The 72,089-nt window shown below is 47.5% G+C and overlaps 1 protein-coding gene and 3 pseudogenes across 2 annotated transcripts in view; 2 read left to right on the top strand and 2 right to left on the bottom strand.

Moving 5' to 3' along the window:
* LOC149369578 (acetylcholinesterase-1-like) overlaps positions 1-2,310 on the top strand; it is a 19,100-nt pseudogene extending 16,790 nt beyond the window's left edge. The window contains exon 4 of the transcript XR_016285410.1: positions 2,043-2,310. The product of XR_016285410.1 is annotated as an acetylcholinesterase-1-like (transcript). The remainder of the gene's footprint in view (positions 1-2,042) is intronic.
* Positions 2,311-16,476: 14,166 nt separating this feature from the next.
* Positions 16,477-71,661, top strand: LOC149369575 (luciferin 4-monooxygenase-like). Its single transcript, XM_089558962.1, has 10 exons — positions 16,477-16,585; positions 28,645-28,784; positions 30,437-30,638; positions 48,872-48,975; positions 49,719-49,921; positions 65,951-66,122; positions 66,680-66,964; positions 68,377-68,521; positions 69,441-69,698; positions 71,307-71,661. Exons 1-10 carry the CDS (start codon positions 16,561-16,563, stop codon positions 71,468-71,470), a joined length of 1,698 nt encoding a protein of 565 aa, XP_089415088.1. The 5' UTR covers positions 16,477-16,560; the 3' UTR covers positions 71,471-71,661.
* On the bottom strand, positions 50,971-53,384 carry LOC149369577 (uncharacterized; annotated as a pseudogene).
* On the bottom strand, positions 63,132-63,171 carry LOC149369576 (U5 spliceosomal RNA; annotated as a pseudogene).
* Positions 71,662-72,089: the final 428 nt, after the last annotated feature.

Raw genomic sequence — 72,089 nt, 5'->3', positions numbered from 1 at the left:
TCCCTATAGATGAAAGTACTTTACTCACAACCCTGCTAATGTGACCAAGCAGGGAGTGGTAGATAAGGGATAATTCCTTACCTCTATGGTAGGGATAGACCCTAGACCCTTCTCTCTATTGTGGAGCCGCTTCCTGCATTGTCACACTGGCAGGGTCATTAGAATCGGTCGTGCCATTGGCTTGAACGGGATCTTTGACGGAAAAAGCCGCTGCGCTCTTGAGTTGTATTCGACTATAGCTTCAATTCACCCGTGACGCCATGCGAGCTTTCCAGCCTGACACAGCAGATGAGCGTCGGTTCCAATTGCCCTTCCACACCTATGTGCCCTTCCTGTGTCGTGATGCAAGTCTCGTTGTCATGGGCAGAATTGCATTTTAGGCACCCCTGGCATTGCCGTTCCAATTGCCCTTCCACACCTATGTGCCCTTCCTGTGTCGGGATGCAAGTCTCATTGTCATAGGCAGCATTGCCTTTTAGGCACCCCTGGCATTGCCGTTCCAATTACCCTTTCACACCTATGTTCCCTTCCTGTGTCGGGGTGCAAGTCTCGTTTTCATGGGCAGAATTGCATTTTAGGCACCCCTGGCATTGCCGTTCCAATTGCCCTTCCACACCTATGTGCCCTTCCTGTGTCGGGATGCAAGGCTCGTTGTCATGGGCAGAATTGCATTCTAGGCACCCCTGGCATTGCCATTCCAATTGCTGCTCCACACCTATGTGCCCTTCCTGTGTCGGGATGCGATTCTCGTTGTCATGGACAGAATTGCATTTTAGGCACCCTTGGCATTGCCGTTCCAATTGCTGTTCCACACCTATGTGCCCTTCCTGTGTCGGGATGCAAGTCACGTTGTCATGGGCAGAATTGCATTTTAGGCCCCCCTGGCATTGCCGTTCCGACTGCCGTTCCACACCCTTCCTGTGTCGGGATGCAAGTCTCGTTGTCATGGGCAGCGTTGCCTTTTAGGCACCCCTGGCATTGCCGTTCCAATTGTCCTTCCACACCTATGTGCCCTTCCTTTGTCGGGAAGCAAGTCTCGTTGCCATGGGCAGAATTGCATTTTAGGCACCCCTCGCATTGCCGTTCCAATTGCTGTTCCACACCTATGTGCCCTTCCTGTGTCGGGATGCAAGTCACGTTGTCATGGGCAGAATTGCATTTTAGGCCCCCCTGGCATTGCCGTTCCAATTGCTGTTCCACACCTATATGCCCTTCCTGTGTCGGGATGCAAGTCTCGTTGTCATGGGCAGCATTGCCTTTTAGGCACCCCTGGCATTGCCGTTCCATTGCCCTTCCACACCTATGTGCCCTTCCTGTGTCGGGATGCAAGTCTCGTTGGTATGGGCAGAATTGCATTCTAGGCACCCCTGGCATTGCCGTTCCAATTGCTGCTCCACACCTATGTGCCCTTCCTGTGTCGGGATGCAAGTCTCATTGTCATAGGCAGCATTGCATTTTAGGCACCCGTGGCATTGCGTTCCAATTGCCCTTCCACACCTATGTTCCCTTCGTCTGTCGGGATGCAAGTCTCGTTGTCATGGGCAGCATTGCCTTTTAGGCACCCCTGGCATTGCCGTTCCAATTGCCCTTCCTGTGTCGGGATGCAAGTCTCGTTGTCATGGGCAGCATTGCCTTTTAGGCACCCCTGGCATTGCCGGGACACCCCACGTGACCTAATGCAAGTGAGGCATTGTGATTATAAATGCGAAAACGTTTCGGCGTCGCCAAAACAGCGGTGGGCTACAATACTCGCGATTGGCAAAAACAGTATGACGTCATCAAAGGTGCGAAAATACGAATTGTTAACCACGCAGTGGTAGTACCAGTACTTACAGCTACACAAATTGCAAATAATAGACAGAATTGGATTAGACTAGCAATGCTTTCGCCTTACTCGTGCGCTGGTTCCTTCAGTGCCTCCGGTAATTTCTGACGCTACTATGAGCTAGTGTTACGATTAAGGTCAGCTTTTGAGCACAAGTGTTTACTCAAAACACAGCTGCTGCTGCTTGTGCTTAGAGTATTTCTGTGCTCCATCGCAGGGACGTGAACTGGCGGAAGTTTTCGGAGCAGAACAGCATTCTTCTGGCGAATGGTCCCTCGAAACGCATGCTGAGATGGGACGGCAAAGACTGAGATCCCGACTCGGCTGTCCCGAACCGTGTTTCGTTAGTGGCGACGCCGCGCACCCAGAAGAAGAGCACCCATCCTGGCTTATGCTGTTTTTCAGAGCCACTTTCAAATGTCGTGACTCGCTGCTGGCTATATGGAACACTTGACCGACGAAATTTGTGCGCTTCCGCCTCATATTAAGCGGCCTCTTTACTGATATGTTATGCCCACTTTTCTTCGCAGTTCGTTGTTTTATACAGACAAACGTAATTACCTTAGAAATATCTAGCATCTTTAGTTGGTAGGGTTACCAGCGTTTGTCATTAGCATGAAAAATCCTGTATATATGAGGGCGGTCGAGATTGCTTTGATTTTTGCTCTATGTGCTTTCTCTTTAACTCGTAATACGTCATTTGTGCTTCGTGTAGCGCAGATTTGTAATACTTTTTAAACATCTGTTCTGCCTTGTTCTGCGTAGGAGTGAAACCTATGTGCTAGTCATGCGGTAATATCGAATCAAATTTCTCTTTAACTCGTAATGTGTCATTTGTGCTTCGTGTAGCGCAGATTTGTAATACTTTTTAAACATCTGTTCTGCCTTGTTCTGCGTAGAAGTGAAACTTATGTGCTAGTCATGTGGAAATATCGAATCAAATCTATATTTGTGCAGTGCTTATGTGGTTCATATGTTCTTGAGCACCGCTTGCTCTCGCAGAAGTTCAGAAAACAAAGTTTCTGCACTGGCTTAACATGTTTGGGAAGCCTTTTCTAAAAACTGCTTCAGTGGTGTCATTGGTGACGACGGACTGAACTTTTCACCTTGTCGAACTGCGCCGTTCGTACCATCCTGCGGTCACACTCAGCGAATCTGCTTCGGGCGACTTCAAATCTGAAGAAGCGCTGACTCCTCGTCCGTGCCACAAAGCGCAAACACTGTCCTCTATTTCGTGCCAGCCTTTTTGACTTCTGGCTCTGCCTTGATATTTTAATTGGTGTTAGAGGTCTTCAGAGAGGTTATGCTAGGCATGCTGCTCTTGTGAAAAGTTGCGTTGACAGCCTCTTGAACAATGCACAGTCTAAAGTAGACACCGTTTCAATTAAAAAATGATTATACGTGTTGCATGGCACCCAATACGTGGGTAAAGGTGCACTCAATGGAATATTGTCGCAATTCATAATGTTATGTTCAGAGTGCACGCCGAGTGACGCTGGCCGACTGCCGACCGACTTCAGTGGCTTCTGGTCGGCAGCCGACGTGTTTGCAGAACAAGCTTGGCAAGTGAGCGGGCCATAATCGCATGAAAGGCTTCTTGGCTCAAGGCTGGCTACAGAGGACGGACAAACCTTAACCTCAGACGTAAACTATAACCGTCCTGCAAAAAGCTTGGCATGTGAAATGAGTTTACATTCACAGCCGCGCTACATTTAATGTGGCACCTAAGCGTGTGTGCTTTGATTTAAATCCAGTTTGCTAAAATTTGATCAATGACTCAGACAGGCGGAGCAGAACGGTAGATATAAAAATTGTGCGCAAAACCAAAGCAATGTGCAACACTCTGGGGAGGGCACAGCAGTTTACAGTTGGTAGCGAAGCACTGTAAGCGGTAAGGGAATACGCCTACTTAGGGCAGGTAGTGACTACAGATTCGAATAACGAGAGTGAAATAACTTTAAGAATGGGATGGAGCGCATATGGCAGGTTCTCTCAGATCATGAGGCAGTTTACCGATATACCTAAAGAGGAAAATTTATAACACCTGTATCTTAACGGTGTGGGGTAGGAACGTGGAGGCCAACGAAAAGGGTTCATCGTTTACTGAGGATAACTCACAGAGCTATGGAAACGAAAATGATAGGTGTAACGTTAAGAGACGTGAAGAGGGCAGAGTCGATCAGGGAACAAACTCGGGTTAATGACATCTTAGTCAAAATCAAGAGGAAGAAATAGGCTTGGGCAGGGCTTGTAATGCGAAGACAAGATGACCACCTGTCCTTAAGGGTAGCGGAGTGGATTTCAAGAGAAGGCAAACGTAGCAGGGGACGACAGCAGAGAGTTAGGTGGGCGGATGGGATGAAAAAGATCGCTGATATTTTGTGGCGCAGCTAGTATAGGACCGGGTCAATTGGAAAGACATGGAAGAGGCCTTTGTCCTGCGGTGGGCGTAGCCAGGCTGATGACGATGATACTGACTGATCTTTACCACAGCAAGCATACGCTGAAGATTGTTTAATAACAGAGGCTGAACAAAAACAGTCTTCTTATTAGGGCTATTATCAAGCTCGTTTCCACAGTATTCGTAATAAATGCAGCCTGGCAGTATGGTTCGAAAAAATGTTACTGTTTTCAACCCCAAAAGTGTCTGCATAACGAAATACACTGTTAGCAAAAGAACACCCAAGAGGGAGTAAATGGCTGGTCCTGTAACGCACACCCGGAAGGAGGTTTTCTTTTACTCCATATGTATGGTGTTTTTCTTTACTCCCTTATATAAGGGAGTTATTTCGGAGTATAAGGTGTAAATCTTTTACACCGACAGAAATGGAGCCCAAAAATGGCGTCATGTTTATTTATTCTCATTCAGGCTCTTGCTTACAGAAGTGACAGCGGCGGAAACGGGCAGTAGCTCTGCGGGCCGCCGGCAACCCAACTTGGTAAACTGCGCTGCCCTAATGTGACCCCGCGTCACGCATTCTTTTCGCCGTCTGCATGCCCAGCGGTGGCGTAAGCGGCGGGAGTCGTCTGCTTCTCGTCTACTTTTGCTGTACGAGCTCGTTTGGTTGGCCATGTTTGTAGATAAAGAGATGTAACATTATAATCAATAGTTGAAAATTGAAAAGGAGTCGCTGGGTAGTTTTCACGGTCATGCACCACGCTATATTTGTCTAAACACCAGAGCAGAAAAAGTTGAAAACACCCCTGATGGTAGTTTGGAATGGCCGTGTTTGCCTTTATAGCCCTTCATTAGGGCTTGGCTTTTCAATATGACAGATGAAAAATGTAGCCACATCAGCTCAGTCAAGAGCTCAGCGTTGACGCTGTGTTCTATCACAGTTCCATGTTGATGCAACACATAATCTGCTGCAATACATTGCGAGAACCACACTGAAAAAAGCCTGCGAGAATTAGGCCTGAGCGGGGGCTGTATAGAGGTGGCGACACTAACAAAGGAAAGTCAGGTATGGTTAGAGCACTGGAGGCTTCACAGAAACAATTCAGTTATGTAGCGTACTGTAGCGGAAAACGGGGTCGAGCCGATATCTTGTACCATGGCAGGCGCCTGTGAAGGAGCAGAAGTGAGCAGAGATCCAGCGACGATGGTAACCAAGCAATCTTCACTTACCGCCATTATCAGACGACTGACCAGAAGCAGACGAGACGCTAGGTGGCGGGGCGAATCGCACAAAATGATGTTTTTTTTTACTCCATTTCGGCACTGGTGAAGTATTTGGCACAATTAACTACCTTTCTAGACTGGAGTAAATGCAGGTAAATCATCATTTTTACGCCATTATTCCCTAATGGGAGTAAAATGGAGGATAGTCTACCTTTTTACTCCACACTCATGGAGTAAACGTTTTCACAAATGAAGTAAAGAGGGTGGCCACCACCCTTTATACTCCCTTCTGGGTTTAATTTTGTTTGCAGTGTATTCACGCGTATAAAGAAGTCCATGAAATGAAGAAACGGATTGCTTGGTTTTGCTGCGTACTGCACAAGTTCGCATGCACGAAGGCAACCATGCGCCCTCCCGCGGTCTCTCGCGCGTTTTCGCCGGGGTGTATCTTGCTTTCTGGAAATTCGACTGGTCGTGATGCAAGGTGACCATACTTTAAAAATTATCTCTTTTGGTTTCCTGAACGGAAAGTGAGCTTGCGAAAGATATTGTCACAGACTAGGAAGATGAAGAGGCGGGCAGTGGCGTGTGCGAAGCTATAGCGTTACGCGGACCATCGGCCGTTCGGTGGCTTCGGAAGATCGGCAGGCGACGTTGTCTGGTCGGCCAGTGATCGCTCTCTTGCGCAACCTCTTCAATAGAGGTGCTTATTCCTCCTCTTCCTCCTTACTTGCTATTAAATCGTGGCATCTGCATCCGTCTTATCGTGCTGTATTCATCGGCTTGCCGTCAGGTAACAATAAGGTTGCATATTTTATTCTTAAGAGTGATATGTGCATTAGTTTACACAGGGCAGCAATTACACACAATTTACCGTCACTATGAGGTTGTAGTGCACTCAAATTGAGTTGCTACACCGGCATGTCGATATCACGTTATGGGCGCAGAGTAGAAGCTTCTTTACGCCGGCCGATCCTGTAGCGGACGATGCAGCGTTGCGCACAGAACCACTACTCCACGAGGTCTGAACGGCGCACCGAATTTGTGTAAAGCTTGATATTGAGGGTGACCTATAGGCCAAACCATAAATAAATAAATATATCAAAGAAATATTGCCCCGACTGGGATTCGAAGCCGCGGCGGCGCTGCCGGGGCTCAGTCCCGCTACCTTCCATGGACTCACCACGTCTGAGTGTGAATGATCCATTGTGCGTAATTTGCACTGCGCCGGGACGAGGGTGGTGCTCCACTACCTTCTGCCGTTGAAAATAATGAACTGAGACATATTTTGCGGGGCGGTAAGCCGCAGCTGGTTAAGGCGCGAAAATTGCTATTCATATTTGTACTATCTACCGTTCAAGCCGATTCCCTCCTGAGGTGCCATAGCTAGCGCATATTCTACAGTTGGCAAACTGAAGGCAATTTTTTAAGCTTCTGCAGCCGGCTCTTAGAGGGCTGTTAAAGTAGATCTTGTTAAGCAGACGTAAGCGAGGATTATACAGCGATAGCTCTGAGGCTTCCGTTCAACGGAAAATGTCGTGTCCCACGTCGGCGGCGTCCGGCGTTGCTGTTTGACGTCACGTGGAGTGGCGGAACTTAAAAGCCATTAAATCATTGCATATTATTGTTATATTATAGTTATTATTATTATTATTACAAGGTCGCAACATGACTGAAACGTCATGACGACATGTACGTATATAGACTGCGATGAAAAGAAAATTGGGCTAATTAGTGCAGAACCGAACCCCTGATCCTTGCATTACGAGTCAGACACGCTACGACGTAAGCACTTTTTTTACTTTATTGCACGGAAGTGCAATAACACTATGGCGTCTAGCCCTACTCAACCTGGCTGCATCCCGCGAGCCCGCCATGCATAGTCACGCTGGCACCCTGCTATCACAGTCCCCACGGTAGCTCAGTGGTGATGATACTCCGCTGCCGACCCGGAAGACGCGGGTTCGATCCCGGCCGCGGCGGTCGCATTTCGATGGAAGCGAAATTCTAGAGGCCCGTGTACTGCGCCATGTCAGTGCACGTTAAAGAACCCCAGGTGGTCGAAATTTCCGGAGCCCTTCACTACGGCGTCCCTCATAGCCTGAGTCGCTTTGGGATGTTAAACCCCCATAAACCATCCTATCACGTTCATACGGCTTGGTTAAAGCGGAATTCGGTATGTCGTGTGGTCTTTCGCATAGTATGGTAGCTCACGACTGTATGCTAATGAGTGTGGGCACGGTTAGAGATGCACTAATTCAGGAAGTTGTGACTAAGCGAGTAGCAAAGTGCAAGTCGGTGACGGGAGAGTGCACGCGAACGACTGTATGCTTGTGTCACGTGACATTGGCGTGTCATGTGATCTTTTGACGTTAGTAGAGTGCATTTTTTTAATGCGTTCTTTACTGCCTCAGGGCATAAAACGGTATGTAATGATAAATGAGGATGCCTAAATAAATGAGTAAAGGTTCGCTGATCTAATGAAATCGAGCAGTGAACGATGATGAGGTCCTTGTGTCCAAGCGGTGTATGAAGCACTATTATCGGGTTAAAGACCCGCTGCCGCCAGGTGCCGAATTCTTGTCGGCTTCAACGCCGGGCAAACCCACAGAAGGTGATGAATGTCGGCCTCAAGATTTCGGTTCTTGCAGACTGGACACCCGGGGCGGGGAAATACACCTTCGAACTTAATGGGCCCCATCAGAGGAGTCTCTGATGGCGCCCATTAACGCTAATATCCCCTTTAAGGTGGAGCACAAATGTCACCTAAGTTTTTTTTTTCTTCCTGTGTGAAAGCGGTGACAATGGTAAGGTTGTGTTCATAGAGGTAACACTGGAGCTACAGTATAATTGAAAAGTATGAGTCGCAACACTTGGTTTTGTGCAGATTCAAGTCCAGACGTTAAATTATTCAAGGGCAGGTTCCCAGAGAGATGCTGCACATCCGGTTTAGATCGAACAAGTGTTTTATAAAGAAGTTTTACCGAACTGGCAGAAAGGAACAAATTTCGACAAAAATATCTCAAGATACGGTTTACATTGTTGGCAATAAATTCAACACGCATTTTCTGAGAGAGGTTAGCAGCTCTATGCATACCGAGACATTTGTTTGAGGACACAGTCTCCATACGCGCATTGTCAAGTTCATAATTGGGTCTTACAGCGCTATCTAGAGAAGCTCTGTGTAGGAAAGTAAATACAGCGCTAAATTCTACACAAACCACACAGAAAGACGGACAGGACGGGCGCTGTCCTGGATCCGTCTTTCTGTGTGGTTTGTGCAGAATTTAGCGCTGTTTTTACTTTCCTAAACACAACGTCACACGAACTAGTCCAGCAAAAGGTACTGTTAAAAGAATATGGAGAAGCGCCCATGCGTTTTCACTTATCAGTGGTAACTTCCATAGGCCGCAAGTTGCATCATTCCAAACCTTGGTAAATATCGAATCCAAGAGAAAAAGCGCCACAGTGTGCTCACTGATTCCCAGAACGCCTGTCGGAACTTCAATAACGGATTAATTCACAGGTCAGGGTTGTCATTGCTGACTAAGCATCCACCCAGCCAAGCCTCAGCCATCTGATTTCCCGGTCACCTGGAACTACCAGGAGGAAACGAAGCCGAAGCCGAGATTGTCAGCAGTGTATGCTGACAATCTCGCGCCAAACAGAACAGCCAGAAAGGAGTACCCAACACCACACAAATCTCTCAATAAGTTAGAAGAGAACACCCTTAGTAGACTACAAACGAGCAGATACCCAACGCCAGCTAAGTTATACCAGTAGTACCCTACACTATACTCTCCGCAGTGCCACTCTGCAGAGAGGTAGCTAACCTCTACCACATGGTGTGGGCATGCCAATTTAATCCCTCAGTCGACCCCATTCCCATCCCCTCGGAGGAGCAGTGGGAGGCTATTCTGCTCAGCGATGATCCTGACCGTCAGCACTGGCCGGTGGGGAGGGCCAGCGCAGCAGCAGCAGCCAGTGGACTACTGGACTAGGCGGCCCACCCACATGTTCTGAGAATATTGAACAAATAAAGATGTTTTCAATCAATCAATCAATCAATCAATCAATCAATCAATCAATCAATCAATCAATCAATCAATCAATCAATCAATCAATCACTGAAAATACATACAGAAGAAATATTGTTATTAGGCAAATCATTTACATAAATCAGAAAAAAAGGGGTTCAAGAGCTGAACCCTGGGGAACTCTTGAGCCCACTGGAGAAGAACGGAAGCTGATTTGCAGTCACAACGTTTCTAGATCACCACACGGGCCGCATTCTGAGCCACAAGACTCCAAGCCTGAACACAGCCCTGGCCCTTGGCTTCAAGCCCGGCCCGGGCACGCTATATTATCAAGCTAAGAGCCCGGTCCCGGCCCGCCAAGCTCGACGTGAGGCCCGGCCCGGCCCAACCCCGGGCCCGTTCCCGCAGCGGCTCAAGTAAATTGCTGTGTGCAAGTGGTGTCATGCTACACTAGAAGTGGCCAGCAATGACGCTTATTTTTCAATCACGTTTGAAAAAAAACTGTTTTATAAGCACAAAAAGACAGGATAAGGCAGATCGCGCGCTCGGCTTTTTGATCCGTGATTATGTCTGTGAGCAGCCCCGTACTTCCGAGAGCCAAATGTAAAGGTTTGCTTACACGCGTTATAAACTCTGTACTACTTCTGGATTTTTAATCAGTCATTTTTTTTGCTGCCCGCTTTGTCTAAATACAAAAAATGTTGTCGAAACCGTAGATCAATTACATTTCTTATTTTTGTAACGAGGACGATTTCGCAGCTTTAATTCTAAACCCCAATGGCCGTGTTTTTGTTGGGGTTATCCAGGTTTCTCTGTGTCTTATGTTAGGGCATCTAAGGCTTTCTCTAAGCTGTCCAAGTATAATGAAGGGATTATCACGGTGTTGTGAATGGTATTTGTAACCTTTCACAACTGGGTAATCCACCAAGTTGGATTAAGTTTGTAATAACAGAGTAATTACTCAACGGTATCCAACCCAGCGAAGACATGCGGCTAAGAGAAAAAAGAATTTTTGTTCTCAGACTTGTGCAAGGAAATCACCACCTTAGCCACCTTCAAATCGTTGAGCACACAACTAGACAAGAGACTGTTCAAGTAGTTTATAAAGAACGGTAGCACTATAAACTTTCGTCTTTTTTTTTTAGAAGTCTAGAGTTGATGTTGTTCGCATCCCATGATGATATCTTGAGCTGTTCAAACGTTTTTTCGATGCCAACAGGATCAGAAGGGTGACGGATGGGGATAGTTTGGAGCTTTACTTCCAATTGATTTATTCAGTGAAAACCGCTAGCGCGTACTCATGCACTGGAATAGCAGCAGCAGCAGGAAGGCACGAGAAAGATGATTAAGGCATGCAGAGAAAGCTCTCTTCTTGATAATAAAATCGACTGTGGATTGACGCAGTTACTACCAAGTGGTGCTAATTTTTTTTGTGTGTGCTTGAATGATCTCTCGAGTTTGTTGATCTCAACTTGTTCCAGTGATATGGCACTGATTTAAGAACATACCACAGCCGCGGCACTTTCTGCAGTGCATGCCCAGGAAGGCCCCGGACGAATTTCTTACACTGTTGTGCTTGCGGAGCCCGTAGTTGAAACAGGGCCCAGTCTGCCCGATACACTTCTTTTCACAAGACAGCGGAAGCAATAAACATCGCAATCTTCACACTCAGCATATGCTTCTCAATGTTTTGTACCGCATTTGTATTGTGAGACACCCAGAAACTCTGAGAAGTGGAGCAGTGGTGACGGCCACCGGCCAGCAATGTTCCAGCCGGGGAGTTTTTCCTTTTTAGAGAATTTTTGGTCGAAAATTGGGATTAAAGGAAAAGGGAAATACTGGTGAGCTATCAAGGGATTTTAAGACTCAGTAGGGAAATGAGGACAATTTTCTCGGATGAACATAATTTGGGTCAACGTTAAAGATACGTGCAAACGTTGCTCCAAACACTGAAAATAAAGGTTGAGAACGGCATAACCAATGTACGCACGGGAATTGCTTGCTTACGGCTACTTTCTAGCCTTCAGATACCAGAGCTGCTATCACTGCTACTTGGCAAAGGCTCCATGCGTCCATTCTTTTCAAGAGGGCCCTCTTGAAAAGAATGGGCACATGGAGCCTTTGCCAAATAGCAGTGATAGTAGCTGTGGTATCTGAAGGCTAGAAAGTAGCCGTAAGCAAGCACTTCCGGTGCGTACATTGGTTATGCCGTTCTCAACCTTTATTTTCAGAGTTTGGAGCAAAGTTTGAACACGCCGCTGTAGAAAGCGCCGCATTTGCGCTGTCACCGGTTTGCGCTCTTAATGTTTGTCGGACAGCGGAAACGTGCGCGGCATCACCGTCCACTATCGTTGCTTCGTCGTTAGATAAATTACTAATGGTAATCTATGGCAGTGTTGACGCTGTCGTTCATCACCGTTCGTAATTTATGGAACAACGAAGCAACGATAGTGGACGGTGATGCTGCGCACGTTTGCGCTGTCCGCCGAACATTAAGAGCGCAAACCGGTGACAGCGCAAATGCAGCGCTTTCTTCAGCGGCGTGTTTGTGACAGTGTCGCTGCATCAGCGATGTGCAACGTACTGCGCAGGTACCTTAAAGAAACCATGAAATGATATTTATTGAAGTTAGGTCAAGCGCACGAGCTACCGAAATTCCATCACTCGCCACCGCACCGCAAAAAGTTTTAACAGGCACTGGGGGTAGAACATGTAGAATGTAATGATGGCAAGCAAATCCACGTGGATGCACTGGCGATGGCTCACTACGGCGGAACCCTTTTACTGCCCACGTGTTTCGCACGAAAAAAAAAAACTTCGAATATAGAAACAGACAGTTAAGCAGCCTCCCGAGGTCACAACAACTGTAATGTACCGCTTCAACAGTCTGCATGGCACTTCCCGCTTGAACTGCAGCAAACATAGGGGCTTGTGTGTGCATGTCCGCGCGTGCGTGTGCGTGTGCGTGCGTGTGCGTGTGTGTGTGTGTGTGTGTGTGCGTGCGTGTGCGTGTGTGTGTGTGTTTGCGCGCGCGCGCACACATATAGTTCTCGGCTGCTGACCCGGCAGACGCGGGTTCGATCCCGGCCGCGGCGGTCGAGTTTCGATGGAGGCGAAATTCTTGAGGCCCGTGTGCTGTGCGATGTCAGTGCACGTTGAAGAACTCCAGGTGGCAGGAACTTCCAGCGCCCTTCAGTACGGCATGCCTCATAGCCTGAGTCGCTTTGGGACGTTAAACCTTAATAAATCATAAAACTTGAAGGTGTGTTGACCCCACCCATTTGTCTCTCTGGAAAGCAGGCCACATTTACCAGATCGTGCACATAAAACTGAATTGTCCCCCTTCCTTGTGACCAGGCTAAAAAGAAAACAAAAAACTCGTAATCACAGTCGATCGTCGAAGCTGCCAGTACGTGGCCTTATCACATTGTTTGGGACGCGACGGGCGACTAGATTTATCTGGCAAGGTTGTTGGCACGTGAAACTGCTTTTGCGACGTTCGATATCGCCGTAAGAGCTCTTCGCACCTTATTTCGACATTCTTTTTAATCCCTTCTGTCGCCACTCGCCATTTACGTGCACATTTTTTCCCCCAATAACTGTCTATGTAGGCCGTAGACAGAGCTATTGAGCTTGTTACTGTAAAAAAGCCTCCACTACGGGTATGCACACAGTTGTGTACAAAGCGCCCTGTTTCTCGCAGATTAGTCACACGGGAATCCCATAAGAGCGCAAGTTATTCGATTTCATTTTGCTCTCCAGGTCTCCTGCGCCACCTTTCTAATCCGGGCTATGATCGAGGCGTGGCGGACGTTGAGCTTGTAGTCAACTCTGAATAGTCGGCAGGATAGAATAGCTACTTATTCTGGCCATGTATTTGAAAAGAGAAAGAAGCAGACTGAGCTATTTGTTTCGTTAGACAGGGATATTCTTCCCCTCCGAAACCGATCAAATTACTTCGAAAGGTTCAGTGTCTACGGTACGTAGCTTACGCTTTCTAAGGTGAAACACGAAATGGCGCCAGGCAGCTGCACGAATGGCTTAAACTGTCGCTGGAGTAAATACTAGTAGAAGCAAAGAGTAACATAAAATTAAAGAGCGGACACTCGGGCCCTTTCGCGGCCGAGTTCGGCGCTTCCCCGTTTCCGCCAGATGGCACTGAACGTGCAAATAAAAAAAAAGAAAAAGAGTATGGTCTTGGCATGTCTTGGCTTCCTCCTGCGGAGTGACTGATGCGCTCATTGTCACCCTGACAGATTGCACGTAGTAGGTTCACTGCCGCTTGCCAAGCGCACGCGATGCGTGGCATAACGCCTTTGCGGCTTGTAGGTGACGTGTTCGCCGCGGCGTCCAGGCAAGCGATCAAAGCCAAACGCTTTTGACGAGCGTTGCACGTCGAAACCTGGATAATCGTTGCGTGCTCTGTAATCGTCACGCTGGTGGCCGGCTGCTCAGCTGGGCAATGTGACACCGCCTACTCCGCGAGAGTGGAGAACGCACAAGACGCAATGAAAGTAGAGCCTCCAAGATTCCCGTTAGAGTCTATCATCTCTGAGGCCAGTGCGTTTCCCCGGGTCCGCTAGGTGCGCTGTGCACAAAAGTCGGCCACCCTAAAGTCGGCCGCTGGGGCCTACGGGAGTGTCCGCTCTTTACTTTTATATTACTCTATGGTAGAAGTTTCTATTCACTCACAAAGGGTCTTAGTTTAGTTTGCGGCGTGGCATCATTGTCCTGAATGCATCTCTTTCTTTGATTATTCAATCACAATTTCAAAGCGGCTAATAGCCGCGATCTGTTAATTCGCTGCCTTTTTTTTCAGGGTGAACGTGGGGGATGGTTCCAACCAGGTATAAAATGGGCTTTGGAAATAACTTTGTTGCACCATCCATTTTTTTTTCTTGAAAATAAAAAGTATGCGAGGAAATTTTCTGAACAAAAACACTAGTGACCAACAAATACGGATATAAATTGTTGAGCGCTTCCAACTAGTGGGAAGCATGCAGGTAACTTCCATCAGTACGCTCTGTACACATCTTTGTAGATGCATACATTGTGATCGTGAAAGGATACTACTCGCTGTTAATTACTGGCGTTTGTTGAATGTGTAATATGAGGATTCCGCAATAAAAAAAAAAGTCTGACGCTGTACTTAATACCACAAAATTAAAATAAATTGGCAAAATCAATTTTCACGACAGTGTTTGATCACATCAGGTCAAGTTCACATTTCTGTGAAATGTTATCTACAGAGCTCGTAGCATAGCACAAAATATACCGCGGTTACAGATTCTTAAGACTCAAAGAAAGTGCTCTTTTAGGTAGCACACTCTTATGAAAAGCAGTGACATTGGAATCTACACAACTGCGTACAAAACGCCTTAAAAGGTAATACCGAGCGCGGCCGACAGAGGGGGTGATCCTGTATTTCGTCAAACACTAAGTGCACTTGCCGCTATCGCCGTTGCCGAGTTCAGTTCATTCAAATGCATTGGTTCGCTCAATAGACGATCTCTTCTGAAGGCATTCCTCTCTTTCTTTTCTTGCTATCCGCCCACTCACCAGATTGTGCACTTATAAGTGCATTGGCCCCGTTCCCCTCCTCTACAACGCTATGTGCAAAGTAGATCACGCACAACAAATGATCCACCTGAGAGGATACTAAGGCAATTACGTGACCGTTCGCACCGCCTCGACCCTTTACTTCAACTCAATCCACCGTCCGGCCTCACCCTCTTCGGTGCTACGCTCTTGTGTCGCCTGCGGCTGGCAGTAGCGTTTGCAAACGCCTGCTCCCACTTAGTCGCTATGGCAGCATCTCTTGCCGTAGAGACAATTGATCACCTGCCCTCGGTAGGAGCGAGAGCGTGTCCTCCTGGCTGCAACGCTCCGCCGCTTGGAACCTCCTTCCCTTACAGAAGCCAAGATTCTTGGTCCATGGTCTAAACCCTCATCTCAGAGGACAGCTAGGAAGGCGCTTTTGAAGTTCCTAACGGACCCAGGACTGAGTTCAAGGAGGGTCTTCCACTGTGTGCCCCGTGTACCCTGTTAGTAATGGCCTAAGGACACGTGAAAAGGTGATCTCCCCTTCCTCTCTCTCCCTCCATCACCCTTTCCGCGTGTAGGGTAGGGCGTCGCCTATAGTTAACCTACCTGCCTTTCCATTCATCTCTCTCTATCTCTCCATAGCATTTTTTTTCTCAGTAAAGTTCTATTCTTTGTCGTTGTTTGCAGCCAAATTCGATTACTGACATTCATTCTGCAGCTGAAAACTTTCCAGAGCAGAGGAACTTTGGAGTTTCAAATGGATTATTAATCAGAAGGCTTCAGATGTTTCTCTGAAGCGGAAGCCTGGCGTCGCCAAAAATTTGGTCCCAAGAAGTGGCCGTAAAAAGTAGCGTCACAAAACTCCCAATTAGTCGAAATGGTGTGACGTCATCAGAGGCAGGAAAATACGAAGTGTTAATCGGTAATAGTACTAGCACTTACAACTGCACCAACTAAGAAGGAATAGAATAGCATTCGAACAGAATTGGAATATATACGGAATAGAATTGGAATAGAATTGCGATAGAACTGAGATAGAATTGCAATAGAAAAGCAATGCTTTCGTGTTACTCTCACGTCAGTTGCATGCCCCCAGTAATTTTTTTTTCCTGCCTCTACATTCAGACTCGTGACGATGACGACGTCCGGAGCATTAGGAACTTCATAATCGCTGGCTGGAACGGGTGGTAGTTTGATCCGGCCTCAAAGATGCGCAATCAAACAAAAATATTTCACACTATCTCAGCATGCGTGTGAAAACAGCTGGAAGCGGTACCTGTATTACAGTTTTCTTTTTCTTTTCTGCTTTTTCAAAGCTCAGTTTACATATACCCTATTGGAACGCTGTAATCAATCGGTGTTATCAGCAGAGCAGGGCGGAACTGTATGATGCTCTGTTCTATTATCGGGCTCCATCGTCGGTTATTATCAACCACCGACAACGCCGCGCCATTCCTGTTTATCAACGTCTTTGTGGTACAGACCTCGCACGAGCAGTTAGGGTTCGACACGAGTCAGATCCGGACGCAGCGATGCGACGCTCCGTTCCATTGCCAGGTTCGTGCAGTACTCTTAGCATGAAATTCTTGTTTAAACAGTTTGATTTACACCACAGCTGCTGCCATTTTTTTTTGTTTTAAGGTGCATATGACCACCCGTGCTGCCTGTTACCGGCTCTGAAATCTGCACTATTCATAACCATTGGACAGAAAGTACTGAATGCCTGCAAAAATGGAGAGAACAGAACTATCCATATATCCTATAGATCGTATACCTGTATATTCAGCGAACCTAAAATACTGCAGCTGCTAGTCTCCATAAAGCGTCCGCCTGCCCCATATGCAAAGCGCGAGCATCCTGCAGCGAGCCACAAAGCATGAAATACTGTGCTGCAGGCCTTTAATGTAGCCACATTTTATTTTTCGTTTTTAGTGTGCATGGAACTCTGACTGTGCTGTGTATATAGGTATGCACATTTTTTCCCTTATCCCTTCCCGCTATCGCTCCATTCTGCACCCCGTCTTCTTATCTTCCCATCCTTCTCTTTCTCTTCTTTCGGCTGCAGGTCAAGTGTTTACGATAGCAGGTATCTGTTGCTGCGGCCGGCACCAATTGTTTCCTTCTGTGTTGACCTCATTTTTAATGAATAACTTCTATAGGCACCAATCCTGGTGCACGCTGTCAAAACTTTGTGCACCGTCATTTTTTTTTTTTGCAGGTATAGCGTAACGTGTACCTTTCAAATGTTGCGCTGCGCCCTTCATTTAAGGGTCGTTAGCGAATAATTTGGTTGGTTGGTTTATTGGGGTTTAACCTCACAAAGCAACTCAGGCTGTAAGGAATGTCCAGTGAAGTGCTCCAGAAATTTCGACCACCTGGGGTTCTTTAACGTGCACTGACATCGCACAGTACACGGGCCTCTCGAAATTCGCCTCCATCGAAATTCGACCGCCGCGGCCGGCATCGAACCCGCGTCTTTCGGGTCACAGACGAGCGCCGTAACCACTGAGCCACCGCGGCGGGTAAAATGGTAATTACGCGGTTTAATGAATGACAAACTGGAACTAACTTTGGTAAAACAGTGTTATGAGCCAATATCCTTTGACTGTTGCTGACCGAGCGCCATAACTACTCAGCCACCGCGGCGGCTGTTAGCGATTAATTTACAAGTTTTGCTGTAACCTTGAGTTTTACCGTCAGTTCTGAGTAATTTGCCGTTTACTCTGCAACCTCTGTTTTTACTCCTAGTTGTGCGCAGTTTACAGGTTATGTGGCACTCATTGTATTTCACCATCCGGGACACGACTCACGTAGCCGCCATGCTCAGACATGTGTCGGGCGCCAGCCGTGAGCAGCATTCGCGGCGCCGCTCGATACCGCCCCTCGCTCTGGGCGGCTGCAGTTAGGGTTCCTGTCCACCGTGGCGTGCCTTGGCGTGACTTCGCGCTCGCGTCGCAGCGAGATGAGCCGAGCTGCGCGTGTTATGCACCCGACAACTTTTTAAGGCGGAAGCCTTTAATGCCTCATCGTTGTAAGCAGAAATTGTCGATAGAAATGTCACTCTTTTTAATTGGTCGAAATGGTTGGGACGTCACACAGCGCGAATTTCAAAAGGGGCCAATTGTGCTTTGGCTAGTAACCACGCAACCAATTAAAGGGATGGTATAGTGATGCTCTAAGTGAGTGAGACTGAGTTTAGTTAATTACTTAATTAACCAGATAGCCTAGTTTACCTTTCTAGTCAGACAAGATAAATAAATAAAACCGAGTAGGAAATTGGTCGAGTTGGGGAATCGAACTAGGGTCTCCGGAGTGCGACACGAGCACGCTAACCACTCCGCCATGCCACCTCGATGGATTGGAAATGAACAAAGGCGCGTCTGATGGATGGATGGAAAAAACTTTATTGTTAATAAATTGGTGTTCTTGACCCTCACGGGTCATTGGGCGCCGTGGTCGATCCTTGGTCCAGGATGCCGCACTTGACTGCTGCCATCGTGGCTCGGCGCACAAGGAATCGTTGCGCTTCCTCGTCCTCGCTGGCCAGCAAGTGCTCCTACTGCTTCACACTCGGGTGGTCTACTCTGGACCCTAAGTCTGCCTTAGGGCAGGTCCATGTGACATGTTCTAGTATAGGTTTACCCTGACACCACGGACATTCGTCTGCTTACTGTGTAGGAAAAAACTTCTGTAGTTCGTGCAGGTGTGGGTAGGTACCGGTTTGTAGTCTGCGCCAGTCTACCGCCTCCTCTTTGGTGAGCCTTTTGTGTAGGGCTGGGTAGCGTTTCCGCTGACCCCTGTAATGATCGAGCATATCTGAGTACGTGGGGATAGCTGGGTCAAAGGTGCCTGTGGTGCAAAGTGCCGAGTCTGCTCGGTTGACGTACCATCGAGCTAACTCGTCTGCTGCCACGTTGCCCCTCATCCCCTCATGTCCGGGAACCCACACTATACTATGTTTAGTGTTTTTGTGTATTCTCGTCGTGCGTAGAATATGATTGGCGATGCTGTCGATCCTGCCTCTTGTGTAGTTTCTACATGCTTGTTTGGAGTTCGTCACTATAGTGAGGTTGTGTCCTGTTGCGTTGCCGTGCGATATTGCCAGAGCAATGGCGGCTTCTTCAGCTGCTTCTATGTTTGGGTTGTTTATCGTTGCGCTAGTTATTTCTTGCCCTCCTTCGTCTGTTAGAACGGCGATCGTTTTGCGTTGGTATCGGTACTTTGCTGCGTCCGTGTAGACTACGTTGGGATTGTCGCCGAGTTCCCTGGTGAGTGCTCAGACTCTGGCTTGTCGTCTTTCATGATGTAAATTCGGATCCATGTGTCGGGGTATTGGTCTTACCCGGATGTTGTTTCTGTCTTCATTATTAATCTGTTGCTTGTCTCTTTGTGTACCTAGAGGTAGCCGTAATTTCTCCAGTAGGTGTCTTCCCGTTCTGGTTTGAGTGAGTCTGTCTAAATGCGCACTATGTTGCGCTTCTAGTAGTTCGTCGAAGGTGAATACGATGTCTTCATTCACTCCTATCTTCCTCCCTTCCCTTACGGCTAGGTTCAGGTGTCCACCGAGATATGCAATACATTTCCTTTCCTAAAAAAACAATTTACCGACGAGCAAGGCGTAGAGCCGAACGGGCGATGGCGTTCTGTGGACTTCCTGGCAGCGTTGCAAGACGCTGTCGCGTTCCATTCTTAGAGGCTAATCTTAACATCTTAACCACACATAGTGACGCAAGCTGCAACACCGCGCTTCCGCCTCACCGCACTTTAGGTGAACAAAGTACCCCCTTAATTTCTCTGGCAATGGAGCGGAAGCTACGGCGTGTGAAACGCCCTCTCTTCATACGCAGCAGTACATAGGCTCCCCTTGTGCTGGCTCACTTTCCCTTAAAAAAAAAAAAGAATATATTAACCCCATAGCGCTAAAGCCGCTTGCACAGAAAATCCGGTGACGGCGTTGTCGGCGTTGCGAGTGAAAAATCAAGGACATGAATCTGGAAGGTGGGCCAACTAGGTCACGTGACCTTGCGACGTCATCAAAACCTGCCCACCGGATAGTATGAAGACTGCCCACCATGGCAGGTGGCAGATAAATTTATGATTGGTCGCTCGGGGAGAGCAACCTGTGTCGCACAAGGCCCACCGCTGGCAGCACCTGTCATCGCAGGGCAGCGGCGCATCGCTTAACCGCTGCACCACTGCGCCAGGAGGGGTATAAGGACTCCCAGGGATCTATGTGTGTAAAGTAGAGAATGGCCTTCTACACACTTTGTGGTAATTAAACCATTACTCTATTGCGTCATATTTTTAAGGCAGAGCTTAAGTGTCTCCGGCAATTTTTCTCAGTATTTGTTATTGGGGGCATATTCTTAACACAACTGTCACCTATCAACGCTGAAAATTAAGGAAAAAATTTAGGGGCGATAATTTGGATTGATGCGGAGGAATTGCGAAAGCCTGTTCCTTTCATTCGCCAGTCTAATTCAGTCCTGATCGTGTTCCAATTCTGATTCCGCTGTCTTTCATTGACCATTCTATTCCAGTTTTGATTCCATTCATATTTTGATTCTATTCATATTTTGATCCTGTTCATATTTTTATCCTATTCATGTTCTGATTATATTTCAATTATGTTCTATTAGATTTCTGTTTCTATTCTCCTTCCAATTCTATTCATAATCGCTTCACTTTTTCATTTTAGCTGAGTCATTCTTAGTTCGGCCCCTTTCTTCTCTCCCCTACAAGTGGAGAGAACGATTCCGCTCTCTCCACCTGCCAATTGTGCCAGAGATGGAAATCCCCCTAAACACCACCGGCCACGGTTGCCAGGTAGAGGCTGCACATAGTTTTCGCCTTCGCGACCCTCCAGATGCTATCCCCAATAAAAATTTTATTAATCACAACGAATTTGCTGGACACTCCTGGCTACAAGAAGCTTCCACAGATGGCGCCAGCTGTACCAGCGATGGAGTGCAGGTACCGCAGACAAAGGAACGTACTAGAGGGCCAGGCGCACTATTTGGCGGAAGACTATTTGGCGGAAGACACATTCACGGACGCCCCCCCCCCCCCCCCCCCCCCCCCCCCCCCCGTGTGGCCTTACTTTCACTGCCAAGAAAAGTTGTCGCCGAATATAACGCTCTTTTTGGTCTCAGGAGGCAGACGGCAGCAGGAGGTACTTTCGTTGCTTTGGACGCGCAATAGCTTCTGGCACTACAGAATACGTTAGGGTCATCTGGGACTAGCCTTTAGACGCAAAACTAAAAAAGAAAAGAAAGCAGGACATAGGCTGGGCTGTCTACTGAATATTTAGGGAAGGAAAGAGGCCAAAGAAGACTCGCAGAACAATGCGTGCGCATATAACCAAAACTAGTGAAAGGTCCTTTTAAGGCGGAGGCCTTTAATGCCTCATCGTTGTAAACGGGAGTTGTCGACAGATATGTCACGCTTTTCAATTGGTCGAAATGGTCGTGACGTCACAGTGCGCAAATTTCGAACGGGGCCAATTGTACTTTGGCTAATAACCATGTAAGCAGTTAGAGAGGTCGTATAGTGATGCTCCAAGTAAGTGGGACTGAGTTTAGTTAAGTGCTTAATTAACCACATAGCCTAATTAACCTTTCCAGTCAGACCATATAAATAATTAAAACCGAGTCGGAAATTGGTCGAGTTGGGTAATCGAACCAGGGTATCCGGAGTGCAAGAAGAGCACGCTAACCACTCCGCCATGCCAGCTCGATTGTTTGGAATGAACAAAGGCGTGTCTAGTGAATACGGCGTCTTCGTTCACTCCCATCTTCCTGCCTTCCCGTTACGGCGAGGTTCAGGTGTCCACCGAGATATGCGAGACACGTTTCCTTTCCTCAAAAGCCAATTTACCGACGAGTAAGGCGTAGATCCGAACGGGCGATGGCGTTCTGTGGACTCCCTGGCAGCGTTTCAAGGCGCTGTCGCGTTCCACTCTTAGAGGTGAAGCTTAACATCTTAACCACAAATCAGTGACGCAAGCAGCAACACCGTGCTTAAGGCTTTCGCCTCTCCGCACGTTAGGTAAACAAAGCGCCCCCTTGAATTTTTTCTCCTCTAGGGCAGGCGCTAGGGGATATGTCGTAAAACCAGTGTGCGATTATCATCATAATTACGTCATTGCGCCAGGGAGATCGCTTTGTTAGTTAAGATCATCTGATTTTTTTCCATTGCAACAAAATTTCACGTACGTCAATCTTAATTGCTCCTAATGTTTGAATGTGCAAGGCACCCTGGCAAGTCCCCCACTGTGGGTATGTGCCATTTCTCGAGGCCAACAACAACAAGAGTGAAAGGTTTCCCGCCAAACGACAGGCACCGTTATAGAAGGATAGAAATTTGGGCAAATTGGTGTGGTGCCATGATGAATCTATCAGCGCGAAAGAGGGGGATGTGAATGAAGACAAAACAAACTCCGACTCGCACCGAAGTTCATTACAGGAAACAGGGATTAAATAGACAAGCCAAGCAACACAACAAACCACACAATCACCGAAAAGCGTAAAGCATGATTAGAGTCATAAATTGCCTCGAACCCTTCCCTGATCTGGATAGCTCAACTCGCTGCATATTAACGCGATTGACGGCACACTCACACATTCATCCCCTAGTCGTATTGTGTGCCTAGCCTCGATAATTTCCCGGTTAATGTGTAATGAATAAACCGCCAATATGCGCGTTGCCGAAAGGAACGGGTAGCAACCTTCACATCCCTTAAAATGCACAATCAAGTTAGAACCACTTGCAACATCTAAAGACCTCTCGTGGTCCAGTAATCTTATAATAATACCACCTTCCAATGCGACCCACGTAACCCGAGCGCAAGATAACGGTATTCGATGCACCACGTTTATTTGGCAAGGCACGTACATATTCCCATGTTTCAATCGACACGTGTGCTTTTCCCGACCACATTCACAGGTTTATTGTGAGCAATATTACAGATTCTCGATAACTTATTAGGCGCCGAGAATACCGCGTTTACGGCATATCTTCCGGCCACATTTTTCTATGCACGTATGGTAACACAATGGTCTCTTGGCATCTCGCTGACTGGCCCAGGCCTGATGCCGCAAATAGCCGCGACGCGGTTTCAGCTTCTTTAGCAACTTATTACGGGCTCTCGCATTAAAATGGATGAAAAATCTTGCGTTCGTTAACCTTGAATCCTGCTCTTGGAAACCAGTCGTCATGTTATGAAAGCACGACTACATCAATACTGAGCCCAGGCTGGACAACGATGCTGTGTTTAACAAGCTTGGAATCGTTAGACCCATAATCAAGTAGTGCCTTAACAGTCCTAGGTGAATATCGCCAGCACACACAGCGCCTGCTGAACATGAAGGTAAGGTACAGAAACCGCAGCTCTTTTTGTTTGGACATTTGTTCCTTGTAAACCTAAGACCAAGGCCTCGCTTCTTGAACAGCTTGATGATATGCACATTTCCTGGACTCAGAAAATCATCGATGTACCCAAAGACTATTTCCGCAGCCAATGCAAGTTCTTGGCAAAGGGGCAACGTTCGAACTGATACGTGCACCAGATTTGTGAACATATAGAGCACTGCCATGCTCCACAAACGTGGTATTCAAATAAAAGGAGGTCAGTTCCAAAAATGAATCTGTTGGGATTCCACAACTGTTTCTAAACTCAAGCTCATCGTTATGCTCTGAAATACACATTCGCATGCTATCCATGCGGTCTTCATGCGGGGTAGAATAAAATATATCTTCTACGCTCCCCTGGATCATCATTCCTTACTCAAACACCCTCTCCGAGTTCGATACAATAAAGAGACTTTCAAGACGCTAAGTGAACAGATGCGCCTTGAAATAGGGCCTTCATTCAAAGCCCTATTTAAACCCAGCCAATCATATACGCTTCCTCCTCCTGCGTGCACGTTGTGTGTGTCAAGAGCCGTCTGCCTGCCCTCTCTCTATTGCAGCCTCGTAGTCGGCAGCAAAAGGCATGGGGCAGCAGGTGTGCACGACTCTTCTGGCTACCCCTCCTATGGTGAAAGGAAGGGCGGCGGGGAAACATCTGACAGTAGGTGTTCTCAGGTGTTTGGTCATAGGGAAGACCAAAATGAGATCTTTTGCAAACAAAGGCGCTTCTCTTGGCATCGCGTTGCTTGCAAGCAGGAATTCGAGAGCAACAGCGGCGTATACACGCGTGAGATGCTCTTCTCGCACGGCACATTTTCGGCCCCCAGCCATGTTGTGTGAAGAAACGACGGGAGTCTTTCCTGCTAGAGCATACGATATTAGCTCCATAACAATAAAGCCGTATTAAGTCCATTACGACCATCTCAGAAACAACCAACGAGTGACTGGCGGCTTTTCTGCTGAATGGTCTGCAAAATATTTCCATTTTTGTACACTAGATTTCTAACTAAAGCTGTACTACCTGATGAATGGCGGGATATCAGAATCAAGCCATTGCATTTATGTGATGACAGATCACCACTCATTAAGAATTGCCGTCCAATTTCGCTAACCTAAACGCTTGTAAAATCTTAGAGCATGTCATTCATAAACATGTACAGGATGATTCACCCAAGACATTAAAAAAAAAGACGTTTTCAATTAGAAGAGCGCTTTCTTCAGCATATCATTGTCAATGGTGTAGTACATCAGAATGCAGCTAAGACGTGTTTACTAGCAGGCCGGTTAAGTGATATTGAATAGTTAACTTTTTAACTATTGCTGTAGGGATCCTTAGCTATAGAGAGGCGTGTAGCCCACCGTAAGTAACATTCATATCAGGTTTTAGAGCTTCGAAAAGGCGGTTACCCTCAGACGCTGTTGCCTAACAAATTTTGGCCGCATTGAACCACAACAAATGCGCTTTCGAGAAGCTTGAAGGGAAACCAACCTGTCCAGTTCATGTAACGTCGAAACAGCCAAAATTTGGCTGGCCATAGCGTCGAGGGTAACCGTGTTTTGTAACTTCTAAAAACTGTTTTGGATATTACTTACGATGCGCTACACGCCTCTAAATAATTAAGGAGCCTAAAGGTAATAGTTATAAAGTTAACTATTCGGTATTAGTTAACCAGCCTGCTAGTTAGCGCGCCTTAGCCGTATTCTGATGCACTACACCGCTGAAAATGCTATACCGAAAGAAAAGCACTCTTCTAACGCAAAAAGCCTAATTTTAAAAAATTTGTAGTCTTAGGTGAAACACCCTGCATAACTGCTTTTATTGAGAAACATAACCTACTTACCTGCATGCAGCACAGCTTTAGGTGAGAATTCTCAACCAATACACAACTTGTCGAAATAATTCGTCACTTTGCAGCAGCCACCAACGAGGGTAAATAAACATGTTATTTTTTATCAATTTTCGTTAGGAATTTGATAAAGTATCACGTAACAAAAATTGCTGTAGAAACTAGGCTACATTCTACAAAATAAAAGCCGCCGCGGTGGCTTTGTGGCGCTCGCTTGCTGACCCGAAAGACGCGGGTTCGATCCCGGCCGCGGCGGTCGCATTTCGATGGAGGCGAATTCCTAGAAGCCCGTGTTCTGTGCGATGTGAGTGCAGTGTTGAGATGGGCGAATACGAACCTGGGAAGAATTCCTAGCAGTTATGAGTCATCAAGAAGCAAAGATGCGGCGCGGACTGGCGCCGGCGGCAGCAGCGGCGTACAGTTCCTTTCCCACGGAGGCACCGAACTTGCCAGAATGGCGAAGTCGACCCGACAGTGTTCGATGACAGTGTTTCCCCCTGTCCATCGGCTGTGAAACGGCGTGCCATTCCTTTCCCACGGAGGCACCGAACTTGCCAGAATGGTGAAGTCGACACGACAGTGTTCGATGACAGTGTTTCCCCCTGTCCATCGGCTGTGAAACGGCGTGCCATTCCTTTCCCACGGAGGCACCTAACTATCCAGAATGGTGTAGTCGACACGATAGTGTCCGATGATTGTGTTTCCCCCTGTCCATCGGCTGGGAAACGGCGTGCCATTCCTTTCCCACGGAGGCACCGAACTTGCCAGAATGGTGAAGTCGACCCGACAGTGTTCGATGACTGTTTTTCCCCCTGTCTACCGGCTGGGAAACGGCGTGCCATTCCTTTCCCACGGAGGCACCGAACTTGCCAGAATGGTGAAGTCGACCCGACAGTGTTCGATGACTGTTTTTCCCCCTGTCCACCGGCTGGGAAACGGCGTGCCATTCCTTTCCCACGGAGGCACCGAACTTGCCAGAATGGTGAAGTCGACCCGACAGTGTTCGATGACTGTTTTTCCCCATGTCCACCGGCTGGGAAACGGCGTGCCATTCCTTTCCCACGGAGGCACCGAACTTGCCAGAATGGTGTAGTCGACATGAGAGTGTTCGATGACTGTGTTTCCCCCTGTCCATCGGCTAGGAAACGGCGTGCCATTCCTTTCCCACGGAGGCGCCGAACTTGCGTAGTGGTGAGTTCGACACGACACTGTGCGAGGACTGGTTTTTCCCCTTTTCATCGACTGAGCGGTGAAAGAGCATCGGCACCGCCCCCTGTATTTTGTACATTTAGTTTATTATTTCGTTTTCTATCTACCCTGATAAGGTATTTGAAGCAATACCTCATTATAAATAAATAAATTGTTAGGATAAAGAAGAAGATACCTCCGATGACTGAAACCGCAGCACCAGTGTCGACAAGCGCCATGACAGAAACGCCGTCGACGGAAATTTCAATGAGGTTAGCGGCTGACGGATGAGGCCTTTAGAAGCTCGATGGCGACGCAGTTCTCGCCTCAGGAACTACGGCGCCTAGTTTTCTTCCTGGTTAGCGGTGGGGCGACGTCGCATAGGCGAGATAGACCTGCGTCGTGGAGAAGAGGTCCGGCGGCTGGAGAGGGCAGAACGGTCCGGGGAGAAAGCACGACTCTGCGGCGGCGCAGCAGCTTGGGGAGGAAATTCCGCGACTGGGAGACGACGGCGGCAATGGCGGGCTACGTGACCAGGAAGACCACAAAAGAAGCAAATTGGCCGATTGTCCGTGCCAGGAATCGCTGATCCTTGGAGTAGGTCAACGGTAAGGCACCGGCCCTCGCAAATGCGCCGGAGGTGCACTGCAGATTGGCGGCTGCGGTCTTGCGACGGCATCGGAATACGTCACTGGAGCCGTGACAGGAGGCGGTCCCGCGATGGCTTCGGCATATGTGAGCGGAGCCGCCACAGGTTGTGGTCTGGCGACAACATCAGCGTATGTCAGCGGAACTGTGACAGGCGGTGACGGATGGGCTGGTGGAAGAGCCTCAGCAATTTGTTCTTGAATTGTCTGTCGATGTCGGAACTGCTGCCCTTCCGGCTGCCACAGCGACGTACAGGCGTGGAGAAAAGTAAGCGGAGCACGCAACTGTCTTGAAATTGAAATTTCCAGCAGTGGTGCGCGCATGCTGGTAGCGGAGGTTGGTGGGCTTTCTTGTAGACAAACAAAGCTTCTTTATTTCCAGTGGAGAAGTTGTGCTTGCACCTCGAACGAAATAGCGTGCTCCGTTTACTTATGGCCCCGCCTGTACGTCGCCTCCTTCATTTTGCACCGATTCATTCTTCGTTAGGGTGCACCTCGGTGAACTGCTCAGTGACCGAGGCCACGTGTTCTTATCTGACGTGGTAAAGACGCTTCTCATAGAGTGCAACACGATTCACCGAACCACCACCGCCTGTCATCCGCAGACAAATGGCCTCGCTGAACGATTTAACCGCACCCTCGGAGACATGCTGTCCAAGTACGTCGCTTCTGACCACACGAATTGGGATCTCGTCCTTCCGTACGTCACTTATGCGTACAATACCGCTACGCAGTCCACCACCGGCTTCTCTCCTTTCTTCCTACTTTATGGCCGCCAACCCACTGCTACTATCGACACAATTCTCCCTTACCACCCTGATGAATCCGAATATCGGCCTGTTTCCGAAGCCTTCCGCCAAATCGCCCGCTCACTCACGACTGACACCCAGTATCGCCAGCGCTCCCGTCTCGACCAAGGCCAAACCTCGCCGAACTACTCTTCTGGCGCCCTTGTGTGGCTCTGGATCCATGCAGGAACTCCCGGTCTCTCCCCAAAATTTCTTGCCAAGTACCATGGTCCTTACCGTGTACTGGAGCGCCCTTCTCCGGTTAATTATGTCGTGGAACCCCTCACGCCGTCTCCTGACCTCCGCCGCCGCGCACGGGAGACCGTTCATGTCCAACGCCTCAAGCCATACTACGACCCCGCCGTGTTGCCATCACCCTAAGTCACCAGGATGGCTCGTCTTGTCCCCGGGGCGATTGTAAGGATAAAGAAGAAGATGCGTCCGATGACTGAAAAGACGAAGACGAGGTGGCAGTGTTCTCGCGAGTTTTGCCAGCGCTACGGTTGTGTGTGCTTCACCGACCTGATCCCGGACTGCTGCCGTCGCCGTTCCCGCTGCCCCAGTACCTCGTAATAAACCCCCTTTTACAAAAATAAACAAAAAAACAGCATGTTGGAAGGTTACAACCTAAGTTCTTTTTGTTTCCCCGCCAGGTGCTGCGCTGGCGCTGACGCGGCCAGACGGTATAGCACAGGTGGCGGATGCATGCGAGACAGTTGACGCCTGCTTTATTTCAGCTCAGCCGATGGAGATGCACGCAAGGATAGAAGGAGGCGTCGTCCACTCGCCTTACGCAGACTGCCCACCGCTGGACGGCACGTCCACGTACGCCTTTCTTACGGAGAGACTTCTCAGGCACGGCTCCAAGACTGCAGTGGTGAGTGGGAGGGAAAAAAATAACGGGGTCGAGAGCAAGTTTATTCCCTCCAGCTTTACCAAGCTTTACTAGTGCTCGCGAAACGCTGCGAGTACAAAGATTGAGCATCCCGATGCAGAGACGCCTCGCATAGGCTCGCAGTGATGCATTACCAGCAACAGGAGAATTTTTTGTCTTACCTTTGTGGAAGTTAAATGCGCTTACCGGGAGTGCCATGAGCGCACTCTTGTAAAGCCGCAAGAGCGAATTGGAGTGTCACTCTGGTCTGGGTGCGTACAGAAAGCAAACTTCGCTGGCCGAATGTGTAGCCTCTCCGGCAGCTATTTCAAACGGACAAAAAGGAGTCCGTAAAATAAGCACCTAGACAATTATTTTACTTGTTCTAATTCTGCTTTTAATGAGCGAAACACCACAGAAAATTAACAAGATCAGATGCAACCCCTCTGTTCACCGCCATGTTGTTTGGTGTCAAAATTTGGGATAGGCTGAAACCGCCCTGGCCTGTCTTGGCCTGCGAAACCTATTGATATGAAAATATTTAATTTCTTTAATAAAAAAAAAAAAAAACATTCTAGTTCGCTTCTAGTTGTGATATCGAGTCATACAGTGTATTTTTCAGAAGCTTTTGCTTTCTCAACTCATCTTTCTAACATCCCATTCGCTGTCTGTCCTCATTATTTTCACGAGTGGCATCCTTGTTGCATTTCGCCTCCGTCCAAGTGCGGCCACCGCGGCCGGAATTCGATCCCGCAACCTTGGGCTGAGCGTCCGAAGGCTATAGCCACCAAGCCGTCGCGTCATGTCATGCACGAAAATACCAGTTAGAGCTGCCACTGGCTTGGTCGAAAGGGCGCGAGCGGCGTTAGACGCCACTGGGGGCTCCGGAATAGGAGCTCCACCTACATTTGCGAGGACATAGGTCAACAGGGTCTGGGCCCAAACACCTCCTTGTACATAGCCAATAAATTTTTACCGCCACCACCACCAGGCTTGAGGCGATGACCGAGCTGTCCGGAACATCTAACGAGTACGTCGTTGACGCGAACGCCGCATCAAGTGTTTCTGAAATGTTTTATTACGTTAGTGTATTACCATCTTTCTGATGGAAACCATAGCGCAAGGTTCGGCTTCAGTTCTAGCATGAATTCCGACGGGATTCTGGCACGAAGTCTGTATGCGAGATTTCTGTGAGCGCTTAGTGCTAGAAAAGACGTAAACTTCGCATTTATACCGCACAACTACTCCAACCAAGGGACCCCCCCCCCCCCCCCCCCCACCCCAGGACCCACGCAAGCACATATTTTTACAGATACAAATTATAAATGTCACTGCCACTACTGTTGCAATGACCGAGTGGCCTAAAGCGTCAAAGGAACATACCGAGTGAATGAAGCCAGCTCGGAGGGCTTAGGAAGTTTTTTTCTGGTGTACCACTGCCTTTCGGGCGGAAATTCGCGCAAGGTTCGGCTTCATCTGGGCCGTCGGATTATCGGCGCGATTTTAGGAGATTGCCGAGAATAAAAGCGAAAAGTATTTCATTCCTAAAAGGGCGTAAATTTAGGCTCACAAACTGCTGCAAAAGCAAATTGCTACATGGCATGTGCGTGGAGACCAAATCGACTTCCAACCATGAGCTGGCCACGTCCTCGCAGATATGTGGCCACGAGAAGCTGACGTACTTGGAACTGCTGGAGCAACTGCAGATTTCCGCGGCCGGATTGCAACGCGAGGGCGTCGGACCAGGCGCCAGGGTCTACGCTCATGTCGGCAACTCTATCGGCAGCCTCGTAGCTGTGTGCAGCGTTCCAATGGCGGGCGCCACGCTCGTGACGTCGGACTGCATGTTGCCAGAAGGTGAGCGTAACCATCGGTTGAAAGGATGCGTCAGTGTTTCTGGCCTCTTTAGCCGAATTCGAAGGGGAGAATCTTCTGGCCTCGTTTTACTTCGCGATCACCGGGCCCCTTGCTGTCTTTCACCACCCACTCTTCTCACGAACACAAATATATAACACACACACACACACACACACACACACACACACACACACACACACACACACACACACACACACACACACACACACACACACACACACACACATATATATATATAGAAGTATACGCTTCGTTAAAGGAAACATATTTATTCAACTCGACGTTTCGATCGGAAGACCGATCTTCTTCAGGAGTGATTTTACATTGTTAATGCCTCCCCTTTTATAGGGGCGGGCACAGTACAGGTAAGTGGGAAACACAAAGCACATATCAGGGAAATACACATAAAAAATTATTAGAGGCAGTGCGACGCACACGAGAAAAAAAAGAGAGAGAGAGTGCGAGGAACAGGTACGTCGAGTCGAAGAAATATGTTTCCTTTATATATATATATATATATATATATATATATATATATATATATATATATATATATATATATATATATATATATATATACGACAAAAAGATGAACGTACATTGCTGCTAGAGGTAAAATGCGAAATTCAGAAACGCTTCATTTAGGTAAACATTTAAGGACAGGCTCTGTCCGAAACGTCGACTAGCATTAAATGTTCACCGAAATGAAGCGTTTCTGAATTTCGCATATAGACCTTTGCAATAAGGGCTCCCTGGGCGCTGCCATATTGTTCACTGGACTGTCGTGAGCACCCCTCGCTAGCACGGTGGAAGGGGCGGCGGAACCGGTTTCCGACAGTCCAGAGAGGAGGCTTTTCGACAACTCCCTCGCCCGATGCAAAGGTCTATATATGTATATGTATGTATGTATATATATATATATATATATATATATATATATATATATATATATATATATATATATATATATATATATATATAGAGCACGAAAATTTTACTAGACACACGTGGGCTGCAGGTGCGCACACATCTGTGTTAGCTTGGGAGGGGGGGGGCTTGAAAAGAATTCGAAAGGGGAGGAATGGCCGAGGCATGTCAAGCCGGGACTCAGGATGTCAGCACTGGCTTTGCAAGGGGCGGACGGAAGACAAAACGCCCAGGCTTTCGTTAATTCCGTGGGCAATTGTTCCGAACTTATACATAGAATGTGACTCGCGTTGCTCCCGTTCCCGGGTGTTGTTGAACCCACCCTTTAAGACTGTTAATTTAAATACGGCAAATGGGTGTTTTTTCTCATTAATGTGTTTTGACAAGGGGAGGTTGGGTAGAGATAGGGCATGAGAGCGGTAGTTATGAAAGCGAATTCGTAGATGATTAACCCTCTGCCCAATGTACTGCGGACTGCGCACACTGCATTCTAGGAGATAGATAACGTTGGAGGAATTACAATTAAAGTTGCCATTGATTTTTCGTTTAAAGCCTGAGGCTGTGCTTATTGCACACGTTGGTGTTTGCACATCCATGCTTGCAGACCTGGCATCTACTTTTTGCGCAGAGTCGGCACCCTAACCCCAAGTGGTTGTATGGTTTTTTGTGTACTAGAATGTTTCGAATGTTTTTCGGTCGTCTGTAGACTACGCGAGGGTGTTGTAGTGAAAAATCTGGCGAGGCGCTCGCTTTGTTCGAGAACGTTGAACTGTTTTTTAAGGACTTTGCAGAAGATCGGTCTTCCGATCGAAACGTCGAGTCAAATAATTATGTTTCCTTTCAACGAAGCGTATACTTCGCTATACTCAGGACGTTCTATGTCCGCCGCTTATGAACGTGGGTGGCGCTGATGAACTCTCTCAAGGTTAGGTTACTTGTAAACATAAATACCCCCGAAAGCAGATTTGACAGCCGTCGCCGTAGCTCAGCGGTAGAGCACCGGACGCGTAATTCGGAGGTCGTGGGTTCGGATCCCACCGGCGGCATGTGGTTGTTTTTCTTCTGCTTTTCTAATCAATTAGCTTTAAGCGATAACATATTCAGTAATATTCTAAATTGATCAACACCACAAAATAAATAAATAAATTAAAAAAATATACCCTGTGCCCCTTGGTTTCTGTGGCTGTTGGCTTCTTTCACATATATATATATATATATATATATATATATATATATATACATATATATATATATATGTATATATATATATATATATATATATATATTGGAATGAAGAAGATGATACAGCACCACCACCAACGACGACGAAGCGCTAGCGCCGCCCGTAGAAGGCTCGTGCTGGAGAACTGCCGCTTGCGTGCCGGTCCCTCGCCTCGCTGGTTCCTAGACTTCTTGCGCCAGGGTCTTCGTCGCCGGCGCTTGAACGTGCCAACAAACCGCTCTACAATATATATATATATATATATATATATATATATATATATATATATATATATATATATATATATATATATATATATATATATATATATATATATATATGACACGCATAAGAGGGTTCTCACACAGCTTCCACATTTCGAGCTCGAAAGGAGAGGCCGTTAAGGCATTGGTCCAGTATACTACGTTGACGTGGCAGGGCCGTCGCCCAATGGACTCTACACGGCCGCAGCAGTTCACAAGGACTAATGCGTTAAACAGGGTGTATACTGTAGTAACGAAGTGATCCGTTCGGCGTTTTAATCACTCGCCACCACACACATTCTTTTTCTACAAAACAACAACCAACATTTATTTACATGGATGAGAAAAGGCGGCAAAATCCATCATCGACCACGGCAAGTCCACAACACCGCCCAGCACACACTCCTCACGCACTCCCTCACCCACCACCCTGCCTGACAACCCGTCTCGCTCCCCACCGCGACCGTCCCCACCCTTTCCCAGAAAGGGCATATAATCCCCTCCGAGGTCGCCGTGCGGGGAGGTTCGGCGCGTTCGGCGCCCACTGGTCTCAAGGCAAGGGGGTAATGCACTGTGCGGCTGCCACCGTCCGTTCTAACATATACTACGTTCGCGTGGCAGGGGCGTCGCCCACTGGATTCTGCACGGCCGTAGTTCACCAGGACCAATGCGTTAAATAGGGTGTATACTACGTTCACATGGCAGGGCCGTCGCCCAATGGACACTACACGGCCGCAGTAGTTCACCAGGACCAATGCGTTAAACAGGGTGTACACTACGTTGACGTGGCAGGGCCGTCGCCCACTGGATTCTACACGGCCGCAGTAGTTAACCAGGACCAATGCGTTAAACAGGGTGTATACTACGTTGACGTGGCAGGGCCGTCGCCCAATGGATTCTACACGGCCGCAGTAGTTCACCAGGATCACTGCGTTAACGGCCTCTTCTTTCGAGCACGAAATTCAGCGCAGGCCGAGGAAGTAGCCATTGCGCTTGCCGCCTCGGACTTGAATTCGAAGGTAATCGTGACAGATTCGTGTCGAGCCTGTCAACACTACCTGGCTGGGGAGATTTCATCTTTAGCCCACTGTATATTAAAACGCGCAGTGAGGGATTCGGACCCTTCACCCAAACGCATAGTTTGGACTCCGGGCCATCAGGGCGTTAGAGGTAATGAGGCTGCGGACGCGGCTGCCGGAGCGCTTACCTACCGGGCACCTCATCCAGGCTCTTCCGGCTCAGAGATTGTGCAACCACTTCTGCGGTTCAGAGAAATTTTGGACCACTATTGCGAACGCCATCGGCTTTTCCCGGTCCCTGCTAAGGGCAGGCCCTTAACAGGGAAGCTGATGAGCGAACTCTAAGACGCCTGCAGACCAACACTCTGTTGTGCCCTGCAATAGCGAAACATTTCGATTCCAAATTGATGGGCAGTATCCGATACCTTCCACATGGTTTGGGCCTGTCAGAAGAATCCTTCCCTTCCCCCCAATCCTTCCCTTTCCCTAGAGGCGTGGGAGGCAGCCCTGCTCAACTGCTCGTGGCTGGAGTCTCAAAGGGCTCTAGCCCAACGGGAGCGAGTAGCGGCCTCGTCCAGCGGGGTCCCGGACTAAGGACTCCACCTATGTAAAGGGCCATTTTTGGTCTGCAAACTCTCCTTTAGTTTATTAAAAAGTTGTCACCACCACCACCACCCTCGCCGTTCGATGATGTTCCACGTCACACCAGCGGTAACTCAAGACGTACTACGTCCGCCGCTTATGAACGTGGGTGGCGCTGATGAACACTCTCAAGGTCAGGTCACATGTAAGTATAAATACCCCCGAAAGTAGAAGATTTGGCAGCCGTCGACGTAGCTCAGTTGGTAGAGCACCGGACGCGTAATTCGGAGGTCGTGTGTTCGGTTCCCACCGGCGGCATGTGGTTGTTTTTCTTCTGCTTTTCTAATCAATTAGCTTTAAGCGATAACATATTCAGTAATATTCTAAATTGATCAACACCACAAAATAAATAAATAAATTAAAAAAATATACCCTGTGCCCCTTGGTTTCTGTGGCTGTTGGCTTCTTTCACATATATATATATATATATATATATATATATATATATATATATATATATATTGCCACCTAGCATTGCCAGGTGGCGCATAGCTGCTGACGACGACGAAGAAGGGCTCGCGCCGTGTGGAATCTGTCGCCCTTGCTGCCCCAGCTTGCGTGGCCTTGTCTGTCTTCGCACTTGTTATTAAAGCCCCCCTTCGTCAACAAGTACGTTACAATATATATATATATATATATATATATATATATATATATATATATATATATATATATATATATATACACATATATATATATGTATATATATATATATATATATATATATATATATATATATTGGAATGAAGAAGATGATACAGCACCACCACCAACGACGACGAAGCGCTAGCGCCGCCCGTAGAAGGCTCGTGCTGGAGAACTGCCGCTTGCGTGCCGGTCCCTCGCCTCGCTGGTTCCTAGACTTCTTGCGCCAGGGTCTTCGTCGCCGGCGCTTGAACGTGCCAACAAACCGCTCTACAATATATATATATATATATATATATATATCTATATATATATATATATATATATATATATATATATATATATGTATGTATATATATATATGTGTATATATATATATATATATATATATATATATATATATATATATATATATATATATATATATATGACACGCATAAGAGGGTTCTCACACAGCTTCCACATTTCGAGCTCGAAAGGAGAGGCCGTTAAGGCATTGGTCCAGTATACTACGTTGACGTGGCAGGGCCGTCGCCCAATGGACTCTACACGGCCGCAGTAGTTCTCAAGGACCAATGCGTTAAACAGGGTGTATACTATGTTGACATGGCAGGGCCGTCGCCCAATCGATACTACGCGGCCGCAGCAGTTCACAAGGACTAATGCGTTAAACAGGGTGTATACTGTAGTAACGAAGTGATCCGTTCGGCGTTTTAATCACTCGCCACCACACACATTCTTTTTCTACAAAACAACAACCAACATTTATTTACATGGATGAGAAAAGGCGGCAAAATCCATCATCGACCACGGCAAGTCCACAACACCGCCCAGCACACACTCCTCACGCACTCCCTCACCCACCACCCTGCCTGACAACCCGTCTCGCTCCCCACCGCGACCGTCCCCACCCTTTCCCAGAAAGGGCATATAATCCCCTCCGAGGTCGCCGTGCGGGGAGGTTCGGCGCGTTCGGCGCCCACTGGTCTCAAGGCAAGGGGGTAATGCACTGTGCGGCTGCCACCGTCCGTTCTAACATATACTACGTTCGCGTGGCAGGGGCGTCGCCCACTGGATTCTGCACGGCCGTAGTTCACCAGGACCAATGCGTTAAATAGGGTGTATACTACGTTCACATGGCAGGGCCGTCGCCCAATGGACACTACACGGCCGCAGTAGTTCACCAGGACCAATGCGTTAAACAGGGTGTACACTACGTTGACGTGGCAGGGCCGTCGCCCACTGGATTCTACACGGCCGCAGTAGTTAACCAGGACCAATGCGTTAAACAGGGTGTATACTACGTTGACGTGGCAGGGCCGTCGCCCAATGGATTCTACACGGCCGCAGTAGTTCACCAGGATCACTGCGTTAACGGCCTCTTCTTTCGAGCACGAAATTCAGCGCAGGCCGAGGAAGTAGCCATTGCGCTTGCCGCCTCGGACTTGAATTCGAAGGTAATCGTGACAGATTCGTGTCGAGCCTGTCAACACTACCTGGCTGGGGAGATTTCATCTTTAGCCCACTGTATATTAAAACGCGCAGTGAGGGATTCGGACCCTTCACCCAAACGCATAGTTTGGACTCCGGGCCATCAGGGCGTTAGAGGTAATGAGGCTGCGGACGCGGCTGCCGGAGCGCTTACCTACCGGGCACCTCATCCAGGCTCTTCCGGCTCAGAGATTGTGCAACCACTTCTGCGGTTCAGAGAAATTTTGGACCACTATTGCGAACGCCATCGGCTTTTCCCGGTCCCTGCTAAGGGCAGGCCCTTAACAGGGAAGCTGATGAGCGAACTCTAAGACGCCTGCAGACCAACACTCTGTTGTGCCCTGCAATAGCGAAACATTTCGATTCCAAATTGATGGGCAGTATCCGATACCTTCCACATGGTTTGGGCCTGTCAGAAGAATCCTTCCCTTCCCCCCAATCCTTCCCTTTCCCTAGAGGCGTGGGAGGCAGCCCTGCTCAACTGCTCGTGGCTGGAGTCTCAAAGGGCTCTAGCCCAACGGGAGCGAGTAGCGGCCTCGTCCAGCGGGGTCCCGGACTAAGGACTCCACCTATGTAAAGGGCCATTTTTGGTCTGCAAACTCTCCTTTAGTTTATTAAAAAGTTGTCACCACCACCACCACCCTCGCCGTTCGATGATGTTCCACGTCACACCAGCGGTAACTCAAGACGTACTACGTCCGCCGCTTATGAACGTGGGTGGCGCTGATGAACACTCTCAAGGTCAGGTCACATGTAAGTATAAATACCCCCGAAAGTAGAAGATTTGGCAGCCGTCGACGTAGCTCAGTTGGTAGAGCACCGGACGCGTAATTCGGAGGTCGTGTGTTCGGTTCCCACCGGCGTCATGTGGTTGTTTTTTCATCTGCTTTTCTAATCGATTATCTTTAAGCGATAACATATTGTCACAAGTGCTATTCAGAAATGCTATTTACAAGGCAGGTCGACCCGAGCCTTATGCGCCAGCGGCAGGATACTGTACTTCCTCCTTTTCTGCGTGCGCACTTCTTCATTGTTCCTCAGGGCCCATGCGTAACGCGTGACAATATTCAGTAATATTCTCCATTGAGCAACATCACAAAATACATAACTATATAAGAAAATTCCCCGTGTCCCTTGGTTAGGTTATTTGTAAACATAAATACCCCCGAAAGCAGAAGATGAGACAGCCGTCGCCGTAGCTCAGCGGTAGAGCACCGGACGCGTAATTCGGAGGTCGTAGGTTCGGATCCCACCGGCGGCATGTGGTTGTTTTTCCTTCTGTTTTTCTAATCAATAAGGTTTTAGCGATAATACATTAAGTAATAATCTAAATCGAACAACAGCACGAAATAAATAAAGTTAAAAAATCCCCTGTGCCCATTGGTTCCTGTGGCTGTTGGCTTCTCTCATATATATATATATATATATATATATATATATATATATATATATATATATATATATATATATATATATATATATATATATATAGTAAGAACGTAGACCAACGTTTGAAACGCTTGAAACAATTTATTGACGTTTCGACCGTGGAACGGCCTTCGTCAGAATGTCTGGGTCGAGAGGCATGGCACAATATATGTAGGGAAGAACAGGATAACAGAGTAAAAAAATTAGATAAAAAGCATCAGGCGCATGTCTACAGAACGATAAATGAATCACAGTGTCAATCACAAGACGATAAATGAACCGCAATACACAACAGTTACTTTGGGAAATTTAGTCTATCTGCTGTGTTAGCTACATATAATAAACATGGCAATGCACTTTGCTTATAATCAGTCCTAAGATGACAAGTGACCATCTTGAACAGCGAGAATGAAGAACGAAGAAGTTACACATGATCAATGAAACACATGGAGGCAATGAACAGCATAATCAGTATAAAGAATATCTATTACTAAATCTAGAAAAGAAACTGATGACGAACCAGAATACACAGACCTAAAAGCGAAATATTTGGGCATTAAGAGGGTATGGAACTCAATTTTCCTGTGCTTTCATTTAAACCGGAAGACACTGTATTGAACTTATAGATAAGGTATGACTCCTTAATTTCCCGGTCATGATTAGTTTTAAAGCTTGATTCCAGAATGGTAGAAGAAATCTGATCAAATAAGTGGCCGGTGAGTAGGACATGCCTTGATATCGGTAAGTTAGGTAGGGCTTGAACGTGGGCTTCGTGGTTGTTGAAGCGTAATCTAAACGGGGTTTCAGTCTGACCTATATATTGCAAATTACATACGGTACACTGCAGCAGGCAGATGACATTTGCAGTATCGCAGTTGAAATCACCGCGAATGCTTAAACGAAAGAGTGAACCGGTGATATTGATGCTACAAGATGGGGGTCATGTGCAGACATATATTACAGCGACTCTTGTTACATGGATGGCAGCCTACGGGTTCGGGGGAATTGGTCTTTGACGATGTTAATATATCGCGTAGGTTTTTTGACCTTTTGTAAACTACTTTGGGTGGCTCTAAAAATATATTCTTCAGGCGATCACTTTGCATAAGAATGTTATAGTGCTTATTTAGGATTGTTGAAATTTTTGGAGCAGATGCAGAATGGGTCAGGACAAGGTTGGTATGAAAGTGCTGAAATGTTGGTTTATCTTTGGCAAGTTGACTTGATCGGTGTAGTGTATCAGCCCGCTTAATGGCGTCATCTATCAGTGGTGGTGGGTAATTTTGCTTAGTCAGCGAGTTACGAAGTGTAGCGCAGTTGCGTTCAAAATCAGATTGTTCCGAGCAGATGCGTTTGAAGCGGACCACTTGAGCGTAGGGGATGCTGGTTTTAACATGCTTGACATGGCTACTGTCAAAGTGCAGGTACTGTTGGCGGTCAGTAGGTTTACGGTACACTGTTGTAGTTAAGCGGTCTTCGTGAAGTGAGACTGTGACGTCAAGAAAATTTATTGTAGATCTAGAATACGTGTGGGAAAATGATATCGAAGGATGCACGCTGTTGAAATCGGCGATAAATGATAGGAGTTCGGCTTCGCCATGGGGCCAAATGAAAAAAATATCTTCGATGTAACGCCTATATCAAAATGGTACTAAAGACCGGCTTTCCAAAAATTTGTTTTCAAGCATACCCATAAATATATTTGCATAATTTGGGCCTATACGGGTACCCATTGAAGTACCACTCGTCTGCACATAATATTTGCCTTCGAATTCAAAATTATTTAACTGCAATATAAGTTTCAATAAGGTGGCCAAAGTACAACTATCAACTGTTTTTTCTATGATAGCTTGATTATAGGCAGTCACTACGGCCCGGATACGATCTTCAAGCGGAATGTTCGTGTAGAGCGATGTGACGTCGAGCGTGACGAGCAATGATTCCGGAGGAATAGTCAGGTCGATGACGTCAGAAAGGAAGTGTGTTGTGTCTTTTATGTAAGACGGAAATGCGGGCGGAATATTATTAATGAGCGTGTCGACGTACCGAGACAGATTTTCCGTGACACACCGACACCGGAAACAATGGGCCTACCTGGAATCTTCTCTTTATGAATTTTAGGTAACAAGTAGAATCTACCGGCTACCGGGCTGAGGGGGACGATTGAGCGAAACGCGCTTTCTGTAATTTCGTTGTCCTTATGAAGATCTAGCAAAGTGTCCTTAAGAATATTTTTGAACTGATCTGTGGGGTCATACTCCACACGCCGATAGAAATATTCGTCTGGTAGCTGCCTATGCGCCTCTGCGACATAATCGCTTTTATTCATTATTACCACGGCACCACCCCTGTCAGCCGGCTTAATGATGATATCGCTTCGAGACGATAGCTGCTCCATCGCTTTTGTCTCGCGAACTGAAAGGTTCCGATTAAAAGGGATCTGTTTCTTATACAGTTGTAGCACATCTTTTTGTACAGCACTAATGTACAATTCTAGACACTTGTCACGCTGTGTTGGAGGAACCCAGTGTTTGTAAGATGGCAATGTATTGCGCGATGCATTTGAATTAGGCTTATTATGAAAAATTCTCGAAGGCGAAGATTCCGAGCAAAATTATCCAGATATTTCATCAACTGAAACTCGCGAAAAAACAAATTTTTGGAAAGCCGGTCTTTAGAGAGATCTGCTTCCAGTCTTCCTACAACAGATCTTCACCTTCCTGGAATGATTGCGCACCTTCCAGTGAGCCCCAACTTTCCACGGAGATTGCCAGTACTGATACCCAACGTCATCCTATCGCTCCCCCATCCTGCGAAGATGAATGGCCTTCATTAACGTCCAGGACTTCCGCGACTGTCTCCCGTGCTCAACCGCCTTGTGAAAATAACGGTCCATCTGCCGCTACGAATGCTTCCTGGGCTGTTTCTGACAGAAATAGCGACACAGCGAACCACCCCGGCACCCAACCGTCGTCAAGAAATGAGCAACCACCTCTGCCACCCGTTCAAGTGGGAACAGCTCCTACAGCAAAAGGCCACCGCTCTTCAGCGAACTTCATGGCCAACGCATCGTTGTCAAGGAATGCGCCTTCTCCTCAACATCTGGGTGAAAAGACAAGGCCTGCTTCAGCGTCGTCAGGGGCTGTGCCTTCGCCTCACCAGCTGTGCGGGAAAACAAGACCTGCATCAGTCCCGGGTAGTTCATCTAGTGCCTCCAAGACTCAACCACACAGACAAAATGGCCGCCCTACCAAAAATGACAAATCTGTCGCAGCCTCTGAGCGTCATGAATACAAGCTCCGCAGCACCAACTCCAAAGCATCCCGGTCCGAGCCATAGCGATGACTAGCCACGTCATTTTCCGGTAACAGTGCTCCTACACACTACTCTGTCGGATTTCTAAAGCTCAGAAAAATAGCCGATAAGTGCATTCGCCACGAGTTGCATGTTGCCACCCTAAGGACCTACTTAGCCTCGTCCCTAGCCCCGAAAGGCCTTCGCATAACCGTAAAACCAGCTATATCTGAAATGTCAGAAAAGAATATATCACGATGGAATACGATACTAGCAACCGCTTCGCTTGAACTTACCCGTGTTGTTTTAGAACACTATGTATCTTCCGGGAATACATTACGTAATACCGCAAACCAACTGTGCTCTCGCTATAAACTAAGCTCTTCTGAAAAGTTCGCGTTGGACGAGTACAAAACCAAAAAGCGAGACGAGCTTTGCGCCATTAAAACAAAAAAGCTGTTACGAGACAACGTAGGCTATTCTTCCAACGTAGTTAGCAATAATCGTGAATTCATGCATTAGTCAACTGACAAAGAATGCCCATCTTCTTTCACGGCGGCACTAGCGGTTAAAAAAGAACGCAGTCCCCCCGATTTTTCGAATATAATTAATATCTCAGATCATGAATTAAGCTTCGAAGAAAATAAAGTGCTGTCCCGGGGCCTCAGCTTTTGTCCTGCCACAGGCGGTTTTGGCGAGTTTCAGTTGATGAAAGATCTGGATAATTTTGCTCGGAATCTTCGCCTTCGAGAATTTTTTCATAATAAGCCTAATTAAAATGCATCGCGCAATATATTGCCATCTTACAAACACTGGGTTCCTCCAACACAGCGTGACAAGTGTCTAGAATTGTACATTAGTGCTGTACAAAAAGATGTGCTACAACTGTATAAGAAACAGATCCTTTTAATCAGAACCTTTCAGTTCGCGAGACAAAAGCGATGGAGCAGCTATCGTCTCGAAGCGATATCATCATTAAGCCGGCTGACAGGGGTGGTGCCGTGGTAATAATGAATAAAAGCGATTATGTCGCAGAGGCGCATAGGCAGCTACCAGACGAATATTTCTATCGGCGTGTGGAGTATGACCCCACAGATCAGTTCAAAAATATTCTTAAGGACACTTTGCTAGATCTTCATCAGGACAACCAAATTACAGAAAGCGCGTTTCGCTCAATCGTCCCCCTCAGCCCGGTAGCCGGTAGATTCTACTTGTTACCTAAAATTCATAAAGAGAAGATTCCAGGTAGGCCCATTGTTTCCGGTGTCGGTGTGTCACGGAAAATCTGTCTCGGTACGTCGACACGCTCATTAATAATATTCCGCCCGCATTTCCGTCTTACATAAAAGACACAACACACTTCCTTTCTGACGTCATCGACCTGACTATTCCTCCGGAATCATTGCTCGTCACGCTCGACGTCACATCGCTCTACACGAACATTCCGCATGAAGATCGTATCCGGGCCGTAGTGACTGCCTATAATCAAGCTATCATAGAAAAAACAGTAGATAGTTGTACTTTGGCCACCTTATTGAAACTTATATTGCAGTTACATAATTTTGAATTCGAAGGCAAATATTATGTGCAGACGAGTGGCACTTCAATGGGTACCCGTATAGGCCCAAATTATGCAAATATATTTATGGGTATGCTTGAAAACAAATTGTTGGAAAGCCGGTCTTTAGTACCATTTTGATATAGGCGTTACATCGATGATATGTTTTTCATTTGGCCCCATGGCGAACCGAACTCCTATCATTTATCGCCGATTTCAACAGCGTGCATCCATCGAAGGCATGTCCAACTCACCGGCCACTCATTTGATCAGATTTCTGCTACCAGTCTGGAATCAGGCTTTAAAACTAATCATGACCGGGAAATTAGGGAGTCATACCTTATCTATAAGTTCAATACAGTGTCTTCCGGTTTAAATGAAAGCACAGGAAAATTGAGTTCCATACCCTCTTAATGCCCAAATATTTCGCTTTTAGGTCTGTGTATTCTGGTTCGTCATCAGTTTCTTTTCTAGATTTAGTAATAGATATTCTTTATACTGATTATGCTGTTCATTGCCTGCATGTGTTTCATTGATCATGTGTAACTTCTTCGTTCTTCATTCTCGCTGTTCAAGATCGTCACTTATCATATTAGGACTGATTATAAGCAAAGTACATTGTCATGTTTATTATATGTAGCTAACACAGCAGATAGACTAAATTTCCCAAAGTAACTGTTGTGTATTGCGGTTCATTTATCGTCTTGTGATTGACACTGTGATTCATTTATCGTTCTGTAGACATGCGCCTGATGCTTTTTATCGAATTTTTTTACTCTGTTATCCTGTTCTTCCCTACATATATTGTGCCATGCCTCTCGATCCAGACATTCTGACGAAGGCCGTTCCACGGTCGAAACGTCAATAAATTGTTTCAAGCGTTTCAAACGTTGGTCTACTACGTTCTTACTACTACATATCATGCCAAGATTTTTCCCTGTTTTTGCTGCATTACATATATATATATATATATATATATATATATATATATATATATATATATATATATATATATATATATATATATATATATATATATATATATATATATATATATATATATATATATATATATATATATATACGAGGGGGTACCCAAAAGAAACCGGACTAAATTTTTTGGTCGGCACAGCTTCTGTGGTAGAGCATTTTCCCACTAGGAGCGCATAGAACGAACATTCCTGAGTCAGTAAGCCGAGTGCCGTCGTTGAAGAAGGTCAGACTAGTTTAGGCAGAGTTTTAGAGTGACGACTGTTTTGTGTGAATGTCGTTTTTGCAATGGCTGATTTTCGTGAACAGCGTGCGCCGGTGAAATTCTGATTTTTTCTCGGAAAAAGTTGAATGGAAACTCTTGAAATATTAAGAAAGACGTACAAGGACGATGCTATGGGGACAACTCAAGTGTTCCTGAATCGAATCCTGAATCAAAGGAACAATCATGCCAATGGAAAATTTCAAATACAGCTCGCCTCATGAAAGCTCGTCAGGTGAAACCAAACCTTAAAACAATGCTGTTTTTTTTTTTATCGACGTGAGAGGAGTCGTCCATTGAGAATTTGTTCCGCAGGGTCAGAAAGTTAGCCAGGCTTTCTACTTGTATGTTTTGTAAAGATTGGGCAACAGTGTGCGGTGGAAGCGGCCAGATTTGTGGCGGCAGGGTGACTGGTTTTTCCATCATGGCAATGCCCCTGCTCACACAGCCCTGTTTCTACGAAAATTTTGGACCAAAAATGGCATGACTCCTATTCCTCAACCCTCATACTCTCCCGACCTTGCCCCGTGCTACTTTCTTTGTTTGCTAGAATGAAAAAATAAGTGAATGGAAAGCGTTTCGCTGATGTTGCTGAGGTGAAGAAAAAAAACGACGGAGGCACTGTCAAGCATCACAAGTGATGAATTTAAACAATGTTTTGAAAAATGGAATGAAAGATTCGACAAGCGTATCATTGCAAGTGGAGAATACTTTGAAGGAGATTGAAGGTCTGTGCTTAAAATGTGAACAAATAAGTTCAAACAAAAATAAGTCCGGTTTCTTTTGGGTACCCCCTCGTATATATATATATATATATAGGAAACGACAAAATTGCCTTGTGCCACCTACGCCAAGAAATCCAGGTCTGTCTTCCATAGAGCCATAGAGCCATAGATGGTTTGCTGACATGATCATCACCTGTCCGTGATATCATTGACACTTCCACAGTTTCCCTGATCAGGCCGGTGAGGTGGTTATACAAACAAATCGTATCGTCAAACAGAGGAAGGCACCATCGAGAAAGAATGAATAAGAGAGGACACTTCCATAGACCCCAGCGGGTGGATGGATAGGACCGCCCCTTTTGAATCGGGGTGGTGGCAATGCCACCATGGAGAGCTTTTTTTCTTTATTTTTGTTCAACTGTGTTGTTAATTTTCATTAATATTCGACATCTTATTTCACCACGGTTTCCTACACCTCTAACCTTATGTCACCTCTCTGCTTTTCAGCCACCAATCCTCCAATCGGTTTTTGCTAATTTCCACTGCAGATTTATTTACATGACCACTGCTATCTTTAAACCCTGGGGCCTCCGGAATAGTTACTCTGCCTGCATAGACATCCGGATGGGTACCATCACATTTGAGTATGAGGTGTTCAATTGTTTCCACAGATGTACCACACACTGCACACGTGTCATAATCTTCTTTGAATTTTTTTTGTAGCTGCACGTTCTAAGACACCCTGACCTAGCTTCAAAGAGTAGTGCACTGCCTCTTGAATTAATGTAAAAAAATTATTTCCTGATCTGCCTTTTCCAGTATCGATATAGTTCTACACTATGTTTCTTTTCCATTGAATGCATCCAATTTTTAATTTCCGCGTTTTTAACCTGTCGTTTAATGCTCTTTCTTTCTCCGTCCTCATGACCTGCACACTTACTGGTTAGTTTCCTAGTTCTTTTCCGCCACTGTGAGTCAACGCTGTTTCAGTATAAATATATAAATACCTTGGCTGCCCACCTGTTATCGTCCAATTTCCTCAGGCGTTCTTCATATATTATTTTACTCTTAGCTTCCCGTGCTTCGAACGATGCTCAGCCCATATCCCCTTGTACTTCCTCGTTTGTGGTTTTGCCGTGGGCACCTAGTGCTAAGCTTCCAACAGCTCTCTGATTTACGTCTAATCTCGACTGAACTTCTGCCCTTAAGCACAGAACCGCATTGCCGAAAGTAAGTCCCGGCGCCATTATTCCTTTCCAAATACCTCTCACTACTTCATATTTGTTGTATCCCCATAATGCCCTATGTTTCATTATCTCGGCGTCTCTTCGTCCTTTTGCCCTAAGAGACTGCTCATGCTTTTCCGTGTATATCTGCCCTTCGTTTAGCCATATCCCGAGGTATTTGTATTCGGCCACTTTGGGTATTTCTTGGCCTTGTATTGTAAGCACCTGATCTGTTGTATCGCTGAAAATCATCACACCTGACTTCGTTGCGCTAAAGCTGAAACCTAGAGCGCCTCTTTCACCTCCACAACAATTAACCAAAGTTTGCAAATCTTCCTGTCAGTATAATATCGTCCGCATACATTAAACTCGGGAGTCGCTGCTCAAGTACATTTCCGCCTAATCTGTACGACAGATTATAACCTAGATTACTTTCTTCTAGCCTTCGTTCCATGTTTATAACATAAAGCATGAACAGCAGCGGTGATAGAGGACAACCGTGCCTTAATCTTTTGTGCACCCCCACAGTTGAGGTACTTTTTATCCCTTCCCATGTAATTTCAAATTTATCTCGGTAGATTTCCTGTAGAAAATTAGTTAGCTCATGACTGATACCTACATCTTTTAATAAGTTCCACAGTAGTTCTCTGTTCACGTTATCGTATGCACCGCTTATGTCCAGAAAGGCTAAATACAGAGGTCTGTTTTTGCACGAACAGGCTATCATCTAAGCGCCTACCCCTTCTGAACCCAATCTGAAGTTCTCCGAGTATCCTATTACGTTTTACCCATGACTGCATTTTTAATTTCACCGCCTGCACTGCCAGCCTGTATTTAACAGATGTTATTGTAATCGGAAGGAAGGACTATATGTTCATCTTATCTCCTTTCCCTTTATAAATCAAATTCATTTTACTCCGTCTCCAGCTGCGCGGAATTTGCTTATTTGTTATGACGGTGTCCAATGTTTTTATCAGCGCTCCCTTGCTTCTTGGGCCAAGTTCATTAATCAGCTTAACTGGAATTTCATCTATCCCTGCAGATGTGGTTTTAGGAATATTTGTTTCTGCCTTCTTCCAGTTAAGACTAGTCAGTTCTAAGTTCTTCTCTATTGTGCTGTCCTGTGCTGCTCTCTCACTTTGGGAGGTTACCCTATTGTCGTTGCTAAATGACGCAGCTATAAATGACGTAATGTAGTTCACAGAATCGTCTCCCTGTGAACATTTTCCCTCAGCATCTTTAATCTTTTCCCAATCAGCTTATGTGGTTCCAAACTTTTCTTGGCCCCCTTTATTTGCATCGCGAACTTCAGCCAGCCATTGATCAGAGGACTGCTTTATTTTAGCCTAAACGAGGACCTGAATTTGCTGTTTCTTCTATCGACCCATTTTTGGCCTATTTCCTCCTCAGATAACTGCGCCTTCTTTGCTTCTCTGTGTTCCCTTGAAGCCACCCGACGTTGTTCGAAGGCCTCCTTAATTTTCATATTCCACCAGCTTCGTGGCTTCCTCTTTCCTCTCCAGCGGTTTACTCCTTTCACTTGTTTCATTTTGTACTGACGAGTAGTTCTAACTGATTATAATCCCAATTTTCTATGGGGCGTTTCTCGACTGCTTCCTCTAGGTCGGCTACTATTAGCGCTATTTGTTCGTCGTTTAATTTTGCATTATCTTTTTACCTGACTGTTACTTGCTTTGAACAAAACGAAAAACCTGTCTGATTTCTTCACTTCACTGAAGAAATCATGCTTCGCCCTGACCAGACGGTGTTCCGTCGAACCTTGGACTATGAAGAACCTGTTTGTTGACGTAACTGAAAATTTAATTCTAGTCGCTTTCTCGTGACTGTCCCTGCTACTGTTTTCTTTATGTTAATAAACCAAACCAAACCAAACCAAACCATCTCAGACCGGATGTTAACACTACACCTGACTGTTACTTGCTTTGAACAAAACGAAGAACCTGTATGATTTCTTCAGTTCACTGAAGAAATTTCTTCACTGAAGAAATCATGCTTCGCCCTGACCAGACGGTGTTCCGTCGAACCTTGGACTATGAAGAGCCTGTCTGCTGACGTAACTGAAAATTTAATTGTAGTCTCTTTCTCGTGACTGTCCCTGCTACTCTTTTCTTTATGTTAATACCCATTTTCGATGGAGGCGAAACGCAAGAGGCGCCCGTGTGCTGTGCGATGTCAGTGCACGTTAAAGATCCCCAGGTGGTCGAAATTATTCCGGAGCTGGAGCAAAAGTGTCTTCGGCGCCAGCGACAGAGGAAAGAACGATTCCGGCAGTTCCTAAAGCAGACTTCACGAATCAGATTGCGTGATCGTTTGGTTAGCTTCTCATTTTTTTCTTTCTTGTAGTCTGACCCCATACGGCGTCTTCTGGCACATGTCTTGAATCTTTGAATGTTCTCTTTAAGCTTTCTGGGCACACGTCTTGCAGAGAGGTAATCGTTAGAAGGAAACCATCAGACATTATGAAGTGTTGTGAGATTCGCTCTTTTTTTTTTCCTTCAGACGAAATACTCGACAGAGTCGCAAGAGCCGCTGCTACGCACGTGCTCACTGACGAAGGCCACGCCGGACAGTTCTCTCGAGTCAAGGAGCGCTGCAAGGTCAAGGTGGGCGAACAACCGTTCCGGCTGTTATTCGGTGTGTACCACGGGAAATCGGCTAACCGGCAGCTGGTTCATCGGTCTCTTGACAAAAGAATCCTTAGGCGATCCTCGGTGGGTCATACCTGAATGCGTTTGAATGAAGTTTGTCCCAAAAGCGCCGCCTGTAAGGCTGCCTGTCGTGGTGGCTCACTCGCTGTCACGGCTATCGCTATGGTGCTCGGCCGCAGAGCACGAAGAGTTTGATTCTAATACTCGACGGCTTCGTTTGGACGAAGCGGCAGAGCTAAGGTGTCCTAGTGGTCTGAGCCTCCGCTTCGCATGCCGGAGGTGCGGGATTCGATGCCGAGTGCTGCGCGTACCGATCGGTTTTCCAGAGGGTACAGGCTTCCCACTGGCCTAGTGCTACGCTGCTCTGGGGGGAAATACGCGAAAAATGGGTCTTTGTCACCACATTGTGTACACCGAACACGTCGTCCCTAGACGCTCTTTGAAGAAAGCTACACCTGCGCTATAAAATAATCAGTATCATTTCGATGAAGCCGAATTCCAAAAACCGTCTTGCGCTGAGACTTCGGCGTACGTACCCCAGGTGGCCGAAAGGAATCGCGGAGCCTTCCGCTACACTATTCGCCCATTCATACATTGTTGCTTTGGCACGTGGAAATGTACTGACCCCTGACTATGTCAAAACCTGTGATTCCCACCGCACCAACTCATTCCCATTGCGCGTGTTGCTTTCTTGATAGGGTTTCCTTCTACTGGACGAGAGTAGGCCTGGCTTGAGGAGCGCCTCTCGCCTCCACTCGAGAGACGAATTGTGTAGCCACGACCTGGACTTCACCACGGCCGGCGGCTGCCACTTCGTGGTCTGGTCAACGGGAACAACTGGCGTCGCCAAATGCATCCAGGTTCCGGAAAGTCGCTTCCTGCGCAACGTGGTCTGTCGCGAGTAAGTGAGGGTGGCCTTCCTAGGTCGCGACTGCGACTGAGTGGATCGTGATTAGCGTATGATTGGGCATGCTACAGCGTACGTGCGTGCTCCCCACGTCCGGTCGCCGCCTCTTGGACCGGCTACACATTAAACATGACTACCATATTGAGGAAAGGGAGAGAGTGCCAGAACCCTGGAGACGCGCCCTCCGGGTCCGACCCCTTCCCGGCAACATGTCCAGAGAAGACCATAGCGGTCGTCGCCAGGCGCGCGCGGAAGCGTTGGCGTGATACTATGGTAACCAACAACGTGCGTATTACGTGGACGTTGCCGGCCCACACCACGGGGTGTGGTACACGGCCGCAATCGTACCCAACACAAACACAGTTAACGGGCTCACTTTCAAAGCCTACAGCGCAACACACGCGGAGGAGATTGACATTGCTCTGGCTCTCACTACTCCCAAGTCGAAACACATCATCACCGACTCGCGAGGCGCCTGTCGGAACTATGAGTTGGGCTGGGCTCCCCCGCTTGCCTGGCGCATATTGGAATATAGCTGCCGATGGGAAGATCCAACTCCACGCAACCTGATTTGGGCCCCCGGTCACCAGGGCCTCCAGGGAAACGAACAGGCCGATCAGGCCGCCCGCGCACTCTTTCACCGGGCTATCTCCCTGTCCTTGGAAGCCTACTCCCAATCAGACAATCTGGCCCTTACATTAAAACACATCACCGATTACTACAAGGAGGAGCACCGGCGCTACCCGGCCCCTTGTAAGGGACTGGATCGCGCTGACGAGCGCCTCCTCATCAAAATTCTTACTAACACTGTACTGTGCCCGGCGGTACTTAAACATTTCAACGCATCCTTTGATGGCACGTGCCAGTTCTGCGGGTAGGTGGCTGACACCTTCCACATAGTTTGGGCGTGTCAATCAAACCCATCTATTCCCCCAACCCAAACACCACCAGAGAGGACTGGGAGGCGGTGGTGGTGGTGAAAACTTTTTAAGAAACAAAAGGAGAGTTTGCAGACCAAAAGGCCCTTTACATAGGTGGAGTGCTTAGTCCGGGACCCCGCTGGACGATGCCGCTACTCGCGCCCGTTGGACTAGAGCCCTTTGAGACTCCAGCCCCGAGCAGTTGAGCAGGGCTGCCTCCCACGCCTCTCGGGAAGGGGAAGGATTGGGGGGAAGGGAAGGATTTTTTTAACAGGCCCAAACCATGTGGAAGGTATCGGATACTTGCCCACAGTGAGGGCAGCGCCCATCAATTTTGGGGTCGAAATGTTTCACTATTGCAGGACACAACAGAGTGTTGGTCTGCAGGCGCCCTAGAGTTCGCTCATCAGCTTTACTCAGGCCCTTAGCAGGGACCGGGAAAAGCCGATGGCGTTCGCAATAGTCGTCAAGAATTTCTCTGAACCGCAGAAGTGGTTGCACAATCTCTGAGCCGGAAGAGCCTGGATGAGGTGCCCGGTAGGTAAGCGCTCCGGCAGCCGCGTCCGCAGCCTCATTACCTCTAACGCCCTGATGGCCCGGAGTCCAAACTATGCGTTTGGGTGAAGGGTCCAATTCCCTCACTGCGCGTTTTAATATACAGTAGGCTAAAGATGAAATCTCCCCAGCCAGATAGTGTTGACAGGCTCGACGCGAATCTGTCACGATTACCTTCGAATTCAAGTCCGAGGCGGCAAGCGCAATGGCTACTTCCTCGGCCTGCGCTGAATTTCGAGCTCGAAAGAAGAGGCCGTTAACGCATTGATCCTGGTGAACTACTGCTGCCGTGTAGAATCCATTGGGCGACGGCCCTGCCACGTCAACGTAGTATACACCCTGTTTGGATCCGTGTTGGTGTTCGAGGGCCCGAGCGCGCGCCTCTCGTTTGCCTTCGTGTGTATGTGTGTCCATGTTGCGCGGCAGTGGAGGGACCCATAGCTTGTGACGCCATAGCTCCGGAATCCGACACGTCTCCTCTGGAGTGCACTCGTGTTGGATGTGCAAGCGGTTAACAGGCGGCGCCCGGATGCCGTCTGCGAGAGTCGCGTATATTGGTTCACGAGGTGGGCCTCCCGTAACTCCTGGTAGGAGTTGATCAGCCCCAACGCCGACAACTTAGCATCGGAGGTGGCCACTGGGAGGCCCAGTGCTCGCTTTGTAGCCTTTCTAACGATGGTGTCGATTCTTATTTCTTGTTATTTCGTAGTGCGAAGATAGGGAACGGAGTAGGGGATCCTGCTGGTCACAAAGGCATGGGCGAGCCGAAGCGCGTCCCTGCCTCGCGACCCACCGCGCTTGTTAGAAACGCGATGGATCATGCGTCCGACCTGTTCGCCTACGCGCTTTGAGTTTGGCAATAGTGGATTCCGGGCTGAGCCTGTTATGGATGAACAGACCTAGTATGCGGAGCTCCCCGACCTCTTTGATAGGACCTCCCGTAAGAGAGATTTGGAAACTCGTGTTGTCTTTAGGATTGGATCTGATGTGCAGAAGTTCCGATTTTGCGGGAGCACATTGGAGACCACAGCCGATAGCGTAGCTATCGGTTATGGTGGCGGCCCGCTGAAGGCGGTCCTCCATTTCCCCAAGGCTCCCCTCGGTAGTCCAAATTGTTATGTCATCCGCGTAGAGTGCGTGATGGATGCCTTCCACCCGGGCCAATTGGTGTGGAAGCTGCATCATGGCAATGTTGAAAAGAAGTGGCGACAAGACCGCCCCTTGGGGTGTACCCCGTGTACCCATGGTGTATGGTCCGTATTCGTCGTCCTCAATCTTGAGGAAGGCCTGACGCTTCGAGAGAAAGTCTCTTACATATGTGAATGCCTTGCGCCCACAATCGGTGGTACTCAAGTTAGCCAAGATACTGCCATGACGAACGTTGTCAAAGGCCCCCTTAAGATCGAGGGCAAGGATGGCCTTGTCGTTGTGGCGCATGGCAGTGGGCCGTATTATGTAGCGGTGTAACTGAAGGAGGACGTCCTGCGCAGACATATGCGGTCGGAACCCGAACATAGTGTCTGCAAAGAGGCCCTTGGTCTCTATGTGTGGGGAGAGGCGATCCCTAACCATCGTCTCCATAAGCTTTCCCACACAAGAGGTCAGTGAGATGGGCCTCAGGTTGTCGGTATTCACTGGCTTGCCTGGCTTAGGGATGAAAGTGACCAAGGAGGTCTTCCATTCGGGAGGGAGTGGACGCCCGTCCCAAATCTGGTTAATGTACACTAGCAGGTGGAGGTAGGTCGAATCTGGGAGGTTGGCCAACAGATTGACTGTTATGCGATCCCGACCCGGAGCCGTACCTCGCCGCATTTTATCTAAAGCCGCCTTAAGGTCGTGTAACTCAAAAGGGGCATCAATGTCGGGATTCGGCTTTCCCGCATACTCGTACTCAGGCCCAACTGGGTCCTCTAAGCGGCAGAGATATCTGTCGCACAGGGTGTCCGCGAGTTGAGCCGTCGTACCTTGGTACCCGTGCAAAGCCCGCCGGAGCTGTCTTTGCGTCTCCCCTGTCGTTTGAGCGGGATCGATGAGACTGCAAAAGAAGCGCCATGTTCCTCTCGAGTTCATCTGACGCGCTGCCTAATTACACTTCTCTATCCAGTTTGAATCGGTGAGCTGGGCAGCATGCGCCGCAGCCTGCTCCGTGAGGTCGACAATGCGAGCCTTAAGTTTGCGATTCAGCTTTTGCTTCTTCCACCGTTTGGTAAGACTCCGGCGCGCCTCCCACAAGTGCAGGAGGTGATTGTCCTCTGCAGGGATCTCTTCGGTGGTCTGAAGTGTTGTGGCGTGTTGTCTTTGTATTGTGTCTAATTTGCTTTGCCCACTCCTCATATCCGCCGGAAAAGAGCACGGGAGGTATCTCTTGTGTTCGAAACTTATGCCAATCGGTCAATTTAGCGTGGCCCCACTTTTTGCGAGCCGCCTTCGCCAGAAGAGTAACCCGGAGAAGGCAGTGATCGCTACCAAGTCTCTCCCAGGTTTTCCCAGGTAGCGTTCCTGGTGTTCGTAACAAGAGTCAGGTCAGGCCATGTGTCTCGCGCAACCGAGTTGCCCACACGTGTGGGACAACACGGATCCGTGAGGAGTGTAAGACGAAGTGTGGAGATGAGCTCCGCCAGCTTGCGTCCTCTGGCCTTCTCAAAGTGGTAGCCCCAATGTAGGTTGGGAGCATTGAAGTCCCCAACGATCACTAGAGGTTCCTTGTCAGCCGATTTGAGCGCGCGGTAGAAGATTTCGTTGAAAGTCACGCGCGGCTTATGCGGGGGGCAGTAAATGTTAAGGACATGTATTGATGGGTCGCGGCGTTTAAGCGGCAGGATCTTGACCATACTGTATTCCTCTTCAGTCTCCAGTTCGAGGTCTACTGGGACTGCGGTGTACGCCTTGTTCACCAGGATGCACGTTGTAGGACCCCCCTGAAACGAGCTATACCCCGTGAATTTAGCATCTGCGCCGGGTTCCTGAAGAGCTAGGAGCGCCGGTGCGGTACCGAGAGACTGCAGGTAGAGCTGGAGTTGCGACCGTTTCTTCCAGCTCCGTAGACCCCTGCAGTTCCACTGTATGATCTCGAATTGCTCCGAATTGTTGTTGGCTTTCCGCTGGGGTCGGCTAGCCATCGTGAATGTGATTCTTTAATTTTGGGGGGCTGGTCCCACCCCCGAAGGTGATGGGGCCTCAGGCAGAGGCACCAGCACGTCCGGAGACAGAGCGGCCGGAATGTATTCTAGCGAGCCTGTGGCCTGGCGTAGAACCACCTTCCACCTACGGAGGTCTGGTCGCGGAGACCGCGAGCGGGAGCGGCTTTGTCTAAGTTGAGCTCCAATTTGGTCCTGAGCGACAGAGAGAGCTGTCTCAGCAACCTGTGCCCCTATAGCAGGCACGATTTTTGCCAATTCGTCCTGGAGAAGCTGCTGAATGGAGCCCCGGACCACTTCCATGATTTTACCGGGCATAGCATCAATTTCGCTCTCCAGGTTGTACAGGCGGCTGTCCACCATTGGCAGCCTACCAACTACTGTGCTGGCCGACTGCTGCGACACGCTAGTCAGCCCGGATGCGACCGAGGCACTCTCATCTCGGTCCTCCGGCTCGGCTAGTTCTATAGGCTCGGAAGGACCAGCTTCAGGGTCTTTACGTCCCTCTAACCTAGCCTCTAGTTCCTGAATTTTCCACGCTAAGAATTCTGTCTGGCGCCTGAGTTCAACATTTTGCCTCTTTAGGGCGGCTTCCGTACTGGGAGGCGGCCCTGCTCGGCTGTCAGGACCTAAAGACCCAAAAGGCCTTGGTTCACCGGACGCGGGCGGCGTTGCTTGCCAATGGGGCCCCGGAATAGGGGCTCCACCTAGTATTGTTAGGGGAAAGGGCCAATCACCTCTCTGTAAAAATTTATTGCACTATAAATGTTTTTCACCACCACCACCCGCCATAATTTGAATGCGAAAGCTGCAGTAAGCGTGGTAAATGATGTTAATGCGCTATCGCGTAACACGTCAGCGTAAACAAATTCAGGGGGCACTTAGACTGTCTAAAGTGCGTAGAGACGAAAGCGTTTTCCGCACCACTTTGTCTGTGACACTGGTGACGTCACACATAATTGATGACGATGTAATGACAAATTACTAATTAATGACTATTTACTGATTAATGACTAGGCCGCCGCGGAGGCTCGGCTGCTGACCCGAAAGAGGTGGGTTCGATCCCGACCGCGGCGGTTGAATTTCTTTGGAGGAGAAATTCTAGAGGCCTGTGTACTGTGCGACGTCATTGCACGTTAAAGAGCCCCAGGTGGTCAAAATTTCCGGAGCCCTCCACTACGGCGTCTCTCATAGCCTGAGTCGCTTTGGGACGTTAAACCTCATAAAACCAAACCAAAACCAAACCGAAGTGATTAATGACTAAATACTAATTAACTGCTAATTAATGACGCTTAAGCTCCGCCTTAAGGAGTGGAACGCGACAGCGTGTTGTAGCGCTGCCAGGCAGTCCACGGAACGCCTCCACCCGTTCGGCGCGATGCCTTGCCCTTTGAACGCAACGCTTTTTGAGGAAAGGAAATGGAGCAGTAGTTCACTGTCATCTCGGTGGACACCCGAACCGCACCGTACAGGAAGGGAGGAAGTGGGAGTGAAAGAAAAAAGAGAAAGAGGGACCGTAATGAAGAAACTGAATATTGTATTTGAGGAAGGGAAATTACGAACTGTCTCGCATATCTCGGTGGACACCCGTCAAAACGCGGGCATGACACATCTGCGGACGCATCTGCCGACACGGCTGTCGACACGGCTGCTAACGACAGTATGAGGCATTCAAGGCTTTCGCCTTAATACGTGATAGCGGAAAACCCCTTTGTTCTTCTGTTGGCCGAAGTCAGTGGTGTCTGAGATTTAGTGGTGGTGGTGGTGGTGGTGAAAACTTTTATTTTGTGGAATAGAGTTTGGGAGCCACAGAGTGGCCCCGCTACATGGTCGGCGTCCCTAGTCCGGGACACCGCATGACAAGGCCCCGTCTCTCGCCCGTTTGACCAGAGCCCTTTGGGACTCAAGAGAGGAGCAGTTGAGGAGGGCAGTCTCCCATGCCTCTCTGGAAGAGGTAGGGGAAGGGGGGAGGTGGGGATTTTGAGTACATGCCCACACCATGTGGAAGATATCACAGGTCTCCCCTCAGTGCGGGCATCGCCCATCCGTGTTAGGATCGTAATGTTTTATGATTGCAGGACAGAGTAGAGTACCTGTGTGCAGGCGCCTTAATGATCGCTCCTCCGTCTTACTCAGCCCTTTTGCAGGGGCCGGGAAAAGGTGGTGGTTGTCGCTATAATGCGTTAATATTTCCCTGAATCGCAGCAGCGGCTGGTTAGCCTCCGAGCCAGAAGAGCTGGGATGAGGAGCCCGGTGAGTAAGCGCTCTGGCAGCCGCGTCAGAGGCCTCATTACCTCGTAAGCCCTGGTGGCCAGGAGCCCAAATGATCCGTTTGGGTGTTGGATCAGTGGCAGTCCGTCGTAGAATACAAGCAGCTAAGGGGGAGATTTCCCCTGCCAAGTAATGTTCACATGCTTTTCGGGAGTCGGTGATGATTATTCTCGAATTGGCGTGGGCGGCAGCAAGCGCTATCGCGACTTCCTCGGCTCGCATTGAATTCGGGGCTCGAAAGGAGAGTCCATCAACGTGCATTTCCTGGTGAACGACAGCGGCCGAGTAAAATCCCGTGGGCGATGGCCCTGCTACGTCTACATAATATACACCGGGTCGGGAGCCGTGTTGTCTCTCAAGAGCCCGAGCCCGCGCTTGTCGTCTGTTTTCATGCATGTCGGTGTCCATGTTACGGGGGAGCGGGGAGACCCAGAGCATATGGCGACATAGTACTGGGATACGCTCCGCCTCCTCTGGAGTGCAGTCGTGTTGGATGTGTAAGCGGTTTAGCAGGCGGCGCCCAGGAGCCGTCTGCATGAGCCGCGTGTATTGGTTCACGAGGTGGGCCTCCCGCAGCATAACAGGTTCACTGTTATGTGGTCCCGTCCCGGAGCCGTACCCCGGCGCATTTTTGCTAAGGCCGCCTTAAGGTCGTGCAACTCAAAAGGGGCATCGAGTGTTTCATTAGGCCTGCCAGAGTACATGTAGTCTGGCCCAGGCGGATCCTCCATACGACAGAGATATCTGTCGCACAGAGTGTCCGCAAGTTGCGCCGTCGTACCTTGAAACCCTTGCAGAGCCCGCCGGAGCTGCTTTTGTGTCTCCCCTCTCGTTTGGGAGTGCAGGCTACCGGTGTGGGGGGTCTTGAAGCAGATCAAGAGGATGTGGCCCGGAGCTACCGTTGTCGCTTCTTCGCAATGGGTGAGGCCGAACAGGCCGGTGTTCTTTCTATCGCGACTAGTAACTGTGCCTGCTACGAACGCCAACCAATGAAACCGCACGTGAACAAAACCACGGCAAAGAGAGCATAGTAATGCACAAGGCTTCGATTGCAAAAGTGCGCACACGCATGTGTGAAAGAAGAAAGAGAAATAGGGGCAGTAATGAAGAAACTGAAAATTGTATTTGAAGAAGGGAAATTACGAAGTAACTGTCTCGCATTTCTGGGTGGACACCCGTCAAAACGCGGACACATCTGCGGACACATCTGCCGACACGGCTGTCGACACGGGTGCTAACGACAGTATGAGACATTCAAGGCTTTCGCCTTAATACGTGATAGCGGAAAACCCCTTTGTTCTTCTGTTGGCCGAAGTCAGTGGTGTCTGAGTTTTAGTGCAGGCAGGGACAGCCTGCCATCGGTACATGGGAGGAATGGGAGGCCCTCCTTGCGTCGCAGGACCCGGACGCGCAACTTCGCTGTGTGAACCGGGGTGCCAGTGCCATGGCCCTACGTGGCCTGGACACATGCGCGTAATGTGAGGGCTGTGCGGTGGCCCTGAGACCTTGCACGGTCAAAACTCGCTTGCTTAATAAAGTTTTCCATCCATGCAGGCTACCGGTGTGGGGAGTCTTGAATCAGATCAAGAGGACGTGGCCCGGAGCTACCGTTCTCGCTTCTTGGCACTGGGTGAAGCCGAACAGGCCGGTGTTCTTTCTATCGCGATTAGTAACTGTGCCTGCTACGAACGCCAACCAATGAAACAGCACATGAACAAAACCACGATAAAGAGAGCATAGTAATGCACAAGGCTTCGATTGCAGAAGTGCGCACACTTAAGCATGTGTGTGTGATGAGTGACTTCCGCTCCCTCCGTCATAACTGTCTAACACTAACTAGACTGGCCAAGAAGGGAGGTGGAAGCGGACAGAGGGACATAATGTGTACAGGTCGATCCCTTCCCCACTGGGCTGACATGGGGAGGCGTAGAGAAGATGTGGCTGAACTGGGCGCGACTTCGCTCTTAGGCGGGTTTATAGCCCACATCCATGCGCTGGTAAAAATGCGCCACAGCAAACTCTTGCGGCTTTAAAAACCATTAAATGCATTCAGCTGCACCATTCTGAGCACTGAGCCGACCGTCATCCGAAATCGCAGTGGAATTGATGTCGAAGGGGCGTTGAATGAGGAGCGAATTTCCGTCCTGCAGGCAGTCAGATACAAGATAAAACATTCCCAAGCGCTTCGAAATGAATTTCAACTTAGCCAGCATGAAGCCCGAGGCGTCCGAGGCTTTCCCGTCAGACGCCTTGGGCCAATAAGCCATCGCCACAACGCCCTCCTATGACGTTTCTAACAAGCTTTTTTACCATCAACCGCTCTCGCTCGATGGTAGGAGGTAGTAGAAAATAATTTGCCCGTGACATCTGCTGCTATTATTGTTTCAAAAACTATAATTTGCTAATCAGCGCAGCTGTAGACAAGGCTTCTTATGCGAAACAATAGAATTTTCTACTGATGTTCATTTTAATACTAACAGTTTATCCTCTTGATTCTATATTTCCCAGTTATTGTTATAAAGCGTTTGATCATGTCATTTGATTTCTATATTTTCCGTTCTCCTGCTGGATTCACTCCCGTTATGACGGCTTCACAAATTTTTGTCCGTTCGCCAGCAGTCCAGTTGTAAAGAACACTTCATCATCACTTTTCTGCGTTGAATATGGCACACCACGGGGCAGGCTTCTAGACCCCTTGTTTTTTTCTAGTCTATATCAATGGCTAGCATAATAGTCTATATCAATGGTCTATTTTCTAGTCTATATCAATGACTATAGTGGTAATAGTCTTTGTAATGCTTTTAATGAATTCTTTACATCTCCGCATAGCACTCCTACAAATATGCGATAATTTCCCAGGGAGAGGCATCTGCCTACCCTTTTCCTACAGCCTGTCTCTGTAAACGAGATCATCTCTGTATTTAGTGAGATAAATAACAGCTGTGATGTTAATGACATCCAGATAGCTGCTGTCAGGCACGTAATTGATATTATTGCCCCTCCGCTTGAACATATTTATAACTTGTGCTTAGTAACTGCTACTTTTCCACAAGACATGCAAACTGCAAAAGTAATAGTTCTTTTTAAATAATGAGATAAAAATGACCTCTCAAACTACCGACCAATCAGTATCCTGCCAGTCTTTTCAAAGGGCCTTGAAAAGGTGATACATGCGCGTCTTGAGAGGTTTTTAGACGCTTACAACCTAATTACAGACTCTCAGTACGGATTTAAGAAAAACGGATCAACAGAACTCGCTCTACTTCATCAAAAAGAATTCATATTAAATAATTTCGAACAGAAGAAGATTGTAATTGGAGTCTTCATAGATTTCACAAAAGCATTTGATCGCATAAATCACGATATAGTGTTTGATAAACTAGAATATTATGGAATAAGAGGGAAATCGCTTCAGTTAATCAAATCCTATTTGTCATGTCACACACAGTACGTACAGATTAATAACTTTAAATCAACAGTAAGACCGATTCACTCCGGAGTACCACAAGGCAGCATATTAGGTCCAGTCCTATTTAACATTTACATTAATGATATTGTTGCCCTAGACCCTACTGCGCGTTTCATAATCTACGCAGGCGACACGAGCATATTCATTCCTGACAGCAATTCTGATCTTACACCGCGTGTGCAAAACATATTAAATGCGCTGGAAGCCTGGTCAACTTCGAACCTGTTAGCCGTTAATGTGTCGAAATCAAAAATTGTCATTTTTCGTCCTAAAAACAAGACATGTCACCTATCAAACGACCTTTACTACAAGTCGAATAGAATTGAAATAGTACACTCATTCAGGTCAAGCTGTAGTTTTCTCTGAACATATGCAGTGGGATGAACACATTCATGATATATCATTAAAATTATCAAGAGCTATTGGTCTTGTTTACCGCCACAGGAATTTATTGCCACAAACGGTGAAAATAATTTGTACCGCGCCTTATTCTGCTCTCACTTGAATTACTGCACACTAATATGGGCCACCACAACAAACGCAAACCTACAGAAACTGGCAGTACTGGAAAACAAGATGCTTAGAATAATACATGGGTTATCCTACAGACACACAACCAGGCACTTGTTTACAACATTCAGCATTGCAAACGACCAGAAAATCTATAATTACAGGTTAATTAAATCTTACATAACTGAACAAAGAGCCTACGTAAACATAATTACCCACTTAGCCTCACTTCAGCATTTCCAGACTCCATACCCACAACGGCACAAACCACACTGGTCTATACCTGCTACACGAACAAATTACGGACACCAAATGCTTAATTATCGTCTCCCGCTACTTTTAAACATACTTATGGACTCAAACGTGGTTGACGTTCATGTTCCATTTTCCACCGTGCGAGATTTTATAATTGAAAGCATGTAATTATACTCATTCTTATTCATAAGCAGCACTAACACCACTTTTGGAATGAAGCCTTGAATTATGTGTTATTTTGCTTTACTATGTGTGTTAATGTTGTATTACGTGTTGTTAATTCCTGTGTTGTACTTTCCTTTTTGTTTCTGCTGCATGTGTGCAGTATGTACAGAGCGCAATGTTTCTTGCTGTATGCCGCTGCCTGAGAGGTGGAGAGAACTCAGTCAAGCGTCCTTGCTTTTTTTCTCACCACCTCCATCATTTCTGTTATGATGGAAATAAACATTATTATTATTATTATTATTATTATTATTATTATTATTATTATTATTATTATTATTATTATTATTATTATTATATTAACATATCATAAAGATTCGCGCTTTTCGCAAATGGCTGCATTCTGTACTGCTCCATCGCACTAGAGATGACTGTCTTATTCTTAAAAGGATCGGTAACATTAACAATCAATGTTGTAACACTTTGCAGATGGCCTTAACTGTGTCTAAGGGTCAGATAATATAATTCAGCGGTAAGTGGGTTAACGCTTCCTTCCCTTCCACCTGCCGGGGTGACTCAATACCTTTGGCGTTCGGCTGTTGACTCCAAGGTCGAGGGTTCGATTACCGCCGCTGCAGTCGTGTTTCGACGGAGGCAAAACAAAGCAGGCGCCCGTATGCTATGCGATGTCAGCATATTTTAAACAACCCCAGGCGGTCTAAATTTATCCGGAGGCTTCGGCGTCACTCGTATCCAATGTGTCGCTTCCGCATGTTAAATTCCATAGCCTACTGTAAACTTTCCTTCTTTCCACGGTGACTCGAGCCTTAACATGCAAATGCGCAGCTACCATTAATCTCACAGCAAACCTTAGTTGTTCTCACGTTACAGTCATCTGCGCTAAGGATTCCTGAACACGAAGGTAGTGTCGCCGAAATGAACGCAGTGTACAGGTGCAGTCAAAAGTAAATGGAAGGCGACTTTGTCAAAAAAATTTAATTTCTTTAAATCTACAGCATAGTGGTCCATGCTCGTTGGTGCACAGTGCAGTTCGCAAAATCACAATGAGGCTGCACATATGTATTCAAGGATGCATAAATTGGGGGGCCAATGATTACTTTTTTTCGTGAATATTGCCTTCCATTTACTTTTGACTGCACCTGTACATACTAAGATGAGCAAATTTACCTCTCTAAACATTTTCCACACACAACTTGAACTTGCGTCATCTATTTGGATACTTCATCAACCTCCCTTATCTAGCATGATAAGAGCCATTCAGAATCGAGCTGCAAGGCTCATATTCAGACACTGTAATCATCACGCAAGCACAGCACAAATAAATCATGACCTTTCCCATCAGTCACTACAGCCTCATCGTTCTGTCTCACATGTGTGCTTACTTATAGATATGAAGTAAAAGTGTACTACCCCAATAACCTGTGCTATCTTCCGTGGCTAAAAAATGCCTACGGGCTGGCTTCGGTGCCGGGCTTTTCGCACGTTGGGGTGTCTCCACCACGCAGACTGCTTGTCTGGTCCCCCTATGGTGCTGGCTAAAATAGGCCTGGCGATGGAGCATGCGTCTTCGCAATTTCTGATTTTCTCCACATCACCGAAGAACGACGAGAGACCGCTCTTTACTGTCACTCATCGACGGAGTGACAGTAATCGACTCTGCGACGACGAATCCCTCCCTACGACTTTTTTCTCCATAATGTTACTCTTTACCTCCGCAATATCTATACTTTGACGGAGCTGACTTGTTGCTTAAGGTCCCCAGCTGATCAGTTTGGATGTCCTGAAGGACATCCTAGGACAGGAACAGAGCGCCTGTCCTGTTAGGTTCTGCGTTTGTCCCCGTCTTTTCGCGCTGCTCCCTCTAGTCAAAATTTGCCAGTAGGCTCATTGGGATGGCCCTCCACGCGGCAATCTTTAGTAAAAGGCGAAAGATTGATTCGTGACTCCTCCTCCTCGTCTCCTCCTCTTGAGGAATGTTGGCAAGTTGCTCTTCATTATCTGCGCAGTACACTCCAGCCCATTCTTATTCTCCCAGTCATTTCGCCCTTGCGAGAGTATCCGCGGTTATTGCCTGCCCTAGGTAGAGCTATCCGCTCACCAACTGCTGTGCTTCGCCTCCGGTTGTAGAACGCTGTTCCTTTAACAAGAGCTGTTGTCGGGCTAGCTGGTGATCGTCTACATAAGCCACGTTAAATTGCGCCAAAACATCGACACATAAGAGAAGAACACAAGCACAAGACGCGAGCAAATCCTGTGCGCTCATCCTGTGCTTGTGTTCTTCTCTTATGTGTCGATGTTTTGGCGCAATTTAACGTGGCTTATGTAGACGTTCTTCCCGTCCGACTCTGTTCAGCATTAATTTAGTGCACTTCCTAATACTTTTTAAACCCACCGTTCTGCTTTGTCGGCATAGTTCCTCCATCATCCTCTCTCCGCACTTCGTTCCCCGAGTTTAGAAGGGGAATGTAACCAGAAAACCAAAGATCACTAACGCATTCCCCACGCCAAATCTCCTCAATCCAAATTTCTGAATATCTCCTGTAAACATGCGATGGCCATCAAGGAGAAATCGGTTTCCCTGCCTGGCACCCTTCCTGATCGGGATTTTGTCAATTTACCTGTGAAGGACTAGGGTCGCTGTTCCGTTCATATAGACATTTTCCAGCACATTTACATACGCCTCTTCTACAGCCTGGTTACGCAATGCCTTCATGACTGCTGATGTTTCGATTCAATTAACTGCTTTTTCTTAGTATATGGCAGTCTTACAAAGGGGTGGTTATATTCTGCGCATTCTTCTATTATCTTATTGATGGTGGAAATATTTATATCGCACAGTATATTTTCCAAAACCCCGGTGGTTCCTTTGGTCCATATCTCTGGTAATGCACATCGAGATGGGGAAATAATCAATACAGTTTTACGCGCATCTGTGGTACTAGCTTACCCTCCAGTTCATGTGGGCCTCCTCAAGCCATATTACTTTGAAATGACCTTCCCGACCTTATCGCTTTTATAGCTAACCGCGACGGAATCCAAAACATTTCGTTTGACCATTCCGTTGACATCACATCCATATTCCAAGTGTTTGGGTACCATTTATGATGGCCAACTTGAACATTGGGACACCAAGAACATCGCATTCGCTGTGTCTCCCTAGGTCCATGTTGGTGTGATTCCACAAATGGAATAGCACCAACTAGCCCGGAAGAATAACGTCCTCTGTAGGGTAGATGGCGTTCAGTTTTCACGACGCTTGCTTTACTCATGCAGTTGACTTTTTGGTTGTGGATGGTGTATGATTCTGCGCGCTATTTTCAAATGCATTCTGTATGGTTGATTGTTAACTGATGTACTTCTCTCATATTTGTGAGCTATTTTTACTGCTCTTCTTTACTGTTTTACTGCTTTGCTCTTCTCTGTTATACTTGCTACTGCTCCGAACCGGGGCTGGTAAGTTATGGTGCTGTCATTTTGCGTGTCCATGTCTCGGTGGCAGTAGTTCCACAGCCGACTGATGGCGATATGCGGCTCGAGCGCCAGCTTGCGTCTTCAAAATCTCGCAGAGAAGTGCAGGGGTGTGATTGTAGTGAAGCCTAATATGACGCAGATCATTTCGTAATGAGCATTTTTGAGCCAGGAAAGTTGTCACAAATAATTTTCAACGAGAAAACGCCAAGAGGAAGACTGCACGCAGAGAATAAACTCGCAAGACACGTACTTCGTTTTCCGTGAGCAACTTTCCTTTCGGAGCCTTTCCCTCGAAAATGTTAAACCAATTCGCCCAACACGTGTTTCATTGTCGCAAATAAGAACGTGTCATTAATCGTTGAAACAAAATTTACCGGAAGCTACAGAAGAGATATTCAACTTTTTGCCCCTTGCTCAAGGAACTACTTTTCCCACGCTCTTCGATGCCTTTTTTCAATCAAATATTGTTATATCAGCTCTATTCGTGCAGTCTGCTTTGTCGATACTTATATTTTTCGCCGCTTATTCTCTATGTCCGGAAAAGATATTAATGATTGTGTATTGCTGTGGATTATTTTCTTCTGTTCACACATCTAGCCTGCCTATTCTGTTGTTTGTGTGATGTACGCGAAAGGCATAGGACAGACATTACTTGAGTGTTTGCAATTGGCGACATGTTCCCGTGCGTCAGGATCCGAGGAGAGATGTGAAACACCAAAATGAGCGAAGGGTTCCACCGAAGGTAAGAGGTGGTGAGACGGCTGAACTGGCGTTCCTATATGTGTAGGAATACTAGGCAGGACTAGCGGGCAGCGCCAACGAAGAGCGTCTCCAAACGAATGGCTCCAGCTCCCCTCTTAACGCACAGCTGTATTGTTTTCTTGCAACAAAACAAGTTCCGTGAGTAGCCGCCGTGGTGGCTGAGTACTTACGGCACTCGGCTGCTGGCCCGAAAGACGCGGGTTCGATGCCGGCCGCGGCGGTCGAATTTCGATGGAGGCGAAATTCTAGAGGTCCGTGTGCTGTGCGATGTCAGAGCGCATTAAAGAACTTCAGATGGTCGAATTTTCCGGAGCCCTGCACTGCGGTGTCCATCACAGCCTCGGCGGCTATAGGACGTTAAACCCCGATAAAACGAAACTAAACCGAGTTCCATGAGCGGCAACTGTGATCTACAGAGTATGCCGCTGAAGCAATTACGTACATTGAAAGCCTTCTGCTTCTAATGTCCGTTCACGTGCTTCCTCTTCAGGACTATGGAGATGCTGTCTCCCGACGACGTCTTCCTAGGAGACAGCAACATCTCCTGCTCCTTCGTGTTTTCTATGTGGTTCTTGGCGCTCTGCGTTGGATGTACCATTGTGATCAGCAAGACGTGCCAAGCAGTGGCCATGGACACCTTAGACATCATTGAAAATTTCGAGGTAATTATAAATTTTGACTGAATGGTGTTCACGCTTCTTTTCTCACTGACCTCACTCAATGACAACAAAAATCGTATCGTTGTTAAACTCCTAATGTGAGGCTATTCGTGGGCGCTTTGACTCACTCACTCTAACTTGATATCAAAAAACTGGAAGTCATAGGTCACTCGCAATTTCTTTTTTTTATGTCTATGAGAACCGCGGTCCGGTTAAAGCTGAGACCGTATGCGGATAGGTATACAAATTTTACGCACACAGACGAGAATAAATGAAGCACCGAGAACCCCAAGAACCACCATTCTAAGCAGTCTTGCTCTTGAAATACCGGGCTGGCAGACACGTCTCTGTTTAATCGTTACAAAGAGACCAAGAGGCTTCACGTCAGGTTACGAAGGCGTCCGATATATGTTATATCGGGATAGGCTTAAGGTATCATATGAATGAAGTTATTTCCAATCTCACCTTCTCGAATTCGTTTCAGAGGGCTTATGGCAGCGTCACTGTCAGTGCAAGAATTAACCTAACATTATTTTCTCTCTTTTGCCCCCTCCCCGCAGAACGTTACCATGGCGACCTTCCCTTCAAGACTGCAGAAAATACTAAACGCCATGAAAATGTCCCGAAACGTGTACAGTGCTTTGCGGAAATCACTGAGGAAGCTGCTGGTCGTTGGCGCTCCCATGTCTCCAGCACTGGCGGAAGAGCTCACCAGAACGTTTCAATTGGAAGAACTGCGCAGCTGCTATGGAATGAGCGAGGCCGGTGGATTCATCGCCGTTCCCCCAAAGGGAGACATCTGCGGCGTATCCGTTGGTTTTCCACTCTCCGCCACCAAGATGAAGGTAACAATTTGGAGCGGTATTGAGAGACTGAAAATACGTTTTTTAATGCAATAGTATTGCAATTGTCGCGACACCGAAACCCCGTCGATGACAGAAGCGTAATTAGCTGATTGGTTGAGAGAGGTGATGTAATCTTGTGGCATCATCACAACCTGCCCACCGTGGTACGTGGAAGCCTGGCCACCGGATTCTGAGCAACCTGCCCACCCCTGCAGGTCGTGATTAAATGAATGATTGGTTGAGAGAGTTCACGCGACCTTGTGACGTAATCGTAATGTCCCCACCAGGTTGCGAGCAATAGCTTCACAACAGCAGCCTAGAGAACAAAAGCTACAGATCAGAAAAAAAATTCGCTGTGGCTTAGCTTGGCTAAGCCCGGTAATTGCGAAAGTAATATCCGTACCTACGCCATGGTTCAGCTGGTAGTCTAGCTGGTGGTGGTGCTTGTGGTTAGACTTGTGGTGATGCATCGGTTATACAATCCAATCCAATCCAATCCAATGTGATGTAATCTAATCTAATCTAATGCAATCTAATCTAATCAAATCAAATCAAATCCAATGCAGTGCAATCCAATCAAATCTAATCTAATCTAATGTAATGTGATCTAATCTAATCCAATCTAATCTAAAACCGCCGGTGGTGGCACCGCCACTACTCGCAGATGGCGCGAGATGGTCGCCCAGCTCATCGGCGTGACGTCACACAGAGGTCATGCGAAAGGTCATGCCAAAAAAACAAGCTTTCTTACTTGGCTTCGCTAGTGTTGAGCCGGAAACGTGGATTCTGCCTTTTAATCAGCAGCTGCGCCGCGATGCTCTCATTTGCGAGCAGATGAAATTATTTTGATAGGATGTTTATATCATCATCTTCTTCTTCTTCACAGCCTGAGTACGCCCGCTGAAGGGCAAATGCCTCTCCCATGTGTCTCCAATTAACCCTGCCCTTTGCCAGTTGCGGCCACCGTATCCCCGCAAACTTCTCAATCTCATCCGCCCACCTAACTTTCTGCCGGGCCCTGCTACGTTTGCCTTCTCTTGGAATCCACTCTGTTAGCCTTAAGGGCCAGCGGTTATCTTGCCTTCGGATACATGACGAAGAAATAGGCTTGGGCTGGACATCATGTTGTCCATTTATATCACTTTAAATTTAAAGCAACCGCTAGGCTTGTATGGAAACTTTCACAGCATTCCTTCGAGGTTTGCCGCGAGAAGAGTCGTATTGTTGTGTCCGAATCTACGTTTCATGTACGACAATAGCCAAGCCAAATACGAAACCTCATTTTCCCGGCATTCATGGGCCTCAGCAAGATGGATGAAGTGCAGCGCTGCCTGCTTTCCGACTAGTTAATATTTAGAAGCTCGATGCTTCCAGCCGCTTGCTTTGCCGTGTCTAACTGACGAAACCAACAGATAACTGATACAGTCTGCGGCAAGGCTCTGGGACCGATGGAGTGCGGAGAGGTGCTTGTAAATGCGCCCTACGCTGTTTCTGCTTACCGCGTGGACTCCGAGGTCGCAGAAGACTTCACGGATGGACAAGGGTGGCTTCACACTGGTAAGGGACTACAAGAACGGTTTTAGCTAGCCTAGGTGCAGGAGCAACACCAGCTGATTGCTTTCTTAACAACATATTTCAATTGTCTGTACACCATATTTGTGCAGACGTTTTAGATGTCGATGAGCAGATGTAAGGAATGGCTGACTCTGAAAGATTATTGATACATTTTATCTGTGGCACGAGGTGTAAAACTGCTGGAAATGTCGCACTGGGTGTACTTACATATCGGCGGTGCCAAGTATTGAGGCAGTGTCGTGCTGTTTAGACTGCCATTCGTAGCGTCGCCATGGTACTCGTCAGACGAGCGCCTGGGGACTAGCCGCCGCGGTGGCTCAGTGGTTATGGTGCTCGGCTGCTGACCCGAAAGACGCGGGTTCGATTCCGACCACGGCGGTCACCTTTCGAGCGAGAGCACCAGGGGACTACGGAATACCTAAACTCATTTAATGCGTGATATCTGAAGCTCGTGAACCATTGTTTAGATCGCTGGTGTGAGGTAATCCCATAGAATATAGTGTAGTTGAAGAAATAGGCTAATTTTCATTATTGTTTGCCTCAGCGCAGCTATATCCGTACAAAAGGAAAGCTGTTCTTGGGGCCTCGTATTTAAAGTTGTTCCTGGATTGAGTCTTTGACCCAGGAGGGTGTTACTCTCACGGGCAAGCAACCCAGGACAGCATGTAAATGACGACGCGAAAACGCACACTGAGCTCTTTTAGACCGCTTTGAAAAAGGAAAATAGGGCAAAAAGAGCACTGGTAACCACGAGATAAGAAACTCAGTAGTATATTTTTGCTCGCACACCGAAATGTCTCTCAGTTACGCTGGACGCAAGTGACGCCCAAGTCTTGAATTCTGCTTTACTGACAGCATAGTCTCATTGAGTGGCGAGTCCTTACCTTACCTCTTTCCTCAGGCGACCTTGGTTATTACGACCAGGACGGCAGGCTTTTCTTGTGCGGTCGTCTGAACGCGGCGTTCAAAAGCCAGACGAGGAAAGTGCTCCCGTCGGAAATCGAGCTGTGCCTACTGGAGCATGCGGCGGTGAAAGAAGTGGCCGTGATGGGGGTACCTTCTGCGGACCATGACCAGGTTTCGGCCGCTGTGGTCGTCCCGAAGAACGGCTACTCCGCCGACCAGGTGCTTGCCGAAGAGCTGAAGGCCTACGTAGCCGGTGAGGCTTCGATACGACATTACGCCTCTAGCAGAGCCTCTTCGCTTTCCCGACTTCGTTACGGGCTACGTAGACGGCTTGCAGGTCCAGTGCGCCGTCAGGGAACCCAGGGCCAGAACGGGCTAGCCGCTGATCCGCTGAGTTTTGTTGCTGCCGAAAGTCAATTTATCATCTAAGACTCATTCGCTTGGCACCTCCGCCAGTAGCTGCAAGCCGCTGCTGTTGGCTGCTTCCTGGCGCAGACGATGCCGATTACGTTTATGAGCCACTCCTCTGTGAATGGAAGGCCATGAACGCATTCCCAGTGTGTTTTTTTTATTATTCGAGATTTTTGCAATTAGGCATAATGCAAAAGGGAAATAAAGTTATAAGAAGGAGTGTAAACAAGCCTGGCTTAAAAAGTGGCAAAAGTTCACGATAAAGCGATTATCATGAGTCCACTTGCGATAGTCGCCTGCAACGTCCCATCGCAGGCCTGCCTTCTTTAGGAAGCGTCGTCTCACGGAAGCTGTAGCCGGGCAAGTCCACAGCGAGTGTTTTTCGTCACACTGGTCTGGCGCAGCACCCCAATGGGGACACTTGTCAGTCACTTAGAAACGTTTGTCACGCCACCGATGACGCACAGAAGGAGTCAGAGCCGCTCCTGCCCGAATCCGGCGCACCGATACCTCCTCCTCACGAGTGAGACTCCGGGGCAGAGGGTACGAACACGGAGCAATTAGAGCGCGTGTTCGCTGACGCAAAGCCTGTTTCCAAAAATCTTGGGAGCTTTCTAAGCCACATTCTTAGAGAAGAAGGTGGCCCGCCCCCCCAAATTCCAAAGGAACCCCAAAATTTTGGAAGCACGCCCACCTCAAATAATGAATTAAGGTTGATTAGTGGTGGATCAGCTGAGATTAGTGGGTGGGTAATTGCGGATTAAGGTGTTTTAGTGGGTCGTATTAGTAGAACCCCATATGATAAATGAAAAGTGCTCGAACATTCTGGTCCTCAAATTTCTGAAATTTGGCAATTCTGACGACGTCACAATCTTCTCAATCAGGGAATTTCGTTACAGAGAGACCGGATTTTTTTTTTCAGACAACCTGAATGCCATCGCGTTTGTAGCAGGAGATACACTTAGGCTGTCTTTCTTATGTAATGAGTGGCAGAGAAACAAGAGGTGATTTGTCGAAGTCAGAACAAATGTGCGTAAGAAACGAGGCGCACGCGGCCATTGCAGCTAGATTCGTTACTGCTTTCTGCGCAAGATGCTGACGCAATACAGGCTCTAGGGGTGCGTGTAGCAGTGTTGAATTTTTCGCAATTGTAAACATTCTTTTTTTTCTTCACTGCCACTGGCGCTCCTTTGTCAAACCACCGCGCATGGCTGAGCGTTCATCGCGAAAATACCGCATCGTTCAAACTCATTTGTATAGCATAATCTCGCAGGCACAACCCCTTAGGCAAAAAAAAATTATGTAAGTTTAAGCACGCATGTCATCTGTTACCACCGTATTCACATCGATGAGACATTGAACGCCTCGAGAGTGTCTTTTCTTTCTTACCCTCAGTCTCAGTATCTCGTGAAACAAAAATCCGTGAGACACGTTTGTTTCATTCCCACAGACAGAATGCCTTCCCACAAGCACCTGCGCGGAGGAGTGTATTTTGCGGATGCCCTCCCGGAAAACTCCCTGGGAAAAGTCAGAAGAACTGGGCTTCAAGAGCTGCTAGGCACCCTGCGTAGAATGGACGGCGCCGAGTGCTGCAACGAAGAATGCGAATACTAGGGGTCGAGCCAGTTCTGACGCAGTTCATGGGAGTCTCTACATTCTGGGGAGCATTTCAGACAGTATAGCACGGGTTTGAGATGACAGGTATGATGTAAACCAGAAATATTTTCCTCTGGGTTTCTTTATCTAAAAACTTGCAAATGAAGGCAACAAACTTTACTGAATAAAGGTTATTTTTCCTGTTGGTAGTGTGGCGTCTTCAGTTGGCCAATTTCATTCGCTGCACCGTCGATCTCCAGTTTCTGGGCTTTGTTTTCAATAATTTTAATTTTAAGTTCCTACTTTTTCTACTAAAAACGGTTTTGAACCCCCCCCCCCCCCCTCCCCTCGAGAAGCAATTGATCATTTTAATAAACCATTTTAAGCCTTCTACTTTGTTATTCAGTGGTAGAAGGGAAGTAAGCTTACTGCTGATTTCAACAACGATGATCTTTAGGTCCGCATCACCCTTCCGGATCGCTACCTTCGTGCTACTTCTGCATGTTTCACACTTCCACGACTTCAAAATAAAATTAATGCCAGAGAACTTGTCGATGAAATGGAGTGTCGATAAAATGTGTGCATAAAAAAAAACTCCCGGAAAGGATCTTACGATGCTGCACAACAAGGAGCCTCA

Source organism: Amblyomma mixtum, chromosome 1 (assembly GCF_055824585.1).
Source record: "Amblyomma mixtum isolate Tamu chromosome 1, ASM5582458v1, whole genome shotgun sequence".
In the NCBI taxonomy this organism is placed as follows: Eukaryota; Metazoa; Arthropoda; class Arachnida; order Ixodida; family Ixodidae; genus Amblyomma; species Amblyomma mixtum.
This window is presented reverse-complemented; position numbering and strand designations above follow the sequence as displayed.

Excerpts from the sequence above, each read along its gene's own strand:
- LOC149369575 (XM_089558962.1), top strand. The coding sequence starts at position 16,561 with ATGCGACGCTCCGTTCCATTGCCAG. Across the intron at positions 48,976-49,718 it reads AGGAGCGCTGCAAGGTCAAG|GGTTTCCTTCTACTGGACGA; the intron begins GTGGGCGAACAA and ends CTTTCTTGATAG. Across the intron at positions 69,699-71,306 it reads GCTGAAGGCCTACGTAGCCG|ACAGAATGCCTTCCCACAAG; the intron begins GTGAGGCTTCGA and ends TCATTCCCACAG.